Raw genomic sequence first — 72089 nt, forward strand, 5'->3', positions numbered from 1 at the left:
TTACATGGTAAATGTTAGTCTCAAATGTCAGCGTGACAAAATCAGTAAGCAAAGAGAAAGGACTATTCATTTTCATCTATTAATTTTGAGCACAAGTGCACTGCCAAAACATGTCTATTGCAGTACAGTAACCCAGCAATTAAACCCAAAATGTAAAATTAGTTATACATTATGTGCTTGTTCATGGAACACAAAATGTTTACATTTTATATTGTTACAGTAAATGGCAACATCCCCCCCCCCCTCCCAAAAAAAAAATTGCTGATACATGACATACAGAAATGTAAAATTGTTGAAAAATATTCAATTTATTCTTCAAAGCAGAAACAACTTTCGGTTCATTAAAGGAAAATAACAAAGGAAAAAGGCTAAAGAAAAATAAAGTATAACAATGCACAGTAAACAGTTAAAGGATAACTATTGCAAAAATGCAACCTGGGCTGTTTTTTTTTTATTGTAAACGAGACAAACTTATATCTAAAAGCATAATTATGACAAACGAGCCGTTTTTGAGATTGACCGTGATTTCGTTTTGTGGTCAGTGGCCGGTGAATGGGAGTACTAGGGGCATAACTTTGAGCGCATCAAAATCGATATTTTTACAACACTAAGAAGGCTCGACACACCATGAAACTTTGCTCAAAGTATCGCCTGGGTCTCTACACATGAACTCCAGCATTGAGAACATTGTTTGCGTACACAGAGTTTACTAAAAAGAAAGTTACGGACTGCAGCTTTAAGGCTAACATATTCATACTAAAAGCTAAAAAACTTCAATTTTGATTTCATGGGGATTTGCTAAGAATTTCATTTGGACAACATAAAAGGTGATTTTCTTAATATTTAGATTTTTTTTTGCACCCTCAGATTTTTCAAATAGTTGTATCTTGGCCAAATATTTTCCCAATCCTAACAAACTATACATAAATGAGAAGCTTATTTTTTCAGCTTTCAGATGTATAAATTGACCCATGTGACTGTCACATTTGTAGAAATGTAGTGCTCTCATGTGGGCTAAACACCTGTGTTGAAGTCGGTCAACCCTGCTGAAAAAAAAACAAAAACAGCTAAAACAGCCTAGGCTAGTTGGCTGGTATTAGCTGGTTTAAGCTGGTCTCCCAGCCTGCTCAGGCTGGTTTTAGCTGGTGGTTTCCTAGCCTGACCAGCTAAAACCAGCCTGGCCAGGCTGGAAAAGTGGCCAAAACCCCACTAAAACCAGCCAACCAGCCTAGGCTGGTTTTAGCTGTTTTTTTTTCACGTGGGAAACAAACCAGGTTGGCACAATAACTTACATGATGGATTCAGGCACTTTTAACTCCTCTGAAATTTAGTACCCTACTTTCCTTTCACCTATTAATCAACATGTTCGATTAATTCGTCAGATATTATTTGCATCGCATCTGACTGACGTTTTAACATCTATGCTTATATGTGGATGTGAATTCATTCCACAAAGCTATTATACGAGTTCAGAATAGTACATTGCTAATGAACTGCTTTTTATGCCCATTGCTGTGGTTGACGGCTGAAGTTCCCTTTACTTTCATTGTATGCAAAAGAGCGAGAACATGCTGTTAGCAAAAACGTTGGATGATGGTGACAGTTCCCGGGTCACTTACAGCTCTCCCGTTAACAATACAACAGTTACTGTAGCACAGAAATAATAAAACTGATTCTCAACACTCTATTCATGCCATAGATGTTACAGAGCCACAGAAGAGAAGCATGGAGAGGGAGGATGTGCCTTTCATTTCCTCTGTAGGGAGTATGAGTCACACTAACCTCTTATCTGACTCCCTCTTTTTGTCTTTCACACAGTCGCAATCATTTAATCAAAATTAATCTATCTGGGAGCATAAGGTTGGGGCATAAACGGAGACAGCTGGATGTAACTGCACGTACAAGCGTGTTTGCATTTCGTTTTCAGACAGATAAAATCTGATTTTTTTTCACAATGTGGTTTATAATTCATGATCTTTGATAAGGAAAAAACGATTCATTAAATTATTCACATGCAGTGTTTTGTTCGGAAGTTTTATTCATTATGTATTGTCTTTTATGTAACTAAAAGGAAGTGTTTTTCAAGTTCACCACAGCAACAGTTGGGTTTCAGTTTTACAGCAAGGCAGGAAGACCGTCTTTTGAGGTGACATCAGTGTCAAAAGCTGACTATTTTACTTCAAAAACTTTCCTAGTACTGCGTCCAACTCGCATCTGATGAACTGAGGAAATTTTTATTGGAGAAGAGCCACTCAGACGGAACATGCGAGAACTTTCCACTGCACTCCCTGGGGCGGAAGACGGGTCAGTGACACTTGTGCATGTGATGTGGTTTCATTAGGACAACAAAGACTGCGAGGATGATGATTATGAAGGATTCTGGTTATAATCATGCAGATCTGTGTAGGAGCACAAAATCATGAAATGTAGAAAAACCCCGTTGTGTCCCAGAATGAATATGTAGCCTATTCTCAAGGGCAATAAGAGGATGCAAAATATTTCAGGAGTGGATGGTTAAAAGATCTTTATCTTTACAATGACGTCAAGAGACTCAATCTTTTCTCATCTGCAAAGGAGGTTCACAATGTGTAATTGCATCTATGAGAGCTGAGTTTCACTGGAGAATATATCTAAATTTATTTTTTCTTTTAATTACATTTCTGAATGCTTATAATTAGGGCTGGGAATTTAACGCGTTAATTAGATTAATTAATCACCGGAAAAAATAACGCGTTAATATTTTTAACGCAATTAACGCGCCCCTCCCCCCATATAGACCTGTAATGTTACACTTTGTAGAACTGCAACAAGCTAGTAATAAAACAAAAAGGACAAAGAACTACATGGCTTGCTGAAGGGTAATTGTAAGTATGAAAGAGATGCTAGTGGAGCCATTCATAAAACCAAAGTCATTTGCGTTTTCTGTGACAAGGAATTTGCCTATCATCCAAGCAGTTCTAGTTTAAAATACCACCTGAACTCAAAGCATGTTAATGTTTTGGAAGACAAGGGGCTTATGGATGCATTTCGAATCCCTTCCTCTGACACACTACCGTCAAGAGTTATAGGCAGGGGTTCACGTAAGTGGCCCGCATGCGCGACCAAAATAAGAAAATGCGCTGTGTAAATAAGAGCGCGCATTTGCGTACCTATACGTTGTTAATGTTCAAGTACCATTTTAAAACGACAAACTGTAATACTTCCTAGGATTTCTATTTTAAAAATGAAAGCATAATTATAGGTAATTCGCTGTCGTTTTCAAAGCACAGTGCAAATACGTGACATTTTATTTACTGACCCTCATCACTGAACGTTCTTTAATCAGGAACGCGCATACTCAAGGCCACAGGCGTGCGCGACTCCGCGCACATTTTGCAACCCGCCAAAATAAAAGCTTGCTTATTTAGGTTTGAAAATGATGAAAATTCTGCATAAAAATAAATACTATAATTTTATTTTTAGGTTTAATATAATTTTAAATCATATTATAAAACGGTTAATTCCATTCCTCAATTCTGATTGGTCAGCAGCTGTGTCGTATTCATGATACGGCACTGCTATGACCGCTTCACTCAACGGTTTTGTGTATCATTGAACCCCCTTAGCAACCACCCTTAGCAACGTAAACACAGCTGCAGCAGTTAGGGACTACTTTTTACAGCGGAAGGCAGTTAATGATTTTACTTTATGAAAACGTACAACTTAATATATATAAATATATATTTTTGATTTTAATATTTTTATTGTGTGGGTAACCGTTTTATAAAAGCAATAAGGTACTTGAGGCCGTGCTGTATCATGAATAAATCACGGCTGATTTACAGCACGGCCTCTCGTACCTTATTGCTTAAATACAACTACCACACTTTATTATTTTGTTTACTATTTTATTATTATTATTTTTTTAATTATATATTACTATCACTATTATTCATTTATATTTAATGGGTCACACTTTGTGTAGTGAGGACCAAACCAAATCTGCAGGTACTCTTATGAGAACCAGGCTAAAAAACTTATGTGCACCCCTGATTATAGGCTTGTATTCAATAATAAATGGTAAAAAACTGCTTTTTGTGATGTCTGTATATATGTGCGATTAAATGCGATTAATTAATCGCCACACCGTGTAATTAATTAGATCAAAAATTTTAATCGCTTGACAGCACTACTTATAATACATGATTAACTAGAATATATATCATACACAGGTTTAGAAAGCCTAAGAAAGATTTCCCTGGAGAAGCCCCGGAGGTCTCTGACTCCCCCAAGTGGCAATAATCGGTAAGTGCAAACACAAACAGGCACACAACCTTCACATTCTGAAGGAACATTTTATTTAGTTTACATATAAAATAAGGTTAAAATTAAATAGACATCCATGCCTGTAGAACAATATATACAGATAATTTTACATACTATTTTTTACATTTTGTAAATCATTTTACACATCTGCGTGAATGACAATATTAGGTCTTTATTAAGTAAAATGATTTTAAATCGTTGTTTCAAGTGACTTCCAGGTTTCTCGCAATGTTTAGCATCGCGTTTAAGTCCTGAAACATACTTCACACACAAATATGCGAGGAAATACACTTCTAGTAACACAAGGTGAATTTCGTGCATCATTGTATTCCAAGATGTGTCAAATCCAATTCATTTCGAAAGTGTAAAAGTCTGTTTCTGGCGTGAGAGTTCATATTTTCCATTAAGGCACTTAGTGGAACTTTCATAACATTAACCACAGTTCCCGCCAAGTTCCAACAGTTATTGACAACCGTAAAACCTCAATAAATCAACACTGGGTTTCTTAAAACAATACAAGAAGTGTTCAGAAACGTTCTTTAATTGTTTTTTTTTTTTAAACTGGTGGCTAGTACCAACTTAAAACAGTTTTATTTGCACTAATATTAACTGTGGTAATCACTGCTTTTCGGCGGGAACTACGGTTGCCACAGTAACGGTTTGCAGCGGGAACATCAGAGCGCTTCTCTGAGGTTTCCCCCAGACGGTCTATCACTGCTGCCTGTTTTATCTGAATCCTCGTGTCCGCCGGAGTCTGACTCCTCTTCAATCGCGAAGCGCAAATCCGCGACCGAGCTGAGGGAGCTCACGCTGCTCTGCTCCACCGAGCAAAGCGCGCACGCCAGAGGCGCGCGGCCGCTGGTCAGCATGAACGGCACCGGCGTGGAGCGCAGGGCGGGAAACGCGGAGAGACTGAGGCTGTGCTTCTTCTGGCTCGCTCTCCACTCGCGTTGCTCCTCCTCGTGAAGAAGCCGCGTGAACGCGTTCGTGCGCCTCTTTTCGCGCCGTTTGGTGCGCAGGTAACCGAACATGATCCCAATGAGGAAGACTCCGTAGAAAGACACTACGATGACGATGTACAAATACGCGTTACTGTCGCCTCCACTGGACAAGGCGATTCGGTTGATCTGCTTTGACGGAAGCGCGGAGGCATTGCGCGCCAACTCCATTACGACAGTAACAGGAACAGAGTTACCTGTAAAATGACAGAGAAAGTAAGTTAAAACGCAGTGCTTTCAGTGATATATTAGTAGTATATACTACTTAATAAAAAGGTTAATAAGACTAAAACAAAAATACTAAATTCTTTAACAAACATCTTTATCACAGATTATATTTGCAATTTAACTGGTTTAACGTTTTAGGGGAAAAATTGATTCAAATGAGTTTAAACTAATATCAAAGTTAAAAAATCCCTTCAGTAATAAGTATTTAGACATGATTTAAAAAGTTTGAAAGTACATTGTTTTTATATCCATTCATGGTTTTATAGTAACGTTACTTCCAACTTAAGTTAGTTACTGGTTACTCACCGGGATGTTTCACCCTGGAGCGCGTCGGCCCGTTTCTCGCTTTTACTCGAGTCTCTCTGGCTTGTAACGGGGTTGTCAGCTGAGTCCGGTTTAAATAGCCGGTCCCTTGCGTGGCCACGCGCCAGGAGGATCTGTGACAGGGGTTGAGGGAGTCGAGATCCTCACGTCCTTCCTCACAGGATTTGAGTCCCGGCCAGAGACGCTTGAGCTCACAGCCACATTCTTATGACGTTTAGTGGAGTCCAAGTGCGCGGAGCTGCCAAATGTGCTCATCTATCATAACAACCAGACAGGCTTGCTTTAGGAAAGCCTTGTTTTCAGCAAGACAGCTTTTTCGCCTTCAGAAAAATCGGAGGAATGGCTTGCACGAATTACGCAGAATGCCATTTTAAAAGAACTCCTCAACCTTTTATCGTTTACTCACCCTCGTTTTGTTCCAAAACCTAAACATGAATTCATTCGAAGGCTGTCTAGTTAGGAAAAAGCCAAAGTACTATTTAAAATCTATATTTTTCTAATGTAATGGCGGGCGTGGGCTTTGTAAATTTAAATGTGCAAGACTTCCGGTCTCATTTGCTTCCAAGTACAAAAACAGCGTTATGATATTTGATATTTTTACAATAGTTCTTTCTGGTCCTCGAATTTGAATTTGGTTAATAAGAGTGTGACATAGTCCAGCAGCTGTTTCACTATACTTGTGGTACTTCTCACAGCGAGTGTCATAGTGGACACCTTAAATCCACTATAAAAAAAAAAAAAAAACTGTTTTTGTGTTATGGAATTTATTTTTATGAGGTTTTCAGCCGAGAATGTATTTGTTTATAGTTCAAATATGCAGTTTGTTAATAAAGATAAGGTCTATTTGAAAATTTGCACAGACATTTTCAGACATGTGAGCTCCAGGGTGCCAGCGATCATTCAGCGCTCATGAACCCGCAGAGAGAAGCCTCACCTCGGCCAGATCTTTTGTAGTTTACTGCTGGCTCTAATGTCTCTTTAGTGGATAAACATGAGATTTAATTCATTTCGGATAAATCTAATGGGTCATTTGGTCTCAAAAATCTATTATTTCTTCCAGAGCAAATAGTTTTGGCAATATCATTTTTATGTAAATTCAATGCTGTATATTAGAGCACTGCTTGTGTACATTTGACGGTATTGCCTAGCAAATTTTATGATGGCTATTGTTTAATGAATATTATTATTCAATAAACACTATTTAATATTATTTCTTTTTTAGCATTTAATACTGTATTTTTTATAAATGATAATGACTGTTTGTGTTTGTGATGGTGATTTTAAGTTACATTGTTTCGAATGCTGAATCAGGTGCAGGTAGTCGCTCAGTCCATCTCTCTCTCATAATACTCTACATAATACAGTGAGAATTTAATACAGTAATACTATAAGCTTTCAATGAAGCAACTTAACGTTCCTTCATTACTAGTTTTAAAGTGATGTTTTGGAATTAGTAAAGGAGGCTTGGGCTCAGAAATTGAGATTCAAATCCGTGGTGAAAAGTAGTAGTTCTGCACAAAAAAGGGTTTTTAAAGACACTCTGCTGTATCTTATGTATTTACAGGTGCCTATGGTGAATCACAGCAGTGCCGATATACAGCCATATCTTACGTTTACAAGTTTGATATTGCTTATATATGGTTTCTAGTGCATTTTGTTATTAGGAGCGATTTTCTTCTTCCGCTTCTTTCGCTCTTGAGCCTATGGCAGCCCATTGAACCACTTGCAGGAAAGTTGTGAAATTTGGCACACTGATAGAGGACAGTGTCAACATTAACCATAGCAAATTTGGAGTCTCTAACTCAAACTCTCTAGCACCACCACCAAGTTTCACTCATGTTTATGTTAATATTCCTTCAATCAAAATTCTTTTTTTCTCTGAATCCTTGGGTCATGCTGAGTCGAAGTCCAAATTTCAAAAATCTTAAGGTTTAGTTTATTTTTTTTCTATTTTTAATAGTTCGTAAAAACTACTTTTTCGAACTCGTCCTAGACCGTTTATCTGATTTTTTCCAAAACTGGCTCAGATCATCTTTGGGTGTGGTCAACTTATTTTCACGAGAACAGCTTTTTCGACTCCTGATTCCTTGCCGAGTCCAGCAATACCAAACATGCCAGGTTTTGCCTTATGGTTTGTGCAACATTGCATTTTATTGCTTAAAAAATGTTTGCCAATATATTAAAAACCGTTACTCCTATCGTCACAAAACCACCGTAGGAAATTCGGAAACATAGCGTGCCGGTTGTATGTTTATGCCCAGTTGCCAAAATTTTGATAGTAAGTGGCAAAAAAAAAAGTCCACCATCTGTCATTTTTTTCTCCTCTCATGTAGAAAAATGTCTATAACTCCAAAACAAAATAAGATATTTTCAGCAAATTTGACACATATGTATGGGCAATTTGTGGCATTGTGCCTCTGGGTGGCGCTATAATTGAACAAAACATGAAATTGCCATTAATTGCAATAGAGTATTATGATATAAAATGCTCCATTTTTACCAATGCATTGGTGTACAATTACAAAACTTTTTATGTACAATTGAGGCCATGACCTAAAAGTATTCAAATTTTTTTGAGATAGTGCCACCTTGTGGTCAAAAGTGATAACCAATTATATTGTATTATTGGATTTTTCACCAATTTTGACTATTTGACAGAATTTTGTTCTGATGCTTCCCTTGATTAGTGCTTAACTAAACATAATCAAGCTTAACCATAGCAGCTAATAAATTCAAAAGACAATAGAATCTATGTGAATAATAGTTCATTTGCAAAAACAATGAAATTCATGAGGTAAATTATTTGTAAAGCATCTTTAAAAAAAAAAAAAATATATACAAACTGGAAATGTTTAAAATTCAAGCTAGCATTGTTAATCAAATGCACAGTGGGACTAATGCCATGCCATGCATTTGAATAAGCAAGTTAATGAGCTGTTCTTTACAACCACACTGACGTAGTTTTCAAGGGTCTCCTGGTCTGGTTTACGTCAGCAGTGAAAGCATGTTAGAATCTGTGCCAACCTTATCTGTCTGGCAGTGATGGATGATGGGTAGGTGTGGGATGGCTGCAGAAAACCAGAGCCAGAATGTGCAAACCATCGCCTGACCACACCTGTCAATTAGTGTCGAGTAACAGAGAACTGACGCAAAGCGCATGAAAATCTGATCATATCAGCAGCTCTGGGGCAGTTTCCTGTCTGAGACCACATTACAGACACAACAGCATTATGGAGTGAATCTGAGGATAACACTCAATTCATTCAGTTAAAAGGACTTTTTACAATCACTATGGAGACTGTTGTACTCTGCAGGTCTGTTATGGAAATACAGTATTTCTATAAAAGGGTAGGGCAGACTTTCAGACATATGCTCTGGTCAAGATCAGACACTTCAGCTTTATTCATTATAGTATTTACACAAAGGAGCTAAAGTATAGTCACTGCTCAGTGTAGGACTGAGGTCTTTTTTTAAAACCCTTTTTTAACCTGTAGTTTGTTTTTTATGTTATCGAGTGACTAATACTTACTAATGTTTGTGCTGCTGTTCGCTAAACCAAAATTATGTCCTAAATAATTACTAAAAGAAAAAAAATGAAACCATGAACACAAAAAAATTCCAACATCCACTCAAACACTTAATAGCGATTTTTAAAAACTGAGTTTATTATTACCCACAAACCAAAATTTGAGTTTTGCAAAGGAAAGCCCTTTATTCCATTACCTCAACTTCACAGGATCAATTTCAAGGCAAGTGAGAAATAAATGAATAATTTAAGGCCTGATATAGCAATGTCTGATTTCATTTTAGTTCAAACCGGGCTGTTATCAGAGGCACCAAACAGCGTAGGACCAAAAGGACAAAGTAATAATGTTGAGAGGAGAGAGAGCGTGAGAGAAATAAACAAGAACAGAGGGTTTACGACTGCCGCTTCCACAGGGATCACAGTGAGTTCATTTAACAAGCAGGAAAAAAGAGGCAAGGGGCACTTTTACTGATTAAAGATCAGCTATGAATAATAAAACCATTATCATGAACCAAGGAAGTCTAATTCAATCTATATTCAACCCTATTTTTTCTTCATGCACACTTAGTTCTGAAGCAGTATTTTATTTTTTTGAGCCAATCAGTAGAGCCTTAAATATCATGTGATTGGTCTCTCTCTGCAGCAGAGGGAGAGAAAAATAGATGTTTCCATTGTTAACAGCCTGCTTAAAAAGTAAAACATCTAATAAAATGCACTGAATTTTATGTCATTTTTATATTCAGTTTATTTCAGAATACCTTGCTGTTTTTTTTTTTTTATTGAAGCCCTTGTCTGCCAGTGAACAAACATAAAGGTAATTACCATTTTCATCTCAATTATGATTTTTTAAATTGCAATTGAGTTTACATCTTGCACTTCTAACCATTTTGTCTTAAAATTGTAATATAAACTCAGTTCTGATTTTTTTTACTCAAAACTTGCAATTGTTATGACGTCATAATTTTATTATATAAACTCACAAGTGTAAGATAATGTTTTCCTTCTCAGAATTGAACTTTATAATTAATAATTGCCAGTTCATAGCTCACAATTTTGAGAAAAACATCAGAATTTAGTTTATATCTCACAATTATGACTTTATAATTCACAATTGTGAGTTTATGGGTGCTTTCACATCTGTGGTTCGGTTCATTTGGTCAGGACCAAGGGCAACAAATGATACATTGTAGCATTTTTCTGCCGTTTTGGGTCCTTTTCACACCACACTGATTGCTCTGGTCCGAACCAGTTGAAACGAACCAAAATGAAGTCATGTGACAACATCCACATCACTCGTTGGCCAGATCGTGTCACTGAACCACTGATCTATAATAGAGAATTATATAGATCAGTGTATTGAACGTATTTTCTAAACTGTTAGGGGCCGTTCACATGTAGCGTCTTTTGCTTGCTCAAGCTCGTTATTTCAAATGTAGACACGCCGTATTCGCGCTCAGAATGGAAGCGACGTGGTCGCGAGGCGCAGACGGTGCGACGCGCTCCTTTTTACCATTCGCGAACTCGCCGCATCGGGATAAAACATCTCAGCTTTTCAGAATGCCGCAAACGCACCGCAGGTCATGTGACATGAACCAACCAATCAGCTTCACCCTTTCCCTTAATAACATTGAAAGCACTGGCAAGTTGGAAAAACAGCTTATCATAGCTGTACAGGAATAAACATTTTTGAATAAATATAATAGAGCTACTGCAAGAGATTTTTAATGCTGAAAATCCATTTATCCTTTGCTGAAACTTTCGCGTATTTATGGAGAGCGCAGGTCATGGTTGCTTAGCAACGGCAGACGCCACTGGAGCGCAAGCTACAGAGCAGTTTGGAAAGAAAGAGAAAGAGTTTTTGAAAGTTGGGACCTAATATGATCATCAGACCAAATTTATGAGGCTCCGCACCTCCTCACAACTCCAAGTTTGTCCGCGAGCTGTCATGGGGCTATGTTGCTAAAGTGCTAACTGTCAACAAATACTTGTCCTCATCCGATAATGAACAGCGCAGCGGACTACGGCAGCTGGATTATTTCAAAAAGGCGCAGTACTTTTTGCGGTTGGGTCTGTTCTAGTTTGGTTCATGTTCTCACCACAAACGAACCGCTCCAGTGTTCGTTTGAAAGTGTAAGACCACCTCTTCAAGGAGGTCTCGGTCCGCTTTTTTGGTCCGCTTTTGGTGCGCACTACATTCACACCTGCCCAAACGAACCGCACCAAGAGGGAAAATGAACTCGTGCGATTCAACCGAACTAAATAAGGCAGGTGTGAAAACACCCTATATCTCACAATTCTGACTTTACAACTCACAATTGAGTTTATATCTCACTATTCTGAGAAAATAAGTCAGAATTGTAAGAAAAATGTTGGAATTGAGTTTATAAATTGCAATTATAAGAAACAAGTTGTGAGTTTATTATTTTAGGATCTCTGTATTAGAGAGTAAAATATTTTTTCCATTGTTAACAGACTGCCATAAAAGTAGAACATCTAATACAATATAATACATTTTTTAATAATCTTATATAATACATGGCTGTTTTTTTTTTTGCCCACCAGTGAATACAAATAAAGGTAATTACTATTTTGTTTCTCACTATTCAGATTTTTTATTGCAATTGTGAGTTTACATCTCACAATTCTAACTTTTTCCCCTCAGAATTGTAATATAAAGTTTTAAATTTTTTTCTTTGAATTGCGTGATTTAAAAACTCACAATTGTTATGAAGTCTGAATTTTATTATATAAACTCACAATTGTTAGATAATATTTTTCTCCCTCAGAATTGAACTTTATAATTAATAATTGTGAGTTTATAGCTCACAATTCAGAAGAAAAACATCAGGGGCCAGATTCACGAAACATTCTTAAGAATGCCGTTTTCTTATTTTAAAATAAGAAAAAAAGTTAAGAATATTTTGTATTCCCCCCCCAAAAAAAATCATTTTAAGAATATTCTTATCTTTTTACTTAAGATTGTTCTTAAGACAAAAATTAAGAAAATTCAAATTCTTGAAAAGAATCTTCTTAAAAACCATTGTAAATAACTTCTTAAAGTTAGGATAGCCCGAGACTTCTTAAATCCCAAAAAGTAAGAATTATTTAATTTATTGGGTTATTTCAAATTAACTGTTATATTTAAGCATTGCAACACTACTAGCTACATATAATACATATTAGGACTATTAATAGAGATGAGCATGAGTTCGCTGAAGTGACAGCATTGACTGATAATGTAAACAATGATCTGTCATGATTAGCCTATGTATGACCCTACTTTTTGCTGACATTAAAACTTAGTAGCAACTCTACAAAATCGAGTCAGATAGGGAGATTTAATTAAACATTTTTTATTTTACTTGGCCGATAAATACGACATAATCTTTGGCAGCAGCGCACACACATACCGGAAGCGTTCATTCGGACGAGGAAACAAAAACAACACAAAATTGAATAAAACTGATCGCCAAATCTTAAGACAAACCCTTTAAAAGTAACGGTTCAAAAACACGGCGCATTAAAAACATGAAGTCGAGCACCAGTCAAGGTCGTGACGAAAATGTGCGTGCTTATGATTATTAGGATAATCTGCAGAAACCGCAAAAGAAAAGACGTTGAAGTGTTTATAATTGCATCTTCAGCCATGTATTCACTCAGATAGATGTATCATTTTTTTTTCTTAAGAAAAAAAATTAAGATGTTCTTAAGAACTTCTTAAGATTTTTTCAAGAATTGCACTTAAGAACATTCTTACAAACTTCTTAGAATTTATCTTAAGAAATTTCTTAATTTATTTCTTAAGAAGATATTCGTGAATACGGCCCCAGAATTGAGTTTATCTCACAATTCAGAGAAAAGTCAGAATTGTGTGAAAAAAAAAAAAATCTGAATTGAGAGTTTATATCTCAGAATTGTGAGAAAAATATCTGAATTGAGTTTATAAATTGCAATTATAAGAAACAAAGTCAGAATTTTGTGAGTTTGCTATATTAGGATCTCTGCAGTGGAGAGAAAAATATATTTTTTCCATTGTTAAAAAAGTAGAACATCCAATACAATACAATTAATTTTTTTTTCAGTTTATTTCAGAATACATTGCTATTTTTTTAGAAGACCGTGTCCACCAGTGAATAAAAATAAAGGTATTTACGATTTTTTTCCCCTCAGTATTCTCCTCACTACAATTCACTATTCCTCAGAATTGTAATATAAACTCAGTTCTGACTTTTTTCTTAGAATTGTGCGATTAAAAAACTCACAATTGTTATGAAGTCAGAATTTTATTATATAAACTCACAATTGCTAGAAAATATTTTTCCCCCTCAGAATTTAAATATATAACTCACAATTCAGAAGAAAAACATCAGAATTGAGTTCATGCTTTGCAAGTCTGACTTTATAACTCACAATTGAGTTTATATCTCACAATTCCGATAAAAGAAGTCAGAATTCTGAGAAAAATGTCAGTACTGAGTTAATATCTTGCAGTTATAAGAAAAAAGTCAGACTTTTATGAGTTTACATCATACAATTCTGCTATTACAAGAAAAGAAAGTCAAGAATTGCGAGAAAAAAAATTGCAATTACCATTGTTTTTCAATTCAATGGCAGAAACAGCCTTCCATAGATTTTGAATGGCCTTCAATGGAGACACAAAATATTGCCTACTTTGACCAAAAACAGTCAAACCTTCATACTCTGATCTTAAGAATTTAACACCTCCATTTGCATTAAGATTTATATGGTCTGTTCTTTATTTCTAAATGAAAAAGTTTAACTTGTTTGTGCACATGTCAGTATGTCTTATAGACAAACAGTAGAAAACCTCCCTGTAGTGAGTCAATTCAGGTCAAAATGTGTAATGGACCTGGTTGATTGGTTTATATTACTATAATTATACTAGATCTATTATCCTGTCCAGCAGGATATACATGCACCCAATATGAACATCAATCAGAATCATCCAATAAGCGTGTCCTTATATTTAAATAAAAGCTAATTATTGCAACCATAATTTACATTAAAGGAGTAGCTCACTTTCAGAACAAAAATGTACAGATAATGTACTCATCACCCCCTTGTCATCCAAGATGTTCATGTCTTTCTTTCTTCAGTCGTAAAGAAATGATGTTTTTTGAGGCAAACATTTCAGGATTTCTCTCCATATAGTGGACTTCTATGGTGCCCCTGAGTTTGAACTTCCAAAATGCAGCTTCAAAGGGCTCTAAATGATCCCAGCCAAGGAAGAAGGGTCTTATCTAGTGAAACGATCAGTTATTTTCCAAAAACATTTACAATTTATATACTTTTCAATCTCTACACAGACAAAGACGAGCATTTGAGGTTCAAATGTATATAAATTGTAAAAATATTTTTGAAAATGACAGATCGTTTTGATAGATAAGACCCTTCTTTCCTCGGCTGTGATCGTTTAGAGCCCTTTGAAGCTGCATTTTGCAAGTTCAAACTCGGGGGCACCATAGAAGTCCATTAAATGGAGAGACATCCTGAAATGTTTTCCTCAAAAAAAGTCATAATTTCCCTACGACTGAAGAAAGAAAGACATGAACATCTTGGATGACAAGGGGGTGAGTACATCTGTAAATTTTTGGTCTAAAAGTGAACTAGCTTAAAGATATTTGATTTTTCTAGATCACTGGTCTTCTGACAGTATTAAATGAAGGTAATGGAAAGAATGAAAAAAGCAAATGGTGGCTTTAGGATTCCTGACATGTTTGCACAGAAACTTGCTTATGTAAACTGACGCTGGACGAGTTTCATTAAGATATCTACAAGTTGTATTTGTTTGAATCTGAATGCTTTTGCCACCTTTAAGTATTGCTGGTTGTGTGTGTTTGTCATCACACTGTATGAAAACATCTGTAACATCCATTTGAAATCTCCATTCTGATTGGAGGTTGGTATAGTGAAGTAGTCTGGAATCAGCAGTGGTTTGGCTCTATTTGGCACCATACATCCTCTCAATGTCATTCTGGTAGTGAGTTTTGAGCTCCTTTCGTTTGAGTTTAAAAGCATCTGTAACTAGGCCAGTCTCTGGGGTCCAGGGCTCAACGCTCAGGCGGATCTTTCGTGGGATCTCAAATCTTTCTAACTGGGCTGTTAAATACACAGGAAGAGGAAATGAATCAACTAAACTCGAGTGGTAAAACAGGAAGCACAACAAAGTTGACCCTGAACCACAAAACCAATCTTAAGTAGCATGGGTATATTTGTAGCAAAAGCCAAAAATTCATTGTATGGGTCAAAATGATTGATTGAGAATGATTGAAAATCATTAGGATATTAAGTAAAGATCATGTTCCATGAAGATAATTAGCAAATTTACAACTAATATATTAAAACTTAATCTTTGATTAGTAATATGCATTGCTAAGAACTTTATTTGGACAACGTTAAAGGTGATTTTCTAAAATTTTTTGCACCCTCAGATTCCAGATTTTCAAATAGTTGTATCTCAGACGAACATTGTTCTATCCCAACAAACAATACATCAATGGAAAGCTTATTTATTCAGATTTCAAATGATGTATAAATCTCAGTTTCAAAAAAATTGACCCTTATGACTGGTTTTGTGGTCCATGGTCACAAATGTATTCCTATGAAAGAACGTTTATATCATACACAAGTAACATTTCATGATTGATAATATTGTGGCCAATATGATATTACTGGTACATTAAAAAATAAAGGAACACAGTATGTCAATATGTTCTCTAAATGTCTAGGGAAGAAAAAATGAGTTGTATTAGCAACACTTCGAAGTTTAACACAACTTCCAACAGATCTTCACTACTTTAATTAATTTTACAAAAAACGTATATCTTACGATATTAAATATCTCTGCTCCTAATCACTAAAATATGGAAAATATACATCTGATCACACTGCAAAAATTGTTTGTTTTCCAGCGCAAATGTCTAAAGATTATTAAATTGAGATAAATTTACTTGAGAAACAAAATTACATAAGATGATATCTTCACTCTTTAAAATAAAGGTTCTTCATGATGCCATAGAGTTTTTTTTTTTTTTTGTCCAAATGGTTCCTTTAACATCTGAAGAATCTTTCTGTTTCACAAAAGGTTCTTTGTGGTGAAAGAAGTTTCTTCAGATTATAAAAAGGTAAAAAAAAAAGAGATGGTTCTTCCACACTCCTAAAAATAAAGGTGGTTTGAAAGGTTCTTCACAGCTATGCCATAGAAGAACCATTTTTGGGTCCACAAAGAACCATTCAGTCAAAGGTTCTTTGAAGAACCATCTCTTTCTTACCTTTTTACAATCTGAAGTACTTTCTTTCGCCACAAAGAAACAGAAAGGTTCATCAGATGTTAAAGGTGCTTTATGGAACCATTTAGACAAAAAGGTTCTGCTATGGCATCGTGAAGCACCTTGATTTTTAAGAGTGTATGGCACTGTAAAGAACCTTTTGTTTTCTAAGAAACTGAATGAAATGGAGTTCATGAATAAAAAGATTCAATATCTGCCAATGGGCTCAGAGAAATCAACTTAATTAAAAATGAAAGAAAGTTTTCTTAGCCCATTACCAGATATTTGTTCTTGTTTCAAACGTGATTTCATTTAGTTCAATTTCTCCAAAAACTTTCAGACTTAATGTATACATTTTGCATCTTAAGTAAATCTTGATCAAAAGATGTTTAGATATTTGTATTAAGAAAACAAGATAAAAAGAGGCAGATTCTTCAATTCATTTTCTGCAATGGATGCAAGATTTAATTCCATGATTTTATGAATTTAAGACTTTCTCTTCCACTTTAAGACCCTTTTAAGGTCTTACACTGTTTTTTCATGCACCTGTCTAGTTTGAGATTTTATTATTATTTTTTTTTCATAAAGTGTTTTTTCAGACTAGTGGAAAGAATCATCCAAAAGACACCGTTAAGTGTTTCTTTTATAGCACTTTATCTATTTTTGTCAGTAGATTTCAATTACAATCCATATTTTTAAAAGGCTGTTTTCTCAAAATGAGTTTATTCTCCTATGCTGAGCCATAAATCTCCATTCAGTAGCTCTTACACACACCAAACTTTACATTTTTATTCTTGTCTATATCCTGAAGTTTTTCAGAGGGATTTGTTCAGTTATAATTAGCTTAATTTTATACAACATTTTATTCCCCCAAAAACTGAAAAAAAAAAAGTTTTCTGCCTAAGTATTTTCTGTATCATGGAGTGACAAAATGAAATACCGCAAATCCCCTCTGTAAAAACATTTGACTCTTATTATGTTAAAAAAATTAAACAAGAATTTTGAAACTGACTTCATCCAGTGTTTACATTTTTGTACTAGAAATGTACGCAAATTAGTGCATATTTCATTAAATAATGTCTTATTTGCATATTTAAACCTAACATTTTAGAAAACTTGTAATACAAAAAAATGTTTGCAATTATCAATGTAATTAATCAACTGAGTAAGTAAGGTGATAACTATTAGTTAAATGTTTTACCCTATTCACCTGCAGTGTCTCGCCTTAATTTGTGAAAGGTTGAAATAAGATGTTTTAAAGTCCCTCAGAAACCCTGTCTATATACTACAGACATAGTATGAGCAGTATGACAGTATACTTATCCAAGCTGTGTTTCACCTGTAAGTGCCGTTTCTGTGATGACTTTAAGCACCTCCTCCTCGATGACAGGGTTGTTACAGAGCTCCTCCCACAAACCTCTGACACGCTTCCTCTGAGCCAGTGCCAGCAGCTGCTTCTGATTGGGCACCACAAAGCCAATCACGTAAGACTCGTCACTGGAAAACAGGAAGGGGAAAGACTAAAATTATTAGTGGGTGTATTTAGGAGTGCTGACTATAAGGGTCAGATTTTTTTTTATGTTAAAATAGTACTGTCAGATTTTACTAAAGATGCGCAGTGAAGAATTAGCGCTGAAAAGGTGTGAACAGTTATTTTTGCACTTGACCTTATTGAATATGCATTTTTAGGAGTTTCCCTTTCAGACGCAAAATTAATGGGAGGAGAGTGTTAAAATTAATCATGCAACACAATAACATTTGCACTAGTAAAATTACAGGTATTTGAGACATTATTTAACACTAAAAAGCTTGTCTTACATTTGTGCTGCTTTAAGTAGATTGCGCTGGAAATTATTTGAAATGATCTGACCGCATCTGTGTTTTCTAATGTGCGCATTGTCAGTAAATCACATGCAAAATTTTCAACTTCCATTGGCAGTTTTACGGAATTGCGCCCTTAACGCTAATTTGCCCTGTTTAGTAAATCTGGCCCCAAGTGTTTTGTTATTTATTGACATGAGTATTTTATTTTAAGGTTATTCTTATTTTGTTTTACCTTTTCATTAAAAAAAGCAAATAAATATAAGAATTATTAGTTAATTATTAATTTAACAGGGCTTTAAGTATTTATGTACAGGTCTATTTAAAAGGAGCAATAATACATACATTGAATAATATAAAAATATAAAACACTACAGTCTTCTCTGTATTAATTAAACATACACTGATTCTTAAGTCTACTAAAATTATTCAGTATTCAGATTTTCAATAAATGTATTGTGTATTGATGTATATTTTATTTACTTTTTTATTTTATTTAAAATTGCATTTTTAAAATAACTTCTATATTTAAAATGCTTTTGAGTGTTTAACGATTTTATTATAAGTAAAAAAAAAATATTACATATTTTTTAAAATATAGCAATATATTTTTGTATTTAAAGGTCCACTGAAGTGAAACATGCAGCATTATTCTATATGTTGAAGACAGGGTGGGACATATCAAGCAGTCCCGCCCCTTTTTTAAATAGCCAATAGCATTTTGTTTATATTACAGCTTGGGTCAGAGCAGATAAAAGAGACGTTCACTTCTAGAACAAAAATTTACAGATAAAATACTCACCCCCGTGTCATCTAAGATGTTCATGTCTTTCTTTTTTCAGTCGTAAAAAAATGTTTTTTTAAGGAAAACATTTCAGTAATTTTCAGTGAACTTCTATGGCGCCCCCGAAGTTGAACTTCCAAAATGCAGTTTAAATGCAGCTTCAAAAGTGCTTTAAACAATCACAGCTGAGGAATAAGGGTCTTATCCAGCGAAACGATCGGTCATTGGCAAAAAATTGACAATTCTGTGTATTCCGGTTTAAGACAGTTAGGGTATGTTGAAAAACTCCCATCTCATTTTCTCCTCCAACTTCAAAATCGTCCTACATCGCTGCAGAAGTACCGACCCTGCGTTTACAAATTGAACATGCAAATAAGATCAAACAACCTTTACATAAAAAGGTAAAATTGCAATGTAGGATGACTTTGAAGTTGGAAGAGAAAATGAGATGGGTGTTTTTTTGACATACCCTAACTGTCTTGAACTGGAGTACACACAGTTCAGGCAGAGCTAGACAAGACGAGCATTTGAGGTTAAAAAGTATATAAATTGTAATTTTTTTTTTAGAAAATAACCGATTGTTTTGTTAGATAAGACCTTCTTTCCTCGGCTGGGATCATTTAGAGCCCTTTGAAGCTGCATTTAAACTGCATTTTGGAAGTTCAAACCTGGGGGCACCATAGAAGTCCATTATATGGAGAGAAATCCTGAAATGTTTTCTTCAAAAAACATAATTTCCTTACGACTGAAGAAAGAAAGACATGAACAACTTGGATGACAAGGAGTACATTATCTAAAAAGTGAACTACTCCTACAAGGGTGTTTTTGTTAGTGTGGTGCAGGTTGTGCTTTGTGTCGGCACCTGTTGGCATAAGCGCAGATGTTGTCAACAAGTGGGCAGTTTTTCAAGACAGCCTCCACTTTTCCCAGAGACACGTATTCTCCCGCTTGAAGCTTCACCAGGTCTTTCTTGCGGTCTAATATGCAAACACACACACATAAGCAAATATTAGCCATATTTCATCAGATGTGTACGTGGGTGCACACAGAAAAATAGGGGTTTAAAACTGTACCTTTAGGAGTACAACAGCTTGTCGCTGGAGCAGTACCCTTAAAAGGACATCTTTGTACCTTTTTTACCCCTATAGGGTACATATTAGTACCTTAGAATAGTAATATGTACCCTTTAGGTACTAATATGTACCTATTAGGGGTAAAAAAGGTACAAAGATGTCCTTTTAAGGGTACTGCTCCAGCGACAAGCTGTTGTACTCCTAAAGGTACAGTTTTAAACCCCTATTTTTCTGTGTGTGTGTGCTACAGGAAGTTTCTCTTTCTCTCCCTTTTGGAGTGTATCCTGCTTTCTTTGAGTTCTTATCGCTGCCTTTACGGGAATAAGTTGACAGCGAAATGTGTCATTTACAAGAAGCACAGGACTAAAGCGTTTTATCGTAAAGTCGAGGGGACTTCCATTCGCTCGCTCCTGCCAAAACCTGCTGTCTTTACGATGTTCTGGCTAATCTCTCTCACCAATAATCTTCAGACAGCCGTCTCCATGAATCTCTCCGATGTCTCCGGTGCAGAACCACCGCTGGCCTTTCTTATCCACGAAGAAGTCCTCACTGCTCTTGTCTTTGTTCTTGTAGTAACCCATTGTAACGTTGGGCCCACCGACCAGAATCTCTCCTCGCGGACACGGCCGGTCTGTGCTGCGATATCCACCTGGATAAACAAAGATTGCATTATATCAATGAAAAGAAAAACTGATGGAAAACAGACTAAACTGTATAAAGTGCAACAGCAAGGTTCCAGAAATAAAAGTATATTTCAAAACATACAGACCTACCATGACCTCTGAGGTCAATAAAGCATAAGTCTTATGTAGTCAAACCTTTGACATAACGATGTATGATTGGTCCACATTGCATCTTCCAGCCAAGAACTGCTTATTTAGACAGAAAGAAACTATGTGATTAAGATGTAAAGGGACCAGTCAGTTTTTGGGGTGTTTTCCATGAACGGTTATGGTTGAAACACTAAAAATTGGCAGAAAATGTATAGACTCTGTGATTAATTGTACTAAATGTGCTTTTGTAGAGTACTTCAAATCTTAAATATATTTCAAAAAACTGTACTTGCAAATAAAAAGCCACTTAAGCTGACTTAAACAGAGACACTTTTATAAATACATTTCATAATGCAATTAAGTACACAAAAGTGCACTTTTTTAAAACAATACATTTTTTTAAATAAATAAAAAGTTGATAGAATAGAAAAAGGATAGAGAACACTAGTGTTAGAGGGTCACATTTTTTTATTTTTCATTTCTTAATTTTTTTAAAGAATAAAAAGAAAAGTCAAAAGTTTAAAAAAAGAGAATGCTAATGTCGATTTTTATTTATTTATTTATTTTTTAAATAAATAAAAAGTTGACAGAATAGAAAAAGAACAGAGAAGGCTAGTGTCAGAGGGACAAATTTTTATTTTCTTTTTAAATAAATAAAAAAGTCAAAATAATAGAGAATGCTAGAGTTAGAGGGGTCAATTTTTTTGTAGTAGTAGTAGTTTTTTAATATGGTCGAAAAAAAAAAAGAATAGGAAATGCTAGAGTTAGAGGGTCAAATTTTGATTTTTTTTTAATAAAAAGAAAACAAGTAGATAGAATAGAAAAAGTACTGAGAACAAATTAAAGAGTCAATTTGTTTAAACTTTAAATAAAAAAAGAAATCAAGTTGAAAGAGTAGAAAAAGAATAGAGAACACTAGAGTTAGGACAAATTGTATTTTTTTTAAATAACTAAAAAAAGTTGAAAGAATAGAGAATGCTAGAGTTAGAGGGTCACATTTTTTAAATAAAAAAAGAAATCAGAAATTTGATTATTTTTAAAGATAAATATAAAGAAAATCAAGTCAAAAGAATAAAAAGAGAATAAAGAATGCTACATGTAGGGGATCAAATTTGTATGATTTTTTTGAATAAATGAAAAGAAAACAAGTAAATAAAATAGAAAAAGAATTGAGAACACTAGAATTAGAGCACGCTAGAGATAGAAGGTCAATTTTTTATTTTATTTTTTCAAATAAAAAGAAAAGTCGGAAGAATAGAAAAGGAATTAAAAACGCTAGATTTTGAGGGGGACATTTTTGTTTTAATTTTTTTAATAAATGTAAAGAAATCAAGCAGAACAGAAACAGAACACCGAAGTTTGTGGGTAATTTTAAAAATAAATAAATAAAAAGAAAACAAGTAAATAGAACAGAAAAAGAATAGAGCATGCTATTGTTAGAGGGTCAAATTTGTATTATTTTTTTAAATAATAAGAAAACAAGTAAACAGAAAAGAATAGAGAACGCTAGTATTAGAGGGTCAACTTTTTATAATTTTTTTAAATAAATAAAAAGAAAACAAGTCAAAAGAATAGGAAAATAATAGAGAACGCTAGTGTTAGAGGGTCAAGATTTTTTTTATGTACTAAACGTACAACAAACTTTGGCAAATTCAGTAAGTAGTTTAAAAGCAAAATGATTGCCTAGTTATCATAGATGACTAACACAGTCATCTATAAAGACTATTTAGATACTAATATTTGCTAGCCAAAGCCTTCGTGTTTAAGCACAAAAGTTTAATCTAATCCTTGTGACACATGACCTCATTTTATTATGTTTTTAATAATGATGCCATTACAAAATGTTTTGGCCTTTTCTTTGTAATGAGAGCTGTGGACAGTAATTTAACGCGTTTTTAAATAGACGTTTAGTTACTGTGTATAAAGCTGATCTAATCTGTCCAGAAATAGGCGCTCAAAGTGTCTTCCTTACAAGGTCGCAAACGACCTTTAATACTTTTTTCCACTTCCTTCTCTTTTGTTCTGTTGATATATCGCTCATCTTTCTTCCCGCGTAGCAAACTTCCAGACATATCGCCTGATGGATAGGTAAACGTGCATGACAGTGTTTTCATAAGAGCAGATATATGTGTGTGTATATCACACTCACCCTCGATCCAGTCCTTCAGCTGAATTTCACAGCAAACTAGTGGCGCGCCAACTCGTCCTGTACTGTAATCCCAAACTAGACACACACATGTACAATAAGATTTATGGGCTGTAAGGGCATAGTTATGCAATTATTTCCATTGCAGAAAAAGATGTTTCTTCGATTAAAAAAAGGGGGAAAAAAAAAAATCATATTTTAGGAGTCACCATCTGTGTGGACTGTTCCACAACTGATTCCTCTGAGAACACAAACCTCAATCATTTAACAAGGGAACTGTCCTCCACAAATGTTCATTTTAATGTTTTTCTTTGTGGCTTTTGAGGATCAGGACATTGAGTTGGTGACCTAGTTTCATTAATACACAATACACAGTTAGTTTAGATTTGTACAATCTGTTTACATATTTAAACTGGTCATATCATGACTTGTTTGGACTCTCGGGTCCATTTATAATGTCAGTCATGTGTTTTTTTTATTAGCAATAACTAATTTAGTTTATGTGAGCATTTTTCACCCGCTTTTATTGATTAGAATAGGACAATGTAAATAAGCTTGCTTGCGTTGTAAAATGTACATTACCAATGGTAAATGAAACCTATTTTTAATTTATTTCAGTGCTGTCAAACGATTAATCGTGATTAATCGCATCCAAAATAGTTTTTGTTTATATAATATATGTGTGTGTGTACTGTGTATATTTATTATGTATATATATATAAAGACACACACATACAGTATATTTACGTGTATTTACATGCCTATATTTATATTCATATAATTTATATTATATATATATATATATATATATATATATTTAATATATATTTAATAAGTAAATATATCCTATTTTTCTTAAATATAATATATAATTCTCACCAAAGCTGCATTTATTTAATCAGAAATACAGTAAAAACAGTAAAATTCTGAAATAATATTATAATTTTAAATAACTGTTTACTATGTGAATATATTGTAAACTGTAATTTATTCCTGCAATCAAAGCTAAATTTTCTAGCTTTACTCCAGGCTTCAGTGTAACATGATCCTTCAGAAATCATTCTAGAGTGCGGATTTGATGCTCAAGAAACATTTCTGATTGTTATCAATGTTGAAAACAGTTGTGCTGCTTATTATTTTTGTGGTGTCTTTAATGAAAAGAAAGTTCAAAAGAAATCTTTTGTAACATTATATGTCTTTTCCATCACTTTTGATCAATTTAATGCATCCTTGTCGAATAAAAGTACTAATACCATTTCTTCTTACTGACCCCAAATTTTTGGACCCTAGTGTAGATTATGACAATGTGCATGATAGTGTTTGAAATGCAGAATGGTATGAATCTCACGCTGACTAATGGTCCCAGCACCACAGGTTTCCGTGAGGCCGTAGCCCTGACCTACAGGACAGCAGAAGCAAATGTTCATAAACCGCTGGGTTGCGGCAGACAGAGGTGCACCGCCTGACAATAACACCCGCAAACGTCCACCTAACAATGCCCGAACCTTCCGGAAGACCAGTCTGGAGAGAGAAAGAGAATGAAGAGTTAGCTTTTTGTGTGAGACTGTGAGAACTGGTCTGGAGGAGTAACTAAAATTAGCAATGCTATTCAATGATAATTCAAAAATGATCAAATGTCTACTTTTTTCGAGTTGCATTTAGAGGACTAATTGATTTTGGCAGATTGTTTCTGGATATTTCAATGAACCAGTTCAAAAATTTGACTTGTTGATTCAAGAATAGTAAAAATAAATATTTAGCTAAAAACTGCTGATTATCACTGATTCAGTTGTACCACATGTTTTTCATTATACAGTGAGGGAAAAAAATATTTGATCCCATGCTGATTTTGTAGGTTTGCCCACTGATAAAGAAATGATCAGTCTATAGTTTTAATGGTAGGTTTATCTGAACAGTGAGAGACAGAACAACAACAAAAAAATGATAAAGTTATAAATTGATTTGCATTTTAAAGAGTGAAATAAGTATTTGACCCCTTTGCAAAACTTGGTGGCAAAACCCTTAGAGGCAATCACAGAGGTCAGATGTTTCTTGCAGTTAGCCACCAGGTTTGCACACATCTCAGGAAGGATTTTGTCCCACTCCTCTTTGCAGATCCTCTCAAAGTCATTAAGGTTTCAAGGCTGACGTTTGGCAACTGAAACCTTCAGCTCCCTCCACAGATCTTCTATGGGATTAAGGTCTGGAGACTGGCTAGACCACTCCAGGACCTTAATATGCTTCTTCTTGAACCACTCCTTTGTTGCCTTGGCTGTGTGTTTTGGGTGATTGTCAATACCCATCCACGGCCCATTTTCAATGCCTTGGCTGAGGTTCTCACCCAAGGTTTTTGCCCCATCCATCGACCCTTTGATGCGGTGCAGTTGTCTTTTTCCATAATGTTTCCACCTCCATGTTTGATGGTGGGGATGGTGTTCTTGGGGTCATAGGCAGCATTCTTCCTCCTCCAAACACGGCGAGTTGAGTTGATGCCAGACAGCTGGATTTGAACACTTTCACCCAGTTCTCCTCTGAATCAATCAGATGTTCAGTGACAAACTTCAGATGGGCCTGTACATGTGCTTTCTTGAGCAGGAGGACCTTGCGGGTGCTGCAGGATTTCAGTCCTTCACTGTAGGCATAGTGTTACCAATTGTTTTCTTGGTGACTATGGTCCCAGCTGCCTTGAGATCATTGACAAGATCCTTCTGTGTAGTTCTGGGCTGATTCCTCACTGTTTCCATGATCATTGAAACTCCACAAGGTGAGATCTTGCATGGAGCCCCAGACCAAGGGAGATTTACAATAATTTTGTGTTTCTTCCATTTGCGAATAAATCGCACCAACTGTTCTCACCTTCTCACTGAGCTGCTTGGTGATGGTCTTTTCGCCCATTCCAGCCTTGTGAAGGTCTACAATCTTGTCCTTGACATCCTTGGACAACTCTTTGGTCTTGGCCATGGTGGAGAGTTTGGAATCTGATTGATTGCTTCTGTGACAGGTGTCTTTTATACAGGTAACAAGCTGAGATTAGGAGCACTCCCTTTAAATGAGTGCTCCTAGTCTCAGCTTGTTACCTGTATAAAAGACACTTGGGAGCCAGAAATCTTGATATTGATAGGGGATCAAATACTTTCACTCATTAAAATGCAAATACATTTATAACGTTTTTGAAATTTACTGTCTCTCACTGTTCAAATAAACCTACCATTAAAATCATAGACTGATAATTTCTTTGTCAGTGGGCAAATATACAAAATCAGCAGGGGATCAAATATTTTTTCCCCTCACTGTATTAGTCTAATATAAATCTAAATATGTGCAAACAATAGCTTTAGTAGTTTAACTACTTTAATTATGAGAAGACTGTTGTTAGTCAAAGAAGCTTCTCCAACACTGGGGATGGAGTGTGTATTCACGTGTGTGTTTTTGTGTGTGTGTGTGTGTGTGTGTGTGTGTGTGTGTGACGTACTTGTCACACAGTGGGGTGCTGTATCCCATCGCAAGCTGCTCCATCTTGTAGTTGTAGGCCAGCAGAAACAGAGTCCTCTGAAAAACACTCATTTCCTCCACTTTCAGCATGACATTCTTGTAGATCCGATCCATTATCTCCTACACAGACACAGAAAGAAATTCCCCAGACATAACTGATGACATGACTGAAACACGAGAGGGACTTTCTATCTCTTTGACTTGACAATCATTTTTTGTTTCTAGACAAATTAATTTCTTTTTAAAACATTGTAAAAAATAAAGTGTAAAGTCAGCAACACCAAAGCTCCAAAAAGTATCAAAAATATTTATTTTTAAAACAACTTTCGCATAGCGTATGTGACGTTTCGAGCACGCAGGCTCTTCATCAGTCCGATATATATATAATTATTTAATAAATGTATACAATACATCTAAAATTTGATATTTTGATGACTAAATTGTGATGATTCTTAATTATTATTATTTGAGTATTCTGGCATAATATTTCATTAATTCTTAAATATAAAAATATATATTAATATTTTAATTACAATTTCGATTAATATTGTAAATTAATATTAATAATATTCATATCAATATTCAAATAAATAAATAAATAAATATATATATATATATATCCCCACCCCAAATTTTTCTGTATTCTTATTTTTCCTGTTTTAATTTTTCTGCACACTGTTTTAATAGTTAAATAAAATTTTAGTAATCAAAAAGCATGTATAATTAATTGAAATCATTTACTTGATGAGAACATAAAGTTTAAGAATTTCTTCAAAGTTTAACATCAAAAAAAAAGAAAGAAAGAAAAACAATTTTAAATCCCTATGAAATGTGTTCGACTTTTTTCCCAGAATTTGTTTAATTTTTTATTAAATTGTTTGTTTTTGTGTTTAAATTTTTTCTGGATTCTATTTTAATGGTGTAATTAAATTGTAAGAATTATTTACATTTTAAATAATTGTTAATAATATTTATTTATTTACTTTTTTTAAATTTCCAATATATTTTAATAACTTTTGTCCACCAAATCAAAGTTACTGACATATAATCATTATGCTTGAGGCAAATATAAAACAGGAAATGGCATCATAAAAACGACCCCTTGACTTCACGTGGGCACAGAGCAATGACCTCGTCTCCCAGAGAGAGAAAAAACAAAAACTAAAAAAATACCACAAAAACGTCTCTAAGGAACCTTGACCATTAATCAAAAGTGATGATAAAGACATTTATAAATGTTACAAAAGAGTTCTATTTTGGATAAATGCTGTTCTTCTGAACTTTTCTATTCATCAAAGAAACCTAAAAAATGTTATTTGAACAGCAAATCAGAATATTATAATGATTTCTGAAGAATCATGCAACTGAGTCAAGATGCTAAAAATTCAGCTTTGAAATCAAATAAATAGGTTACATTTCTAAAATATATTCAAATAGAAAACAGTCATTTTAAATTCTAATAATATTTCACAATTGTACTGTTTTTGCTGTACTTTGGATCAAATAAGTGCAGGTTGGTGAGCATCTTTAAAAAAAACATTAAAAATCTTGACTCGTATAATGGTTTCTACAAAAGCAATTTTCACCACAAGGAACCTTGAAGCACTGTAAACATGCACCACTGCTTTACCATCTGCTATCACCACAGTATTGTTTTGCCAGGGATGTGTACGCTGAATCTAATTGAGTTATGCTGACATTTTTCCACTTCACATTTCATCACATCTCATGTGACACAGGAGGGTGGAGAACCGTTTTTTTTCAGAAGCTCCCTTATGATTCGGATGTTCTCCCACTGCTCTCAGCCGCTGTGTTTATGGAAGTTTGCTGTTCTGTGTCGTTATCATTCCACTGGGACCCTTGTGTGCAACCACACTATGACTCTCTCTCTCTCTGTGTGTCTGTGTGTGCATTGCAGTGTCCTCCGGCAAAGAAAATCTAGATATTAAACATTATTAATTGTGTATCTACAGTGAGTGAGTCACTCACTGTGTGCGTGCGTGTCAGAAGGATATCCACACCGGGCTTTCTCACGTTCTGTTTACAGCTGTAAATCATTCCAGACAATCACATTCGCTGACATTCAACCCCAAAAAGCCCAGAGAGAAACAGAGAAAGAGAGAGATTCAGCCTTACTGGTACTGCTGCCATTAAAGTGGGCCGCAGGATGCTAATGTCTCCTTTGCTTCCCTTCTTTATCTTGGTTGACTAGAAAGTAAAAACAATGAAAGAGAGAAGATATCAAAGTTTTAAAGGGATCCTATTATGCTTTTTCACTTTTTGAATTTCAGCCAGTGTGTGGTGTGTATGTTTGGGCATAACAAATGTCTACAAAGTTACAAATCTCAAAGTCCACTCCAAAGGGAGATATTTAGTTTTTAAAAAATCCCTTTCAAGAAATACAATGAATGGCTCCTTTGGACAACAGCGTTTGTTTTTTCCGGATGCTATTATGTTACAACGTAAATCCCGCCTATGGAAATTTGAATTGTTTCACGGGTGAGGAGGGACGAGGTGGGGATTCGCCTAACTTTAGCAATGTAGCATGGACACCTGCTTCTGGGATCCTTCAGTGAGCTGCAGAGCGGCTTGTATAAACGCAAGCATTGACTAAAGTGTCCGCAAACTGCTCCGGTAACTGTGCTGGAGTCACGCTGTTGACGTGTGCGGTATAGAGGTTTTTTTAAACAAATTTAGTGAAATTATTAAATTTTCCATTCATATAGACAGTCACTTGCTTTATTCCTGAATGAATCAGCCATTCGAACAAATCAAATAAATATGATTCAGTGATTAAATCAGTGTCTTGCCACCACCTGCTGGCAGATTTAGTTTAATTTTTAAAGTATCTTTTCAGTTATTTAATATTTAATCATTTAATATTTCTGTATTTAAAATTTTATATTTAAAACATTAATCTTAACATGAATTTATGAGTTTGATGGCACTCATGCCACCTCTGAGCCTCATTAAACATGAAAAGGTAAAAACAAAGGTAAAAAACAAAATTCCCCGGTAAAATCAAATATCACCTCGTAATGGGAAGGCTAATTTTTTGTCTGATTTTTGGATTGTTGTTTAGAATGTGCTCTTGTGCTCCTAACAAGAAAAGTAAGCGTAGAGCCCTGGTAAAGAAATGTATCGGCGATCTCGCAGGCTGACAATAGGACCAAAACTACTGTAGCATATTATTTACTCACCCTCCATGCATCCTAGGTGTATAGGACTTCCTTCTTTCAGACGAATGCAATCTGAGTTATATTAAAAAATAATCCTGCCGCTCCCAAGCTTTAGAACGGCATAGACTGAACGACATAGACAAGTGTTTCTCTCTATCAGTCCAAAAGTCGATCTATAATAAAGAGTGCCTCACATGGCTCCGGAGGGGTCAGTCAAAGCCTCGTTTAGCGATCCGATGTGTTTTTGTAATAAAAAATAGCCATATTTAAAATGTAAGAATCACTTTAATCAAGCTTGCGCTAACAGTTGTACACTGAACTTGCTGCTTGGGGAAGGGGCGTGGCAGGATGAAATGCCATTTAAGCTGTTCGCCAATTGCAGTGCAGTTGGACTGCTAACCAATCACAACACATTTAGTTTTCTGGAAGGCAACAAACCCAGAACTAATTAAACCATTTGTGCCAGCCTGGGGAGAAAGCTACTGTAATAATGTAAATTATGTGAAAAATAATATGTTTTTCGAACCACCAAGCATGAGAGCATGTTCTAGTGCACCCTCAAAACAAAATAAAGACTTTGTAAAAGAGCACAATAGGACCCCTTTAATTCATCTCAACCCAGTTGCAATGAATAAGTAACTCCCACAGCACTGCACATGTTTTTCCATTACGTGGTTCTGTCGTTTCAGCATTTTCCACTGACACTATTTGACATCATTGTTGTTGTTTGTCTTGTAATTACAGTGCAGTGCCTTATTGCGTATATCATACACTAAAAAAAACTTATTTCGTTCAGAATATCTTGGTAAACTTCACAAATAATTACAAATGAAATGAAATTAAATTAAATGAAATATAGTATTTTCTTGTTTCTTGGTTTCTTGTCTTTTTATACAATGCAATCCAGTGTTTTGATTTCATGAATGCAATTGGTAAATATTAAGAAAACTGTGTTGTACCTGGTCTGAGAGTGTTTGTGGTGAAGAGTAGCCGATTCTGCAGCCGTGAGCCAAACACACCATCTCAGCGCTCAACTCCAACACGTGCGCCAGTGGAAGATAGCCAATGTATGTGTCATCCTCACTGCAAAAACACACATATCAACTGTCTGCGTAATATAAATATCAGGTTTTAAATTTGAAACCAGACTGGAAAAAGAAAACATTTTACTATACTATAGTCTTCTGTTAATTATCAGGCTTGTTTCATGCATCTTGTGTGTATATATATAAGATTGTAAATTATTTCAGATTTTTAGTGACAGTAAAGACATTTAAAATGTTACAAAAGATTTCGATTCAAGAATCAAGAATGAAATGAAAAATAAAATGTACACTACTAGTCAAAAATTTTTGAACAGTTAGATTTGTTTTTAAAGAAGTCTCTTCTGCTCACCAAGCCTGCTTTATTTAATCCAAATTACAGCAAAAGCAGTAATTTCGTGTGAAATATTTTTACTATTTAAAATAACTGCTTTCTATTTAAATATATTTTAAAATGTGATTTATTCCTGTGATTTCAAAGCTGAATTTTTAGTCATTATCCCAGTCACATGATCCTTCAGAAATCATTCTAATATGCTGATTTGCTGTTCAAGAAACATTTCTGATTATCATTATTGTCCATATTTAAAACGGTTGAGTATTTTTTGGGGGGATTCTTTAATGAATAGAAAAATCCAAAGATCAGCATTTATCTGAAAAAAATAAATAAAAAAACATTTGTCAAGGATATTTTAAAGCAGTGCCAGCTTCTATGACTTTTTTATGATGAAAGATACCAGATTTTAATTTATTAACAAGATCTTGTAGTACTTCAACATTTGTTTTTAAAAATACATTTATAATGTTGCAAAAGAGTTCAGATAAATGCTATTCTTCTAAACTTTTCTATTCACCAAAGAGAAATCGAAATCTTTTGTAACATTTTAAATGTCTTTACTGCCACTAAAAAAGTATAATTTTATATATATATATATATATATATATTATATATGCAAGATGCATGAAACAAGCCTGATAATTAACAGAAGACTACATAAATATTTGACTGGTAGTGTATCATTGTTTCAACATTATTAATAATTAGAAATGTTTCTTAAGCAGCAAATCAGCTTATTAGAAGGATTTCTGGAGGATCATGTGACTCTGAAGACATGAGTAATGATGCTGAAAATTCAGCTTTGATCACAGAAATAAATTACATTTTACAATAAACAGCAATTTTCAGTATTTCTGATCATATAAATGCAGCTATGATGAACATAAGAGATTTGAATAAGAAAATACTGTAAGGAAACATTCAAAAATCGTAATACAGGTTTTATATTGAATTACATTTTTTGTTTTAGCTGCATTTTCACTGTATTTTTCTTGCTGAGTTCACAAGATGTGTAAAAACAGCACACATATGTCATACGACATATACAATATACAGTGCGTGGCGTAGAAATCCCCACAGACAGTTTTTCCTCACTCTGTTTATTTTATCCATAGGCAATGGCTTGTTTTCTAGGAAACACTGATAAACATATCCTTAAACACATTAGTGAATGACGACAGATGGCAGGATGTTATGGTTTCATACCCGAGGTTGGGGATTCTCTCGGCCATGCCGGTGATTCCGGCAATGATATTACTGTGAGAGATCATGACTCCTTTTGGCACGCCGGTGGAGCCGCTGGTGTACATGATCACAGCCACATCAGATGCACACGGAGGCCGTCTCTGCTTCGATGCTGTGGACAGAAGTAGGCAGAAGTTACTAGAAATTCCATTCTATAAAGGGATTAACCACTAGAAAATCAATTTGAGCTCATTATATCTAGTGAATGCTTCACTGTGACATAACAGTGCTTCGATGTCCTGAATGCAAATTTGTGACGTCATAGAGGAGTGCTTTTATCATATTATTGTGCTGTTGTGAAATCACAGATGAGAGGGGTTCATTGTGACATCACAGAGCATTTTTACTTAGTTTACCTTCAAAAACCTATTGCAAAATTGAAAATGCATGGATGCAGATTTCAGTGTTTTATTCATAATGTTAAAACTCAGTTTTTAATATATTAACACACAGTTCTCACACTCTTTGATTCATTTCCATGATTTCTCTATCAACCTCAAAATTAATTTTATAGAGATTTTAAGCCTATTAAAAATAACAAGAAACATGTATATTCACTACACATTTTCCAGGCCTGGAAATACTTTTTTTTTGTGTGATTGCATTAATGTTTTTCTTAAACAATACCAATAACTTTGCTTTTTTAAACAATACCAGTTATGTTTTTTTTTATTAAGAAAACTGATTAGATTATTTACCTTTTTATTAATATTTCTCATATTAAAAATGAAAGCTAAAGATAAGAATAGAAACAGTATTATTTTAATATACATTTTTAAAATTTAGTTTAAGTTTTAGTCATTTTGTAGTGCATTTGTATTTTTGTTTTTTAATCAAAAAAATTAAATATTTAAATAGAAAGCAGTTATTTTGTATTGTAATAATATTTCACAATATGTCTGTTTTTACTGTATTTTTGATCAAATAAATGCAGACTTGGTAAGAAGAAGAGACTTCTTTCAAAAACATAAAAAATATAAATGTTATTCATTTCTATGAATTTTCCAGGCCTGGAAATCACAATTTTTTATCTGACTGCAGTAATGTTTTTCTTAAAGAAACTAGTTTGCTTGTTTTTTTAAGCAGTGCCAGCTTCTATGGATTTTTATAATGAAAACTGATTTTTTGAGGTTTTTAATTTTTTAATGTTTATTTTATTTTATTTTTTTATTAACAAGATCTTTTAAGCTTATTAACCATAGTACTTCAACATTTGTTTTTAGACACTTGTCATTTATGTTCAGTTTATTTTTATTTTATTTTAACTTTTTTAATTTTCAATTAGTTTTAGTTAAAATGCTTTATGATGAAAACATTACATTTTAATTAGACTTACATTTACATTTTACACTTACATTTTTTATATTTAAAATGAAAACTTGAAATCTTATCTTTTAAAATGAAAAAGATAAGAAAATAAACTATTATTTTAATATATATCTTGAAATTTATATAGTATTTCAGTATTTATTAATGTTTAGAATTAGCTTGTATTATATTTCAATTTTAGTTTTAGTCATTTTGTAGTGCTTTTGTCCTTTTTGGTTCTTTCTTTAATATTTATTAACATTTATATTTTTTTTAATTGAATATTAATTGAATTTTTTAATTGAATTTTTTTTTTACATTTTTATATTTATTAACAAGATCTTTGAAGCATATTAACCATAGTACTTCAACATTTCTTTTAATTTTAGATGCCATTGCAACATTTCTCATTTTTCTTCAGTTTTTTTTAACAATTTACTTTTAATAATTTTACTGAATTTTATTTTAACGTGATTTTATTTTTTAATGGTTTTAGTTTTAGTTAAAAAGCTTTTTTATGATGAAAACGTATTGGATTTTGATTCGATTATTTACATTTTTAATAAATAATTTTATATTTAAAAAATAAGATGAGAAAAGAAACTATTAAAAAGAAAGTATTAAAAAGCATTATTTTAATATATATTTTGAAATGTATATATTACAGTATTTATTCATATTTAGGATTTATTAATATATTAGATTTAGCTTGTATTATTATATTTCAATTTTAGTTTAGGTTTGTGGTATTTTGTTCATTTTTAAAATATTTATTAACTTTTTAATTTTTTTGTTTTTTTATTAAAATTCAATTTTTTTTAATTTGTAATTTTTTTTATATTTATTATCAAGATCTTTTTAGCTTATTAACTGTGGTACTTCAGATTTTTTTTGTCTGTTGCCATTGTGACATTTCTCATTTTTGCTCAGTTTATAAAAAATATTTCTTCTAAATTTTTTACTTTATTTACTTTTTTATAGCTTTAATTAAACACAAATTTTAAACAGTATTAAATAAAAGCAAATGATGCTACAATTTGGCAAAACTACAAAAATCACTGGAAGATGGGGGGAGGATATGTTGTAAACTTGAATTTATAGTTGTTTGAAGAATATTGATAAAGACTATAAAAGTAAAAATACAGTATGCATGTGTGAATGAATTAAAAAGATAAGAACAGGAAGCGGGTGCAGGATGTCAGTACCAGAACAGAACGTTTCAGCTTTGAAAACCAGAGTACCATTTAAGCCGTTCCAAGATTTCAGAACCTCAAATGTGGAACATGGGAATTCGAGTGTGTACATTTGTGCATTGTGAGGCTCAACGTGATTTAGCATTAGCATGCTGACACAGAACAGAGTGAATGTCATGTCGAGCCGAAGGAGCAAGATCAGCGTAATGTCATGTGAAGTCTGTGGCAGTGTGAGAAAACGTGACCCAACACACACACATACACATGATCCAGTGTGTAAACGACTACTACTACCAGCTGTTGAGGGTCAGTCCTGCTTCACAGAGAATTATAACGGAGGAAGTAAACGGAAGAGTGAAAGAGTCAGGGACGCCCTCGACCCTGGCCTTAATTTGACACAGATGGAGGATTTCTCATTCACATGACCTGAGGCGACCTCAAACACACACACACATACACACTAGTACCATTCTCAGGATGGGCCCCTAGTCTCTTCACAGCCGCCATGCTGTGGACACTGATGCCTCGTGGGTATTCAGAGCCGCTCTTGAGTTTATCATCCACAACGATGATGTGTCGTAATCTGGGCACCTCTAGCAAAATATTCTGTGTCAAAATACAAGCGGAAAAACATTAGTGCATGTATTTGACTAATGCATTTCAAAGCAAAATATAATATTCAACTGTAGTTTAAGTTTTAGAAATTTTGTAGTGTTTTAGTCATTTTTGTTCCTTTTTTATTTTTACTTTTATATTTATTAACAAGATCTATTAAGCTTATCATAGTACTTCAACATTTTTTTTTATTTTAGTCAGTTGCCATTGTAACATTTCTCATTTTTGTTTAGTTTTTGAAAAGTTTTTCTTCAGTTATTTTTATTTAGTTTTAACTTAATTTCAATTTGTAGTACTTTTGGTTAAAACGCTTTTTATGATGAAAACTGATTAGAATTTGATTAGATTAACATTTTTATTAATTTGTTTCTTTTTAAAATGGAAACTCAAGATAAGAAAAGAAACTATTATTTTAAAATATATTTTAAAATTTATATAGTATTAGTTATTTAATAATATTTAGAAGCAGCAAATTTTAGTTGAAGTTTTAGTCATTTTGTAGTGCTTTTGTCATTTTTAAAATATTTATTTTTTTATTTTTATTTTTTAATGTTTATTTTTTTTATGAAAAGTAGACTGTGATATTATTGGTTGTTATTGTTTTCCATGCCCATTACACCATCCTTTCACATTTGCAAGCAACATATAAATTATATATACACTACTGGCCAAATAATTCAGATTTTTTAAATGTTTTTGAAAGACATTTCTTAAGCTAGAAAGATTTCTGAAGGATCATGTGACACTTACGACTGAAGCAATGATGCTGAGAATTCAGTTTTGCATCCTAGGAATAAATTAAATTTACAATATGTGACCCTGGACAACAAAACCAGCCTTAAGTAGCATGGGTATATTTGTAGCAATAACCAAAAATACATGCTATAGGTCAAAAATATAGATTTTTCTTTTATGCCCAAAATTATTAGAATATTAGATTATGTAACATGAAGATATTTTATACATTTCCTACTGTAAATATATCAAAATCTAATTTTTGAATAGTAAAATGCAGATTTTCAAATAGTTGCATCTTGGCCAAATATTGACATAATGACATCCTAACAAACCATACACCAATGGAAAGCTTATTTATTTATTTATTTATTTTTATTGTGCAAGTAGTGAATGTGACAATATTACACCAAACATATAATACATAACAAAAAACAAAACAAAAAAACAAGTAAAGAATATGGCAATATTTAGATAAAGAAGCAATTTCAACATATATACTGATATCTAATATTACAAGTGCATTCATATAACAGCGTATGTATTTATGTGTCTGTGAACATTATGATCATGTGTGTATGCGAATGTCTGCGCATGTGAGCCAGTTATTGCATCTTGGGGTGGGAGAGGTAGTACATAGGTGAAATAATATCTAACAGATTATTAATAAATACAATAGTAATAACAATTAAAAAATGAAGCCATTGGAGATATCAAATATTATTAGCAATAATAATAACCATGATACCTATAACAACAATAACAACAACAACAATAATAATAATAAAAATGGCAATAATAATAATAAGTTGGAAAGCTTATTTATTCAGCTTTCAGAGTGATGTATAAATCCCAATTTCAAAAATTTACCCTTATGACTGGTTTGGTGGTCCAGGGTCACTTATAATCAAATAGAAAGCAGATAAAAAAAGATAATTGCTACTTTTTTAACTCACAATTCTGATTTTTTTTTCACAGAATTGCAAGTTCTCTCACAAATTTGAGTTTACATATCATAATACTGGTGAACAGAAGAGACAAAAACATAAAAAAAACTCTATTTCAACCTTAACACTTTCAAATTGTTGAGCAAATACATGTTTGATCAATGTTTTGTTAGTCATATTATGTAATATGTTTAATCTGATTAAAAACAGTTTGATTACTACATGAAACACTTTGTATAGTCTGGTTTTTGAGAATTTTGAGTGTTTGATCACCTTGAGTTTGGTTTCCAGAAGGTCTTTGCTGGTGATTATGTGAGAAACTTCAGCTTCATTGAGTCCATGAGCAATAGCAGGACCACCCAGAGTGGAGTAAAGAGTGACCACTTTAAAACACACAGATATGAGAAAGATTAAAGACCTAATTCAATGTAGACAGACATCTTTTCAACATAACTCCAATGTCTATAAATATAAATATAACACAGGATAAATAACAAACACTCTATACAGTTGAAGTCAAAAGTTTATGTTCACCTTGCAGAATCTGCAAAATGTTAATTATTTTACCAAAATAAGAGGATCATACAAAATGCATGTTATTTTTTATTTAGTACTGATCTGAATAAGATATTTCACATAAAAGACAGTTACATATAGTCCACAAAAAATAATTGAATTTATAAAAAGCACCCTGTTCAAAAGTTTACATACACTTGATTCTTAATACTGTTTTTTTGTTTAGTGATTGTTCTTCAAAAAAAACCTTCAGAATACCTTAAATTCTATGGTTTTTTCAGCATCTTTGTGTTTTTGAACCCTTTTCAACAATGACTGTATGACATGACATCCATCTTTTCACACTGAGGACAACTGAGGGACTCATATGCAACTATTACAGAAGGTTCAAACACTCACTGATGCTCCAGAAGGAAAAAACAAATGTATTAAGAGGGTGTAAACTTTTAAACAGAATGGAGATGTGTATATATATATTTTTTTGCCTAATTTTTTTCATTTAGTACTGCCCTTCAGAAGCTACAGAAGATACTTACATGTTTCTCAGAAGTCTTAATTGCGTCATTTTTCCTTCTAGAGCATTAGCAAGCATTTGAACCTTCTGTAATAGTTGCATACGAGTCCCTCAGTTGTCCTCAGTGTAAAAAGATGGATCTTAACATCATACAGTCATTACTTGAAAGGGTTCAAATACACAAAAATGCTGAGAAAACAGAATTTGTGGAACCTGAAGGATTTTTCTGAAGAACAGCAGGCAGTTTAACTGTTCAGGACAAACAAGGGACTCATGAACAACTATCAATAAAAAATAAAAATAAAACAACAGCTGTAGATCATTTAGCTAACCACAAAGTATTAAGAATCAAGTGTATGTAAAATTTTGAACAGGGTAATTTTTAGAAATTCAACTATTATTTTATCTTGTGGACTATATGTAAACATGTATGTGAAATATGTTATTCAAGTCAGTACTAAAAAAAAAAAAAAAAAACATGCGTTTTGTGTGATCCCACTTATTTTGATTAAATAATTAACATTTTGCAGAGAATACGTATAAAAAACAACTTGGGTGTTCATGTTGCATTTCCAAGCTGCTGACACCAGCAGTGCAGTGACCAGGGAATAATTTCTGTTGAATTGTCTGAAGTAGGTTAAAGCATGGTTTTCCTGTCACTAGCATTCACAGGCTTTTTTATGGTATTCCCAGTTATCCAGATTTTTCCTTGTATTTTTCCATTTAATGACAGAAAAGGCACTTAAGTAAGATGTATGACACGTCTATTTTTAACAATGAAACAAAATTTTAAAAAGGTAATTGACACTTTTTTAACTCACAATTCTGATTTTTTTTTTTTACAGAATTGCATGTTCTCTCACAAATTTGAGTTTACATGTCATAATACTGAAAAAAGGCTTAAGTGTGAGATAAAAATATGCTAATCCTATGATTTTTATTTTTTTATCCTGTAACGGAAAACAAACTTCCATAAATAATGTCAGTTCCCTCTTCTTACATTTTGATATGCAACATTTATTTTTTATTTAATTTATTTAATATTTATTTGTTTACAAAATATACAGTAAAACAGCAATATTATAAAATACTATTGCAAATTAAAATGACTGTTTTCAATTTGAATATACTGTAAATGTAATTTATTCCTGTGATCAAAGCTGAATTTTCAGCATCTTTATTCCAGTCTTCAGTGTCACATGATCCTTCAGAAATCGTTTTAATATGCTGATTCGCTCAATTTTTTTTAATGTTTGCCAATTATTTGTGCTCAACTAGTAATATAAGTTCTTACTATTATGTTATATTATATTAAAAAAGTGCTGTGCTGCTTAACATTTTTTCATGATTATTTGATGAATAAAAAGTTAAAAAGAACAGCATTTATTTGAAGTAGTCAATGTCTTTATTATTAAATGACATTTTTACTGTTGCTTTTTGCATGAATAAAAGTATTATTTTGAAAAAATAGACCAACATTTTTTATTGTATATTTATATATACTACCAGTCAGAATTTTTTGAACAGTAAGATGTTTTTTAAAGAAGTATCTTCTGCTCACCAAGTCTGCATTTATTTGATCAAAAGTACAGCAAAAACAGTAAAATAAAAAATAATAATAATTTTACTGTTTAATATAACTGCTTTCTATTTGAATATATTTTAAAATGAAATGTATTCCTGTGGTTTCAAAGCTCAATTTTTAGCAATTTTTACCAGTCTTCAGTGTCTAATATGCTGATTTGCTGTTCAAAAAACATTTATTATTATTACTATTATTATTATGTTAAAAAACAGCAAAGTAGAATTTTTTCAAGATTCTTTGATGAATAGAAAGTTCAGAAGAACAGTATTTATCTGAAAAATATTTTTTTAACATTATAAAATGTATTTATCATCACTTTTGATCAATTTAAAGCATCCTTGCTAAATAAAAGTATTAATTTCTATAATTCTTTATCTAAAAAATATTGTACCGACTCCAAGCTTTTGAATGGTACAGTATATAATTTATTTTATTTCAGATAAATGCTGATCTTTGGATATTTCTATTCAAAGAATCCTGAATTTTTTTTTTACTTAACTGTTTGAAATATTAATAATAATAATAAATGTTTCTTGAACAACAAATCAGCATATTAGACTGATTTCTGAAGTATCATGTGACACTGAAGACTGGAGTAATGATGCTGAAAATTCAGCTTTACATCACAGGAATAAATTACATTTTACAAAATATTCAAACAGAAAGCAGTATTTTAAATACTAAAGATATTTCACAATATTTATGCTTTTGCTGTATTTTGGATCAAATAAATGCAGGCTTGGTGAGCAGAAGAGAATTTTTTAAACATCTTACTGTTCAAAAACTTTTGACTGGTAGGGTATATGAATAAACACACAGACACATAATTACTAAATAAATTCAAAGATGCACTCAATCATTTTTCTCTCATGTGTTTGCATGCTGTTGTGTAACTGTGTCAGTTATCAGTAGTAACAGCACGCATTGCTGTGAAAAGTTCAGGATGAGGGCAAACAAGCACAAGCCAGAACACACACACATACACAAAAACACATACAGCACACAAAGCTAAACCATGCACACATAAATAAACATTCATAAAGATATACACGATGCACACACATTTTTGCACATGACAAAAACTGAAACAATCCATGTGCCTTCACTTTCTCGCTCATACACAGACACACACACACACACACACACACACACACACACACGTCACACACACGTCACACACACAAGTTTGTTTTTGTGAATTGTGGGGACATTCCATAGACGTAATGGTTTTTATACTGTACAAACGATATTTGCTATCACCCTACACCTTCCCCACACCTAAACCTAGCCCTCACAGGAGACTGTGCATATCTTTACATTCTCAAAAAAACGTATTCTGTATGATATAAGCCTTTTGAAAAGTGGGGACATGGGCAATGTCCTCATAAGTCACCCTCTCCTTGTAATACCTATGTCATACCCATGTTATTACACAAATTTGTGTCCTGATATGTCACAAAAACAAACACACACACACACACACACACACACACACACACACACACACACACACACACACACACACACACGGCTGCACTGAGAACACAAGGGGGTCGGCGAGCCGCATTCGGTGACATCATCAGTCTGCGTCACTGCCTGAGGGCGCGACACTTCAGCCGTGAGACACAAACAGAGAGGAGATCGCCACGGAAACATCAACACGCACACACATGATGATAAGCTCGAATGTGCATCTGTAAGAGCACACGCACACACATCTGACATGAACATTAACATAACCATGTGACAAAATGCATAACACATAACATACAAACACAGTCACTCTCTCTTACACACACACACACACACACACACACACACACACACACACACTTAAGCCTGATGACACAAGTACGTGAGCATCTGATGTTGACAGAAACACCAGGGTGCAGAAGTCAGCCAAAGAGACACAGACGTCTGTGAATTATGTGACAGACATGAGGGGGTGATTCTCATGACAATCTAAAAACGTAAATAAAACAAAATGACAAAATAATAATGATATAATTACAATATATACAAAATTGTATTATCATACAATTATTAAGTACTACAAATTATTACAAATATTATATAATGTTTTATAATTTATAACTTATGTTTTTAAAGAAGTCTCTTATGCTCATCAAGGCTGCATTTATTTGATCAAAAATACAGAAAAAAACTGTAATAATGCTAAATGTTATTACAATATAAAATAATGTTTTTTTATTTTTATAAACTTTAAAATATAATTTATTCCTGTGATGCAAAGCTGAATTTTTATCAGCTGTTACTCCAGTTTTAAGTGTAATGTTGTTTTTGGCGGCCGGTTTTAATTTTAGTTTTAGTCTGGACTTTGTGTGAAGCTGTCATTTTAGTTTTTAGTATTTTTAGTCACGTTCATACTCTTTTTAGTCTAGTCAAGTTTTAGTCAGCTAAAAGTCTGAGCATTTTAGTCTTATTTTAGTCAGAATTATCCATGACTATTTCTGTCTAGTTTTAGTCAACGAAAACTGATTACATTTAGTCTAGTTTTAGTCAATGAAAATTGTATTGTAGTCTCTATTTTTTTCTTTTTTATAAGTTTATTTACAGATTGATTAATTTATACCTTTTGTAAGTAAAATGACTTTTTTTTATAATTATTTCTTATGGTTTTCATAGCACAAGTTGACTAATTTTACGAAACTGTCCAAAAATCGCTTGGTCATCTGAGACGCAAAAACATTTTCCACCTTTGACCACAAGATGTCATTAGTGTGCAACGATGTTGAAAAGTTTCATGTAATGAACGATACAGTTGATGGAAAAGCCTCGGTGATTCAAAAAGCTTAATTTTCCCATCACTACTAAAAAGTGCAAATAAAATGTGTGTGTCGTTTCTTCTTTTCCTCCCAAAGATGAACCCCGGCTGGCTGGCCAAGGGTCCCTTTATATGTGTCAGACTTAACTTTGTTTGTAGTCGTCTTCTAGGTAATGCCGCAAGTGGGGCTTGAGGGAGTGACGTCGCCTGTGTCTGCACGGTTTAGGATTGAAGGGATACAGCTCTGGCTACTGGGCATGCGCACATCAATCTAACGTTATAACAATTTGTCTCGTCTCGTTTTCGTCACGTGATAAAGGTTCGTTGATGGCCATATTTGGTCATAATTTTCGTTGACGAAAGCAACACTACTTAACTGTCTCATGATCCTTCAGAAATCATTTTAATATGCTCATTTATTATTATAACTATATATTTAGGAAACCTTTTTTTTTGGAACCTGTGATTCTTTGATGGATAACAAGTCAAAAAGAACAACATTTATTCAAAACAAGTCTTTTCTAATAATGTAAATCTATGCTAACACTTTTTATTAATTTAACACATCCTTGGTGAAAAGTATTAATTAATTTAAAGAAAGAATTAAAATTTACTGACCCCAAACTTTTGAATAGTAGAGTATATTGTTAGAAAACCTTTCTATTTAAAATAAATTCTGTCATTTTTAACATTTTATTGATCATTGTATCACAGGTTCCAAAAAACTGTTTTCAGCATTGATAACAAATCAGCATATTACAATGATTTCAGAAAGAGTAATGGAGTAATGATGCTGAAAATGTAGCTTTGTATCACAGGAATAAATTGCATTTTAAAACATATTCACATAGAAAACAGTTATTTTAAATTGAAATAATATTTCACAATATTACAGTTTTTTTTCTGTATTTTTGATCAAATAAATGCAGCCTTGATGAGCATAAGAAATATCTTTAAAAACCATTAAAAGTCTTACTGATCCCAAACTTTTGAGCGGCAATATATATATATATATATATATATATATATATATATATATATATATATATATATATATATATATATATATGTGTGTGTGTGTGTGTGTGTGTGTGACCTTGGACCACAAAACCAGTCTTAAGTCGCTGGGGTATATTTGTAGCAATAGCCAAAAATACATTGCATGGTTCAAAATTTTTGATTTTTCTTTTATGCCAAAAATCATTAGGAAATTAAGTAAAGATCATGTTCCATGAAGATTTTTTTTGTAAAATTCCTACTATAAATATATCAAAATGTAATTTTTGATTAGTAAAATGCATTGTTAAGAAATTAATTTGGACAACTTTATGGGTGATTTTCTCAGTATTGTGATTTTTTTTGCACCCTCAGATTCCAGATATTCAAATAGACGTATCTTGGCCAAATATTGTCCTATCCTAACAAACCATACATCAAAAGAAAGCTTATTTATTGAGTTTTCATATGATGTATACATCTCAGTTTTGTAAAATTTAACCTTATGACTGGTTTTGTGGTCCAGGGTCACACACATATGTATATGTATATGTATATATATAGTTTTAATATATAATATTATAATTCAATAGTATTACTGTATAATTATATACCATTCAATTATATATTTATTTATGGTATGACGATAACGTTTATTACAGATCAAGTAGACCGATAATTTAATTTAATCCGATATACAGTAATCAACATTTGAAGTAGAGCAACCCTTTCGTCAAAGTTGTCCTGAAACCAAAACAATACCTGTTCTTGTATAACTTTGGACAGCTTTGATGAGCTTTTTTGATCCACTTCACTTGTCACATATGTCTGGTGTAAAAATTAAAATGAATGCCAAAATTAAGAATAACAAGGTCTCTGACTCTCTTATAATTTTTTTTTTCATTTATTTTATTAATTAAAAAATTAATTATTGAATCTGCAAATCAGTTTTGAAAATGACTGACACCTATAAACATAAAAATGCTTAATATCGGTGCCAATAATCTCTCTCTCTCTCTCTCTATATATATTCATTCTTCTATAATACATGCAGAGAAAAATTATATACCTGTATTAGATACAAATACATGCATTTATCATTTAGGAAAATGGAAATTTGAACATTATTACTGTAATATGTGCATAGAAGCCCTAAGAAAGACTTCTATTTTCTTCATGCAAGTATTCTTTTGCTTTTGGGGTAAAAATTTAACCTTGACAGGTTCTGTGAGATTCAACCGAGTCTATGTGTGTGTGTGACTATCAAACACTTTAGACTAGGACAAGGAGACAAAAACGCAAGAAAGAGAAGAGAGGGGATGAGGATGAGGAGAAGGAGGTGGTGAAGGGGGGTTTGGCGCCACATTTATATAACAGAAGTGCAATGAGGACAATCTGACCTCCATACATAACGCACACACAGACCTCTGTATTAGCCCCATGTGTGTCATAAACACAAATATGGAATCAATCTGGCTGTGGATTTGCATGATCGTGACGGTGAGAGATTTTCCCTGAGCATGTGTGTTTGCTCAATAACCACAGTGTCACATATCTTCCTCTCGTCCATGTTACATTTTTATACATTTAAGGTCTATGAATGTATGATTTATGAATAAACCATTGAAATACTTAAATTTTCTGTAGAAAATGTCAGTGTTAAACTCACTTCCACAATGCTAGGGTGTCACTTGTGACCCTGGACTACAAATGTAGTCTTAAGTAGCACAGGTTTGTAGCAATAGCCAAAAATACATTGTATGGGTCAAAAGTATAAATTTTTCTTTTATGCCTGAAATCATTAGGATATTAAGTAAAGATCATGCTCCATGAAGAATATTTTGTAAATATCCTACAGTAAATATATCAAAATGTATTTTTTGATTAGCAATAGACCTATGCATTGCTAAGAACTTTCTCTGAACAATTTTAAGGGCGATTTTCCCCATTTTTTTTGCACCCTGAGAAATAGTTGTATCTTGCAATGTAGTTCCTGAGAGGTGCGAAAAGTTTTTAAAGGGATAGTCCATCCAAAAATGAAAATGTTGTTGTTAACTCACCTTCATGTCATGTGTACATGTGTGTGACTCACATGGGAAGTTGTGCATGAAACAGGCCTGTGCTGCTATGATCCACTCAGCCCTCGTCTCGCAGAAGATGGCAATGTTTTTCAGAGGTTTCTGTCCTAATGCAGCCAAACCGCTGCCGAAAGCTCTCACTTCTTTATACACCTGATCATACGACATCCAGCGATACTCTCCTAAAATCACCTAGAGAGAAACAGAGTTTGAAATGGTTTATTTTTCTGTTCAGCTGCTCTTCAAAGAAAAAGAGCCCACTGCTCACCTGTAGAGTGCTTTCTATCAACTTTTTTCCTTTCATTGGATCAGGCATAACAAGTTTATAGAACAACAGCTCCTCCTATTGGTTCATCATAAAGTCACAATTCACAGAGAGTTTACAGAGATCATAGCCTACATTTTTACAACTTTTACAAGTTTACAACTCAAAATCCAGGTAAAGTTGCTGAATACTGGATAGAACAAATTCTTTTCAAAAAAGCAAGAAAAATTATTTTTATATGATATGAAAAAGAATAATGTACTATGTAGACATAATTTGCAAACAAATGCAAATTATTATTAATACTGAAGCTAGTATTAATATTATTATTAGTTTACTAAAATAATTTTTAATATTAGTTTTTCTTTCTTGCTGCTCAAATGTTTGGGATCAGTAAGATTTTCAATGTTTTTTCAAAAAATGATCATCAAAGTTCCATTTATTTGAACAAAAATACAGAAAAAAAATGTATTAAATATTATAAATAATATTATGAAATAATATTGAAATTCAAAATGTTTGAATTTCTGCGATGCAAAGCTGAATTTTCATCAGCCATTACTCCAGCCTTCAGTGTCACATGATCCTTCAGAAATCATTCTAATATGCTGATTTATTATTTTTATTATCAATGTTGGAAACAGTTGTGCTGCTTAATATTTTTTTGAAACCTGTGATACTTTTTTCAGGATTCTTTGATAAATAAAAAGTAAAAAAGAACAGCATTTATTAAAAAAAGAAATCTTTCCTAACAATGTAGATCTTTACTATCACTTTTTATCAATGTAACACATTCTTGCTGAATGAAAGTATTAACTTATTTTAAAGAGAGCGAAAAATTTATTTTTTTTACTGAACCCAAACTTTGATCGAGGTGTTTATTGTTACGAAAGTTTTCTATTTTAAATAAACGCTGTTCTTTATAACGTTGTATTTATCAAAAACTCCTGAAAAAGAATCAGAGGTTCCAAAAAACTTTAAATTCAAACTATTTTCAAAATAGCAATAAATAAATTAATTAATTATTGTACTACGTAGACGTACTTTAACAATTATTATTATTATTAATGAGAATAGTATTTTATTTTTAACACCATTATTTTAAATATTTTTTAATCTCCTTTTTTATCTTTTTTTCATAATTCCCTCCATGGTGCTTCTAAAGCATACATCAACATTTATAGACCTTTATATATAAATGCCTGTTCAGTATTCAGAAAATTTATGAGGATGTTGTCACTATTTTAACATGCAAAGAATATCCAGTAATTTACATTTAATAATCTTAAAAGGTACATACATAAAAGCAGCCTGTTAAATTAAAAAAGTTGTAAAATGGTAAAAAAAATAAATTACAGATTTGTGCTGTTCAGACAAAGTACAACCAGAACAGTGTAAGAATAAAGCGCTCTTGTAAACAATGTTAGCATAAAATCAACAGCAAGCCGAAACTAACACCCAGCAGTTGTTTAAGATGCATAATCAAGCTTCTCATGTTGCACAACAGTAGCAGCACATGTTTGGCAGCTTTAGTTGAGTAACAGCAGCGTCACAGTAGAATATTATTACTATGTGAGCTGCTCCAAAGCCGAACAATAGGATTACTATCAGAACTGAAAGATCATTCACATGCTGCAGGTCAGTTTGTTACAGACCAGCTGATTTAAAGGGTCATGACATGGAAAACAAGATTTTCTCTGCCCTTTTGTAAGCAGAGTTTGATGTATTACATAGACAAATTCTCACAAAACCCAAAACAAAACTGTTTTACTAGTCCACTCAGAACATTTATTATAACTAAACTGCAAAAACAAGTCATTCAAATCATATTTATGGTATGAGCCAATTAACTTTAGACATTTTTAAATATATGTTTATTTGTCCAATATTTAAATGTATGTTTATTGCGATTTGTCCAATATTTGAATATGTTTATTGCAATTTGTACAATATTTGAATAGATGTTTATTATAATTTGTACAATATTTGAATGTTTATTGTAATTTGTACTAAATTTGAATACATGTTTATTGTAATTTGTCAAATATTTATATATATATATATATATATATATATATATATATATGTATTTCAATTTGTCCAATATTTAAATATATCTTTATTATAATTTGTCCAATATGTAAATATATGTTTATTATAATTTGTACAATATTGGCATGTTTACCGTAATTTGTACAATTTAATATATATTTATTTAAATTTGTCTAATATTTAAATATATGTTAATTATTATTTGTGTAATATTCAAATAATTTGTACAATAGTGGAATGTGTTTATTATAATATTTTATATGTATTTTTTTTCATAAATTTTAGAAATTGCAATAAATAATAATAATATTGCATATTTAAATATTATTTAAATATTGAATTATTATATATTTAAATATGTTTTTTTTTTAAATTTCAAATAAATGCCTTTCATTTAAGTTTCTATTAATCAAATAATCCTAAAAAAAAATTGTTACCACAAAACTGTTAAGCAGCTGAAAAATGGACAATAATAAGAACTATTATTAATAACTGGGGACCAATAGTAATTAATAATAGTTGTGCAGCAAATCAGCATAATATAATTATTTCTGAAGAATCATGTAACACAGAAGACTGGAGTAATGATGCTGAAAATTCAGCTTTGCACCACAGGAATAAATAATATTTTAAAATATATTAAAATTAGAAAACTGTTCTTTCAAATTGTAAAAATATATTAAAATATTACAGTTTTTTTGTATTTTATAATCAAATAAATGCAGCCTTGGTGAGCAGAAAACATTTTTTTTTTTAATGTGCCCTAGTGATTGTTTACTATAATTTTAAATTATTAAATATGTGTGCAACCATAAGTTGCAACCATACATTAGGCTGTGCACATTTCATTTTGTCTGACTGTTTCTAAATTATTTTAGAAGGGCATTTTTGCATCTTAACTGATCAAGTTTTCAACAACTAAGAAAACTGGACTATGACTTTGGTAAACATTTGCGAGAAATCTTTAACTAACAGTATGACTGGTCATCAGCGGAAAAGACACTACAAAAGAGCTGCTCCTTTAACACATTCGAGAGAGTTTTGAAGGACCAGAGCGTGAGATCTCTGGACTTACAGACAATACGCACCTTCCTGAAGACCCTCCCATCCTCCTGAGTTTCGTCTTCCTCAATCAGCAGCTCTCTGGTTCCTAGACAGTCGATGTGAGGACTGCGGCATACGGACGATTCAAACACCCGATCAAGTGTGTTCACCCCAGGCTGTATGCATGTGGCCAGTGCCCTTAGCGCCTCGACATCCCGGTAAGGTCCCGAAGGATGTCCGCTCACCGTATGGGCCTTCACTCTCCGTGAGCACTCAGAGAACGACTGCAAGTCGGACGACCTCAGCAACAGGTACGGCAAATAAGAGATGAGAGAGTAGAGCCAAACCACCAGCCTGAATATGACGACCACTACCGGACTCACATCCTGCTTCAGCCTCATACTGACTCAATGAAATAGAAAGAAACATACGAAGAGTGAGGGGATGATAAAGGAAGAGTTGTGATGCTACTTCCTTCCAGGTTGTCTTGCAGCTTAAACTCCGATGAATTCAGTGGTCAGTGAAGCCTTTTGTGTCTAAACAAGAAATGCAAGCAGTCAGTCTTTAATGACGTTAAATACAAACTAACTCCTAACAGTAACAGAACATTCCAGTGAAGATTATTAGATGGTAATTTCACAATTTTGACTCTTTTGACCCTATCCACCTCAACAAAGAAGCACGGAGCCGTGAGAGGAGAGGCAGATTAGAAAGCGGTACAAATAAAGGTGTAACAACCGATTCTCAGCCCAGATTTCAGCACAAATCCGAAAGTGGGTGAAAGGTGAAATCAAACTAAGCATGTGCATGAGCTCCTGTAAGTGTGGGTCAGGGTTTTTATTGTTAACCAAAAAAAACCCATAAAAAATTACTTTCCTTTACTCTACTTTCCTACCATTTTCCTATATTTTAATTTAAAGTAATAAACTGAATAAAACTTTACAGATTAATAATATTTTAAATAATATTAATAATGACAAATACACAAAAAAATGATTAAAGCTTTAACTAAAATGAAAATGAAAACAACAAAATATTTACAAAATATTCACAGGGTGATTAAACAATGAGAGATTTTTTGTTTTTGGATGGACAATCCCTTTAATTCAAAGTTATTCAAGTTAATTCAAGTTATTTCTGATTTACAAGCTTAGATTAGATTCGATATAGACTGTTTTGGATATACACTACCGGTCAAAAGTTTTTGAACAGTAAGATTAATGTTATTTAAAGGAGTCTTTTCTGCTCACCAAGCCTACATTTATTTGATCCAAATTTTAAAGATGAATTTTTAGGTTTTGATATATTTACGGTAGGAAATATATCTTAAAGGAAGATGATCTTTACTTGATCCTAATGATTTTTGGCACAAAAGAAAACCTGAGACTTTGTTTCATATCAAAAATGACAAAGCACAAAGCTTATTGCGATTTATTGGATGGGAAGTGCGCTACAATGTTCTGTTCATTAATTAAAAACAGGCTACTAATCGATTCTTGGGATTTAAGAATCAATATCGTTTATTAAAAATGAGAATCAATTAAAATTGAGAAAACTATATTTTTTACCCAGCCCTAAAAATTGGAAAATTATACTATTATAATAACGAAAATTGTGAAATGCTGACCTGGCAACTAAATGGAGTAAGTTTAAGCTGAATTACTAAAATTACTAACTGAAATAAAACCAAAAACAACATAAAAAATAATATAAAAACTTAAACAAAAAGATATATGTTTAAAGAGTTTATTTGTAAAAACTCTAACTCTAGTTTTTTTTTATGTTATCATGTATTTATTGTACGTAATCAAAATAACCCAGCTGCAGTTTGATTGAGAATAGTTGGAATGCACAATGAAAAAAAACATGATTTTTGTTAGAATAATTTTAAAAATGGTTAAAAACGTTATGTGTTTTTGCAAATGAAGTCTTCATTTGTAATATTTAGACATATGAAAAAACAAATTAAAATAACTAAAACCACAATACAAATGACTAAAATGTTACAAAGTTAAAATAAACATTAAAGCTAATTTAAAATACTAAAATGCCTCCTCTCCACTGATCCATCAAAACTATACAGAGTGTGAGGTGTATGAATATGCATGAAATGAAGAGTTTGTGTTGTGGTGTGGTGTGTTGATGGGGTACTAGTGTCACAGGTTAGAGCTGTCCGTGGTCCTGAAGACACCCAGATCCCTAAATTAAATCCCATTCTTTCTAATAACATGACATTGACATGTTTGATTGACTGGTGGATCAACTACCCAGGGGTAAAGAGCATAATCTGACATTGGAACATCAACAAGATGCAATAAGAAACAACTTATATAATCATAAATGGTGACTGTGTGTGAGACATTGAAGATGCTGTCAAGGCAGTAGACTATAACAACACAGAACCGCTGTAAGTATTAGTCAAAGGATCACCAGGGTTTGGAAATTCACAGTAGATGAAATATTTAGGAATCAGGAAGATATCATGCATACATTCACACACACAATGCCTGCTGAATAAGATCTGAAGAGGCTATTCCTGCAGATGTCATTTATTATTCACACTCATCAGTGTCTGTAAGACCAAGGAAGTTCATCTTTTCAAGCCCCAAATATCCCTCTCATACATACTCAAGGAACTCATGAATAACTCAACAAATGTCCACAAATTTAAGATTTTACACTGCGGTCCAACTCTTTGTTCTGTAACCTAGAATTTAAAGTTTTAAAAAGAAAGTTTTCTCAGCGTTTACTGACCCTCATGTCATTCAGAGCTTTTTTTCTGCAATGAATGCCTGAGCTTCTGATTTTCATACAATGAAAGTTTGCTATATGCTTTTTTTATGTTACTCACTGATAAGTCTTAAATCTCATTTGGACCTACAATCAATAAAAAAAAGTGTTTTATTCTATGCCATACTTAACGTTAGTGACACTGTATGCCATTGGTTTATCATCTTTATGGTGTTTTTTACTTTCCTTGTTTAGAAAGCAAAAGCTTCTTACCACTTAAGACCTACTTTTGTTTTTCACAGAGAAAAGAAAAAAATATGGGACTGGAATGAAATGAAGAATAATAAATCACAACAAAAACTTTATTCCTTGATGTTCCTTGACAAATTTTCAGCCTATCTCTTTCACAGTCTCCTTCTTTTCTCGTACATCACCCCACCCATCTTTTTCCAAGTACTGAGTGAGTCACAGCTGTCTTATCAGTGTAAATAAAGCTAGAGTTATTCAACCTCAAGTCTGAATGCTCTTATCCAAGAGGGAAACATAATGCAGCATATAAGAGCATTGCACAACAACATAAGCTGAACGCCGTGGGTCTGAAACAACGGTATTTATGATGATAAATCTGAAATTGCTGCCATTCATTAGAGGGAATGTGGAGAGAGAGGCGAGATTTACTTCCTCTTTCCAATGAAAGCATCTTTGTTTGACTTCACCAGCACTCATATAAGATAGAAGAAGGGGTTGAGAGAGAGAAAGAGAGAGAGAGGGAGTGGTGCTATTGTGTCATGTTCTGTAAGTAACACTGAGCATGTGTCTGCTTTACTGTACGTCTTTGTGCCCTATATGAGCATCTGTGGCCGTCACCTCTGTGTGTTTTCTGTGGTCAGTGTCTGGCAGTATGTGGGTGAATACATTTTATTTTGCATTAAGGAAATAAACTAATCCCGATTCCTGACAAAGAACTTTTATAAATATTTGCATTACTGTAATGAGATTTAAACTTGTGACCCTGGACCACAAAACCAGTCATAAGGGTCAGTTTTTTAAATTTTTCAAAGATTTATACATTATCTGATAGCTGAATACATAAGCTTTCCATTGATCAGAGGGTGCAAAAAAAAAAAAAACTAATGTTGATAAAATCTAACTGACTTCTAGAATGTAAATATTCAGTATTTAAAATTTTTGGGGGTAAACTATTCCTTTAAGTGAATAAAATGAAGTTTCATTCTTTATGCAAATTATGTTTTCCTTTTGATTTTGGGTTCACTCATCATGCAACCCCTACTTTATGCCATTACACAAACACAAAACAGTTATAATTTGAGCGATTGAGAACTGACTGAATGTTGTTATAGCAACAGTTCATTCATTAAAACATTAGAGCTGGAAGTGTCAGCAAACCATCTGCGTAGGCTGGGAGGACGTGCAGGAGAATGAGAGAGAGAACAAGAGAAGAAACTTGCAGAACAGCATTGGACCAAACACTGAAAAACTAAAAAATATTCAAGCTTGACTGCTAAGACTGCAGCAAAGCTTAAGAAACTCAATGGGCCTGTTAATGTTTACAGACACTAAATACCTGCCACAGCTCAATCTCCAGACTCCCTTTCTCTCACTAAGGAATGAGACGTAAACAACCTCTCTTAAGAGTCTCTTAAAGATATTACTATTTAATAAGAACACTAGAAATCTTCATTGGGTTTAGTAAAACATTAAAAGCAATTTTGTTATTTACAATAAACTAAATTAAAAATCATTTAGGTGTTAGGTCCTTGAAGCCTGGTCAAATAAATGTAGTCTTTAGTTTTGATTGGAATTGAATATTGTACTTTATTAAATGTGACCTTGGACCACAAAAACAGTCATAAGGAGCACAGGTACACTTATAGGAATAGCCAATAATGCATTGTATGGGTCAAAATTATCAACTTTCGATGCCAAAAATCATTAGGATATTGAGTAAAATGTTCCATAAAAATATTTTGTAAATCTTCTACTGTAAATCTTTATTTTTTATTAGTAATATGCATGACCGAGAACTTAATTTGAGCAACTTAAAAGGTGACTTTCTCAATATTTTGAGTTTTTTGCACCTTAAGATTTTCAATGGAAAGCTTATTTATTCAGCTTTCAGGAGATACATAAATCTCAATTTCATAAAATTGGCCCTTATGACTGGTTTTATGGTCCAGGGTCACAAATGAGTCTGGAAAGGGTTATTAAACTAAGTATTTTTATTATTTTTTTTACTTTAAATACTTTTCAAACATTTCAGAAATCGCAAAAGTTTATGATGCGAGTAACAGACGATCGCGAAAATAAATCTCGTTTATTTGAGAAGTAACCATAGCAACAGTAATAGCCGCTCAAGCGATTTCTGTCAGGACGGTATGTAAACAAAACATAAGTATTATAACAATTTATCACGTCATTATAGGTTTACACACACGAAATATATCACCAAAACATTTTAGGGTCTTTTTTAAACGTCTTCAAGATAATTAACAGCTAACTGTGCTAGAATGTTGTGTGAGAAGACCCTCAGCTGTTTACGGCACAAACATCACTGACAGAAATTAACGTTAATTTAAAGACAGTCTTACCACGTTTAAAGTCAGCACACTAACCTCAATTCGTTTCCGGAAACAGAAACTCGACGTTTTACACCTAGCAGCACACCTGTTCACCTGTAAAGTCACGCTGACTGAACACCGCAAACGCTGACGCTGACACACGGCGCGCGCCTCCGGAGAGGGGTTTGTATGGAAGCCGAGGCAGCTGTTTGTTGCGCGCGCTCGTGGGTGTGGAGCGCGAGCTGTGATTGGACTCTCCGCGGTGGCGCGTGCCGGGGTCCGACGCGTGATGTCACGGTACCCGTGGCTCGGGGTCACTCCCGGTCGGTTCGTGTGGTGGTACTCGATGTCTTGCAAGATTATGACGGCATAGTAAGGTACTGTAACAGTTCTTCACTTGTGCGCGCGCCCAAAACTGCCTTTACGCATGGCCAAAACTTTTTACTTGCGTAATTACAAGAATTTGAGCATTATAAATAGTTTTTAATTTTACAGTTCTATGAAATTCTCGTAAAGCTTTCATCTTTTTATGAAAGCTGGCCAAAAGATTTCACAAGGAGATTTCTTGGTGTTCCAGTGACGCATTTATTGTTTACCAAAAGTTCCCTTGTATGTTGTAAGATGTTTTTTGTGGATTCTATGTGTGGATTTAGTCTTAAAGTGAAAAAAAAAAAAACGTGATCAAGTGTACTAATTCTGCAATCCTAACTCTTAATTTGAGAATGAGGTGACAATAAAACTAGTGATTTAGATGGTTCCTTTGATCCAAAGGAAATTAAATTACAAAAAATACACCCCAAACCATTTGAAGCTACAGGCTGTAAAATTAGGTATGTACACTTTAAGTCAAAGGTTAACATACTTTGTTTTACCAAAATAAGAGGGATCATACAAAATGCATGTTATTTTTTATTTAGTACTGACTTGAATGAGATATTTAGCATAAAATACGTTTACATAGTCCACAAGAGAAAATATTATATATATTTTTATATATATATATATATATATATATATATATATATATATATATATATATACGATAGTTGTTCATGAGTCCCTTGTTTGTCCTGAACAGTTAAACTGCCTGCTGTTCTTCAGTAAAGTCCTTCAGGTCCTACAGATTTTTTTTTTTTTTGGTTTTTAAGCACTTTTGTGTATTTGAACCCTTCCCAACAGTGACTGAATGATTTTGAGATCCATCTTTTCACACTGAGGACAACTGAGGCACTCATATGCAACTATTACAAAAGGTTCAAACACTCACTGATGCATCAGAAAAAAAACAAAAACCATGCATTAAGAGCAGAGGGTGTAAACTTTTGAACACAATGAAGGTGTGTAAATTTTTTCTTATTTGGCCTAAATATATATATTTTTTTGTTTAGTACTGCCCTTTAGAAGCTACAGAAGATACTTACATGTTTCCCAGTAGACAAAATAAGTGAAATTTATCCTGATGTTCAAATTAATGCATCATGGCTCTTAATGCATCATGTTTCTTTCTGGAGCATCAGTGAGTGTTTGAACCTTCTGTAATGGTTGCATATGAAATGTGAAAAAATTGGTCTCAAAATCAAACAGTCATTGTTGGAAAATCAAAGAATTTGTGAAACCTGAAGGATTTTTCTGAAAAACAGTAGGCAGTTCAACTGATCAGGACAAACAAGGGACTCCTGAACAACTCTCACTAAACAAAAAACACAGCTGTAGATCATTCAGGTAATTTTTATAAATTCAGCTATTACTTCTCTTGTGGACTATAGGTAAACGTCTTTTATTTAAAAATAAAAAATGCATTTTGTATGATCTCTTTAATTTTGCTAAAATAATTAACATTTTGCAGATTCTGCAAGGTGTGAGTTAACTTTTGACTTCAACCTATGTGCGTGTGTGTGTATATATGTGTGTGTGTGTGTGTGTGTGTGTGTGTGTTAGTAAAAACCACACAAGGACAGGAGATGTTTAAAATAAATAAACTATATTCAATAAGGTCTGCTTGAGCTCTAACAGCTACATTATTTTTTTCTTCTCGGGACACAGTACACATCATGCCATGTTCTTCAAAACAAATCTCCTCCGCCTTTTTCTTGACTTTTTATGCTACTTCCATAAATAATAAACAAAAACCGAACAAAGAAAACAAACAAACATAAAAATCATAAATATTACTTTCTAGTGAATTATTACAGTATTATATATATATATTAATGTCACATCATTTCGGACATTGTCAGTCATTGTTAAAGTAATTTAACAGGCAGAAGAGAATGATCACAGATAAAAGTGCACAAAAACAAGGCAGGGAGCAAGACCAGTTTGGGCTCGACACAGACAACATACAAAACTGTCAGAACAACAAGACAGAGATTCATAACATGGAAAGTAACCAATTTTCACATTTCAAATTAGGATGTTACAAACTGTTTGTCAATAGGTTAACTTTTCTGCTTCCAATTATATTCTAAAATCTTTCTAGAATGAACTGAATGAAAAAACACCTGCAGGTAAAATAAAAAAAATCCAAAATGAAAGATGGGATATAAATGTAAACTTTGACACTGATAACAGCTCATGCATACAAACAGGTACTTCATGCATTTTGTACATTAGAGGCACATGTACAACTTCACATTTACAGTAATGAACACAGTCCAACCGCTGGTGGACATCAGAAATGCAACATCATCACTAGAACACATGAAGACGTGTGCTGGAAAAAGCCAAGATGGCCTTTTTACTCAATGAACATGCCCTTCACACGGTCAACAGACGAGACAGTCACAACTACAGTGTATTTCAGTCTGTTATCATGAGTTAAATTCAATGTAAATAAATTAATAGATAAAAATAGCCTTTGGCCCAGTGCACAAGAAACTGTTTTACAGAGACATATTACTCGTAATTCATTAGAAAAAACAAATGATAGATAGATAGATAGATAGATAGATAGATAGATAGATAGATAGATAGATAGATAGATAGATAGATAGATAGATAGATAGATAGATAGATAGATAGATGGATGTGAGGATGCTGCATTAATAAACACTGCAAATGGAGTCTGAATTATCATACAACATACGGTGATTTCTTGCAACCCAAGTAAACCTACTGAGAATATCTAAACATCTTGGAAATAGTTATCAAAAACTATTACATCAATAGCTACTGAGGTTCCTATCAATTTGAGTACACTTGGAATTAGAAAAATCACCTACTGAAAATGTCACAAAGTCGTATTCCAAAAAGTTTTACAAAGCTTTCGACATTAACAGATTCGTAAAAAGAGTAAACATCTGACATTCAGGGCAATGGGTGATTTCTACCGATTCTCCAGACTTGATGCCACACAAAACAATAAGATCAGTGATGATAAAACGAAACATTAACTTTCAGAAAATCTCTACGACTCTTCTTGTCATTTGTCAGACTTATTGCACTTTCTCTTTGTAGCGTTAAGAAGAAAAAGCCTACATGCACTAAAGAAAACCTCGAAGCAAGCGACGGGGTCGGGATAGGCACCAAGTATGACCGAAGGTTTTACTGCAATGCCGGTTGCTCAGGGTAGGTTCGCGTATTGCACACTTTGTCTCAATCAATTTGGTTTCTGTTGTACTCAGAGAAAACATAAACACATGTAACACAACACAGATACAATTATGAAATGTTATTAGTTAAATATTAAATAATCAATAAGTATGTTAAGGCAATAATTGGGAACTAAACAGATTCAGGACTCTGCTAATCTAGGATTGACCCTGTCCTTCAGGGTTTCAGATCATAAATATGAAAACCTCTGTTGAATAAAAGAAACTTTTTTTCCTCCCAATTTTCTACTGATGCTAGTGATTAACAGTCTGTTTAAGCCAGTTTAAGTTGACACTGGTGTTGAGCATGTATAAAACACGATTTCATGCTTTATCATTTGCACAACATCAAAGTCAGAGAGCATATTTCTCTCTGCTGAACTGTAAACAAAGGCGTGAACATTGTTCAATGTAAAAAATATGTCAGGCAAAGCATGTGAAAATGCAGAGCAACTGTGCCCCTATTTTTTTTTTTTAACCACAAGACATTCTTGATCTGCACTTAAATAAATGAGATGTTACTTAAAGTAATAGATCACCCAAAAATAAGCATTTGCTGAAAATATAATCCCTCTCAGACCATCCAAGATGTAGATGAGTTTGTTTCTTCATCAGCTTTAGAAAAATGTAGCATGCAATCACTTGCTCACCAATGGATCCTTTGCAGTGAATGGGTGTCGTCAGAATGAGAGTCCAAACAGCTGATAAAAACATCACAATAATCTACAAGCAATCCACACCACTCCAATCCATCAACTGTGAAGCCAAAAGCTGCAGGTTTGTAATAAACAAATCCATCGTTAAAACATTTTTAACTTTAAACCATTGCTTCTAGCCAAAATATGAGATTATTATCCACAATAATGCTCTCGTGTTGTCCTCTCACATTAAAATCCACCCACATATTTGTTTAGAGTTGTTTTGGCTTGTAAACAGTGCTTGATCTCTGCATATTTCTCTCCTTATTCAGATTTTTTTTATTTACTGAAGAAACAATATTATGGATTATTTTAGGCAGAAACAAAATTTTGATTTTGATTCATAATATGTTAACTGACTGCAGGAGTGTTACTTGTGAATTATTGTGATGTTTTTATCAGCTATTTGGACTCTCATTCTGACGGCACCCATTCACTACAATGGATCCATTGGTGATCAAGTGATGGAATGCTACATTTCTCCAAATCTGATGAAGAAACAAACTCATTTACAACTTGAACGGTCTAAGGGTGAATAAATGTTCAGCCAAATTTTATTTCTGCATGAATTTTTCCTTTAAGTACTGATCTCACACCAAAATATCATAAAAGAGATCTGACATACAGTAGGCAGCCATCATTGTTGTCCCTTTTAGTAACAAACAGTGTAAACTTCAAATTCATGCATGTCTTCAGAGTCAAAGCATGCCGTTATAGATCTGCCAATATGTACTCCATCATGCATTTCGATTGACTAGACCACAGACAAAAGTCCAGCCTTGAAGTATAGCAGGAGAACACAGTACACACACCGCACAGCTTTACACAAACATCTACGGACTGGACAGATGAGCTGACGACATAAAAACGCTTAGAATCCCCTTAACGCACATATACACACGATCCTGAGTGCTCTACGAGTAAACAACATTTTTATTGTGAATCTGTCAGGGACCAATCAGCTTTCAGTGGACTAATCAGCTAACGAGTTTATAAAGAATCAATGCACAGCTCTTAATTGTTCTAGATCAAGACGCCCCAGACAGGTTTACACGATGCCGAGAAAAACTGTACAGTGCCATTTTTACTTTAGTGTTTTGTTACGAGAACTTGTAAAGTCACCAGATGCATCCAATGAACCTGAACACGCTTCAGTTTATGCACCATAATAAAGTTGACACCCAAATCATTTGTTCTTCTAATAAACCCGTTTAAGAGTTACTTTGACCCATTCAGCAACACCAAGCATCAACGGAGATGTCTTTTATTCCTAGCAAACTCTGAACATTGCTATGGGAAACAGTTTTTGCGTACATCCCAGTGGCTTGACGCTCTCCTGTTGTAGATATGAAGATGACGGCAAATGTTCTCCAGTGGAATTTTTACACTGAGACTTTTAAAAGAGAAGCTCCATTGTTTCTAGGCAGCGAAAGGTGGAGAATGAAACAACTGAAGATTCAAATCATTATTTGACCAGTGTTCCATTTTAGAAAGAATGTAACAACTGGAGATTCAAATCATTTGACCAGTGTTCCATTTTAGAAAGAATGTAACAACTGAAGATTCAAATCATTATGAAGTCCAGTGTTCCATTTCAGAAGATCCCAGGCATTGTGATGTCACAAGATGTTTTGTTCGTTAAATTAGAGGGGCTGTTGAAGGGTAGAATAGGCATTCATGTAAAAATAAACTAAGTATCTAGATTCAATGTGACTGAATCTGGTCAGAATGACCTGATCAGAGGATGAAGCACAACAATGAGTCTCTGATACAGTTTTTAAAGGATTTTAACTTTCTGTTTCCATCTTCAATTATTTTCCTGTCCATGAGCTATCGCTGCTCTACTCTACTCTTAAGACAGACTATTTTTGCTACTATTTTGCCGCCTAATACAAATTTCTGGCATTGTAAAAGAGTTCCGTCATTGTAGGGCACAACTGTGTCATTTTTGTGTGACAACTGTAGACTTATGTGCCGATAAATTGTCCAATATTTCCTATTTTCAATGGGCAGAATCAGCCAATAACCTTCCCAAGATATTCTAAGTGTAATATAATATTTTGTATTAGATATTTACATTATTATAATTATTAACCAATAAAAAGCAAAGCTTTTTGTCATTTCAGGGCACAATTGAACGTCTTTGACTGCTTAGTGTGTCACTGATAAATTGTCTTTGCAACAACTTCTTCTGACAGATTTTACACAAAACAAATATATATATTTTTTTATCATTCTCTTTACTTTGAACTTTACTTTAAAACACTTTGAGTTCGCTCAGTCTGACTTCAAGTAAGTGAAACATTGCCAACATCATACAGTACGATTTCAAAGTTACGTGGTCACACTAGACTGCATTATTATTAATATTTTATTATTTATAAAATAAGAAGCCCTAGAACATGACATCATTTCCGCTGCGCATATTCATTGCAAGGACTGAAGTGATTTTACATGCTTGAAGTCTAGTGTGAAGCAATTTTCAGGCCGTCTTGCTTTTACTCTTTTGACCCTGCGCTCATATTGTACGATCTGTCGAGCAACAATCATAAATGACTGCTTTAGTACAGAATAATGCACATCGCAGGCGAAACTGCTGATCTGTTAAGCAGCCGGTTGCTGGTGCATTTTCATTAGCATCTAAACTGCCGTCACTATAGTTCTAAAGACACCTTTTATCTTTACTCAGATTTATTGTGCCCTTGAACCATAAAAAGGCCTGTTATGTGACAACATCTGCAGTGCGAAACAAGTCGTCAGTTCTGCTTAGGAGCTCGAGAAACGGAAAAGATATAAATGTGAGTATTTTACAGCGTCGCTCCCTCTTTATAGTACATTACGCTCGTCTCTGCCCTCATTTGCTACATGCTTTGCTTCCTTTTTCATAAACTCCTTTTCCAACATCTCAGATTCTCTTTCAGGTCTCGTCTAAGTTGAATGATTTGCATTAGTGCATTCGAAAGATTCATATGTGTTTTGTAAGTGTGTGTGCAAACTTTTCTCGTATGTAGTTTATCAAGCCTCAAAACCCCTTCAGATTTCTTTGTTTGTGTCATAAGTGTTTGCTTTCTTTACAGGGCTGTTCAGAAGCCCTTGATATGGCAGTAGGCCTCAAGGCTGGAGAAGAGGATGTAGAGGAACCAGAGACCCAGAAAGAGGAGCGAAGTGAGCAGACGCGAGACACGGGGGCCGCCCAGTTCTCCGCCGATAGACGGTCGGCGGCGAAACAGCAGCACCCCCATGGAGATGAAGGCAAAAATAGTGAAGAGGGTGACGGAGAAGGCCAGCGAGCCGGGATCCACGTGAAAGCGCTTGCCCTGGACGGCCCAGTACACGGCCGCTACGGACCAGGCCACACCGATACCTAGAAACACGTTGACGGCGTTGCTGCCCGTGACGTTTCCAACTGAGGCGTCTGCGTACTGATCCTGAGTAGCGGCGACTTTGCTGGCAAATGTGTCTAAAAGAGAGAGACAGAGAGCATGAGAAAATATAAACGTCTGTGCTAGACATTTATATAGACAAGGCTGATGAACTGGCCAATATTTAATATTTTCAAATCATCAAAATCAGCCAAATAACTTTTCCAAGAATTTCTAGATCTAATCTAATTCAATAAAATACAAAAAATAATAAATACACTACCAGTCAAAAGATTTTTGATGTCTTCTGCTCACCAAGCCTGCATTTTTTTGATCCAAAATACAGCAAAAACAGTAATATTGTGAAATATTTTTACTATTTAAAATAACTGACTTCTATTTGAATATATTTTAAAATGTTATTCATTCCTTTGATTTCAAAGCTGAATTTTTAGCATCATTACTCCAGTCACAAGATCCTTCAGAAACCATTCTGATATTCTGATTTGCTGTTCAAGAAACATTTATTTTTATTATTATTATTATTATTATTATTATAAATATTTAAAGCAGTCAATTACATTTTCGTCAGGATTCTTTAATGAATAGAAAGATCCAAAGATCAGCATTTATCTGAAAAAAAAAAACAACAACAAACATTTGTAATATTTTACACTATACCATTCAAATCTTTTTTTTTTTTTGGAAATAAATTAAAGAAATTATTACTTTTATTTAGCAAGGATGCTTTAAATTGAACAAAATTTATGATAAAGACATTTATGTTGCAAAAGATTTCTAATTCAGATAAATGTTTTTCTGAACTTTCTACTCAAAGAAACCTGAAACCTGAAATTCTACTCACTGTTTTCAATATAATAATAATAATAATACATTTTTTTGAGCAGCAAATCAGAATATCACAATGATTTCCAAAGGATCACGTGACTTTAGTAATGATACTAAAAATTCAAGCTTTGAAATCACAGGGATAAATTACATTTTAAAATATATTAAAATAGAAAATGCTTATTTAAAATAGTAAAAATATTACAAAATGATACTTCTGTTTTTGCTGTATTTTTGGATCAAATAAATACAGGCTTGGTCAGCAGAAGATACTATTTAAAAAAAAATAAAAAATTTTACTGTCCAAAAACGTTTGACTGGTAGTGTATATACAGTATGTATATTACACTTTTATTCATAAAGTATACATTAAGTTGATCAAAAGTAACATCTATAATGTTTATATATTTATTATATTTAAAAAAGATGCTGTCCTTGAAAAAAACAAATACCAGTTTTCACAAAAACATGGATCAGCACAACTTTTTCAACATTGATAATAATCTGAATGTTTATTGAGCATTAAATCATCATATTAGAATAATTTCTGACACTGATGACTAGAGTAATAATTTATTTATAATGTTACAAAGGATTTTTATTTCAGATAAATGCTGTTCTTATGATTGTTTTATTAATCAAAGAAACCTGAAAAAAAAATCTACTCAGCTATTTTCAACATTATAATAATAATAGGCTTAAATATTTTTTGAGCAGCAGATCAGAATATTAGAATAATTTTTCTGAAGGATCATGTGTCTGGAGTAACGATGCTAAAAATTTCAGCTTTGAAATCACAGGAATGAATTACATTTTAAAATATATTCAAATAGAAAATGCTTATTTAAAACAGTAAAAAAAAAAATGCAAAATATTACTTTTGTTTTTGCTGTATTTTTGTATCAAATAAATGCAGGCTTGGTGAGCAGAAGAGACTATTAAAAAAAATAAAAAATCTTACTAATGATGCTAAAAATTCAGCTTTAATCACAGGAATAAATGACATTTTAACATGTATTTGAATAGAAAATAGATATTTTAAATTTTAATAATATTTCATAATATTATTGTTTTTATTGGACTTTTTTTATTAAAGGGATAGTTCACCCAAAAATGAAAATTTGATGTTTATCTGCTTACCCCCAATGCATCCAAGATGTAGGTTACTTTGTTTCCTCATAAAAACACAAACGAAGATTTTTAACGAAAACCGGTGCAGTCTGCCAGCCTTATCATTGATGTGGATGGGCACCAGACCTTTAAAAGTAAACAAAAACATGCACAGACAAATCCAAATTACACCCCGCGGCTCGTGATGATACATTGATGTCCTAAGACACGAAACGATCAGTTTTTGTGAGAAACTGAACAGTATTTTTTTACCTTTGATACACAGCCACATCCATCTGTCATGTGCACGAGTTTGGCATCAGTTACGTCACATGATCACGCGCTTCTGGCGTAGAATACGCAAACGCCGGAAGCGATCTGTCGCATGTATACGACACTCATTGTTTCCACAGTGCACAGAGATTGTGTGTATAGCGGCTATTCAAAATGGTAATTACTTGCGCGTATCCTGATTGTTTAAACCGATTTAAAGCTAAAAGATTACGTTAGTTTGCGCAAACTCATCCGGGACTTTTCACTGATTTCCCCTTACGGCGTTTGCGTATTCTACGCCAGAGCGCGTGCTAATGTGACGTGACTGATGCACATGACAGATTGACGTGGCTGTGTATCAAAGGTAAAAAATGATATAAATACTGTTCAGTTTCTCACAAAAACCGATCGTTTCGTGTCTTAGGACATCAATGTATTATCACGAGCCGCGGGGTGTAATTTGGATTTGTCTGTGCATGTTTTTGTTTACTTTTAAAGGTCTGGTGCCCATCCACATCAATGATAAGGCTGGCAAACTGCACCGGTTTTCGTTAAAAATCTTCGTTTGTGTTTTTCTGAGGAAACAAAGTAACCTACATCTTGGATGCATTGGGGGTAAGCAGATAAACATCAAATTTTCATTTTTGGGTGAACTATCCCTTTAAATGGTGAATAGAAGAGTCTTATTTATAACACACAAATAAATACAAAGTGACACAAAACTACACTTTTATAACCTAAAAACTGTACAAAATTAAAAACTGCTATTTTTATCAAATGAAAAGTGCAAAGTGTGTTTTTCGTAATCTAACACGGTGACATTCAGACGTTTTACAGTGTGGCGGAAGTGTCCAAACCCTTCATTATATATCCTAAAGCACACCTGGGATAGAAGTGCCCAGAGCGACGAACACCACCGCGGTGACAGTGTCACGGAGGCCCACGGTGCAGCCGAAGTGCGACGCCAGGTCTCCGATGACGGCAGTGAGTAACCCAATTACAGTGATGGACACTACAAAGCAGGCCCAGCCGTTCCAGTACTCCGTGGGCGGAACAAACGCAAACAGAACCTTCCAGAACACCGTCAGGAAGTGCATGACATAATCAGAGCAGGACGGGGGATGCTCCTCTTGGCCCTCCTCGTCTTCATCTCCGTCACCTGAGGAGCCACAAAATTAACAAAGTACATACACAATCACAATCATTACCACAACTAACCACCAGATGGCAGGATCACATCACTGACACCAACAACCTTGTTAGAATGTCTACAGTGAAAGAAAAAATTATTCAGACACGGATAAAATTTTTGATCTTTTTTTTTACTAGTGGGTGCAGGCCAGTATAGTTAAGTGAGGATAGCCAAATAAAGTAAACTGTGACATATCACACCCAAAAAAATGTCCATACAGTGGATAAAATTGATAATTTGGGAGCAAAAATTATTCAGACACTTTGACATGACCATGTTTTGCATAAGTGTTTTTTTTTACACCACAGACTGAACAGAATTAATGTAAAGTTTGAGATTTTGGCCTTTTTGGTTTTTCATAAAGTGTTTTTTTTTTTTCAGACTAGTGGAAAGAAAACACGCAAAAAACACTGTTAAAGTCCATCTTTCAAGTTGAAGATCACTGTGAATGAACGTGTAGATAAATAGTGTAGGAACCAGTTTTTCTTGAAAATATAATTCAAAATACGCTATTTAGGCTTCTGGAGTCGTTTTTGAGAGAGAATTTTACTTCCGCATCTAAAAAACTGGCGAAAGCGGTAGTGACGTCACGGCCGGTAGAGCGGTCAATGTAAACCATAGGAAAACAATGGATCGCAATGACTGTTCGGGCGCAGAGAACATTTAAAATGTTTATTTACACTCGTTTGACGAACCACAGACACAAATATGAGCCGGTTATGTGGCCAAGAGAGCAGGGACATGGCAGGATTAAAAAGAACAACGGTCAGAGACAAATTCAGTTGTAATGTGAGGAGAACAGGGCAGGTGTCTGAGAGAGATCAGTGTTAGCTGACGATATCTAATCGGGCAAAATCATAGCATTGGTCACCTAGAAGTATTGATTCTACTTACCTGTAATCGTTGATCAAGCGTGTCATACTCGTTAATATCCAACGTTACGTGATATAGCGGGTTCTTATTACCGCGCACGCGAGAGATAAACACCTTTTTGTTTTATTATATGCTTCTATGGGAAATGCCCCCAAACTTGATGTGCTGTCTCTGACTCTGCACTTTGAGGCTTGCTGTCTGAAATCAAAATAGATAGCTTATATGCATTTCAGGCAGGGGCATGAGTAAGTTTATGGTAGAGATAATTTACTCTGATCAAAATACTTGTACGTACAAATAAACAGTAAAATGTAATCTCAATTACAGGTTGACTATATTTAGGTCACAAATACCTATAAAGTAAAACTTTTTAATGCCATTGGTATAAGACAATTAATATTGACAGCATACAGTCAAGTTGTCTGCCGGTATTCATCAGGAAGCCCTTACCTGCATGTGTTGTGTCAGCTATTAAACAGGTTACAGAGGAAGGATTACTTTATAAAGGTTTTGAATGGCCCCATTTTGGTGACAAACAATAAAAAAATAATCACAATCACAAATTGTCTTAATGTATAAATGTTTTTATGAGGTTAACAACACATATCAAGCAGATCTGCATTTATGGCTCATTCAATTCAGTTTAATTTATACAGCAATAAATCGTAAATATTATTTCATAGTACTGTTAATACCCAACTTAAAACACATTGCAACTGTTAATATATATATATGTAGATGTACCAAACATATACAACTGAAAGAAAAATATTTTCAGTGTGGGTATCACACTAATGTGTTATTTTAGAGGTGGTTAATAACAGCTGGCCTCCACTGCTTCAGATCTTCACACAGCCTCATGTCTTGCAATGTCTCCCAAAACCCTAAAAACACACATGACAAAAAAAATCACAAATTAGCTGTGCAAACAATGTGACTAAGCTGTAGACTTGATGATTATAATATTAACAAACGGAGGATAACTGACCAGTAATGCCTTCTCATATGGTACCATTTTTACATGGTTCTTAAACTTGCATTGCTAATGCCTACAAGCTAGGTACAGTGCTTTACCACGACTTATACACATCTCGTTGTATCTCATTATTTAAATAAATATGTTCACGGATTTGGTCGTTTTGCGAAGTTATGAGAAGAAAAAACAAGACTTACGGTGCACAGTTCAGGTTTTCGTCGAGCTGCATCTCTGACGGCTTCGGACGAACCAGGCTGACCGCGGAGCCGATGAAGGTGCTGTGTGCACTGAAGGAACTGCACTAGTTTTGAGCCTCACTTGGTTCTTGCTTCGGCATCCCATATTGAACTGTATCATATCGCCGGGATGATAATCATCCGGTGTAAAGTGAACGCGTTTTTCGAGGCAGATGCATTACTATAGGCTCGTCTCTTCGCCCGCACAAACGCACCCAGATCCGGAAGACAGCGCCGTTCTTTTTATTGTAAGTAAACCAGTGGACATGATGTCATGACAGGCTGGAGTTTGCACACCCTCCATAAATACAATAATTTACCATGACGATGATAAATTGAAATTAAAAATAACGACTGAAAACGCACTAACTCACGACTGCTCCTACTGAATAGCAACAGAGCTAGGCGAACGACTACCTGTCGTGACGTCATATGACGCGGTGTGGAAAAAAAGCTGTTTTTGAGAGCGGTCAAGGAAATCGTCACTTTGTCTTCTAAATTTGTGCCCTTATGTCTTGTAAAATATTTTCAAATCCTGCATTAACGGTTTGTATTGTATTTTCATACACGAATATATGTTTATCTCGAAATTTTTTTTAACTTGCAACATGGACTTTAAGTGTTTCTTTTATAGCACTTTATCTATTTGTGTCAATAGATTTCAATTACAGTGCATATTTGAAGGCTGTTTTCTCAAAATTTGATTTTTCTTCTACACTGAGCCGTAAATCTCCACTTTAGTAGCACTTACACACACCACACTTTATAGTTTTATTCCCGTTTTTATCCTGAAGGTTTTTACAGAAGGATTTGTTCATATATAATTTGCTTGATGTTATACATTTTATTTTATTTTCCAAAAAATTGTGAAAAATATATTGTTTTCTGTCTGTAAATTGTGGAGCGACAAAAAAAACATTTGACTCTAATATGTAAAAAAAAAAAAAAAAAAAATTTACAAGAATTTTGAAACTGACTTTATCCAGTGTTTAGATTTTTGTACTAGAAATGTATGCAAATTAGTGCATATTTCATTAAATAATGCCTCATTTGCATATTTAAACATACATGCAAAATATTTGCAATTATCAGTGTAATTAATCAACTGGGTGAGTAAATTTTATTTTAATTTAAATTATTTTAGTATATCAAGTTTCAGCAAAAATTTAATTTTCAATTAAATAAATAAAAAATAATGGTTTTCATTTTAATTTGCTTGTAAAAGGTTAGTTTTAGTTAACCACACTAACCCTGGTATGCACTATTTCTATGCTACTTTAGAATCATTTTTAGTCATTATAGAAAATGGCACCCTGTCAATTATACAGTTCCATGAAACAAATAAAATCATTTCAGGTTTGTAAAGGTGCACGTCATTTTTAGCTGAGCTCTTGCTTTTAGACTGAGCCTGAGCTTTTTAAAAGAGCAGCTTGAGAATGTAAGAGCCTCATTATGTGTTTTATTAAGTCTAAGAATTGCTGAGGGAATGAAATTTATACGCTGTGACTCATACAGGGTATTCCTATTTCAAAATAGACCAATTAAACATCCGACACGCTCATGAGGAACACAAAGACAGACCTGCGCTGACGGTCACGGCGTCCACGAATTGCTCTCGCCAGGAATGAGTGCCAATCACCAGCGCCAGGTTAGTCTTCTTGATCAGTTTATCAACAGTGCTCTGTTTAGAAAAACAGAAATGAGATTTAAAATAAGTCAGATTTGGAACACGTTCACTTTATTAATCTCTTCTGAAGAGCTGGCAACGGATGTTACTATCATGACATATCTAATGAAGCTGACAACTGTTCGTTTAGCACCAGCGATCTGATAAATAACACTCTAAAAACAGAAACGAAATGATATGAGTGTAATTTTCCAGTGAGAATTGAATCAACCCATCAACATTTGCTGTCATGAAAAGAGCTGGTGATCATAATGCATCATTTCCCCCTGGGTGATCATTAAATGGAAACTTCAAATGATGTTTTTGTAAATAGTTATAATTGAAAATCATTCATTGCATACAGTATGTAGGAAAAACATCTCACCATCATGTGCAGGAATATATTGGGAATCTACTGGGAATCTCGAACTGTGGCTGGTGACTGGTAGTTGTGTATTTTTCATGCTGTATACCATATAATCTATATATAGAGCTCTAGTGAACACTGTACATGGAGATCTGTTTATCATGCATGATTTCACATGTGTGGCCTCATGTCATGTCTACAGAACAGATGGAAGAAGACTAGGGTTGGGAGACACAGCTGGAAAATTCCATCTTTTTAAATTAAAATAAAATGTAATAAAATTAGATATTTTTTTAAATAAAATAAAAATATGATTTTTTTTAGATGACACCTTACAGTAAATTCATATGACTCCTTGATTTAATATATATATATATATATGGTCTGACTCTTTTTTTTTGTTATAATAAAATAAAATAAATAATAAAATATGGTCCAACTATTTTCTATTTTTTCAGATTTGAAACAATTTGATTAAAAAATAAAATATCATAAATAAATTAATAATAACAAATGGTCTGACCAAAAAAATTAATAGGACTCTTGGATTTGAAAATAGAAATAAAATAAAATAAAAATAAAAATATTGGTTTGACTATCTTCTATTTTTTTTAGATTTAAAATCTTATAGAAAATAGAGTTAAAATAAAAAAGAATTAAAAACATTAATTGTAGACTTTGATTTGATTTAAAAATAAAATAAAATAAAATAATAAAATAAAACAAAACAAAACAAGATAAAATAAAACAAAATACTATTTTCTATTTTTTCAGATCTATAACCTTACAGAAAATTCATTGTGCTCTTTGGGTTTTTATTTTTTTAAACAATATAATATAAAATAAAATACAATAAAATATAAAATAAAATAAAATAAAATATGGTATGACCATTTTCTATTTCTTCAGATTTGAAACCTTACAGAAAATGTAGGATTCTTTGAAAATAAAATTATAAAAGGAAATGACAGAGAAAAGAAAAGAAAAGAAAAGAAAAGAAAAATATGGTCTGAATATTTTCTATTTTGTCAGATTTAAAACCTTACAGAAAACCAGACTCTTTGAAAATAAAATAAAATAAAATATGGTCTATCTATCTTCAATTGTTCAGATTTAAAACATTACAAAAAATTATTTGTAGTCTTTGATTTGATTAAAAAATAAAATAAAATTAAATGACATAAAATGACATAAAAAAAATGGTCTGACTATTTTCTATTTTTGTCAGATTTAAAAGCTTACAAAAAAATTCATTGGACTTTTTGATTTGATAAAAAAACATAAAATAATAAAATAAAATAAAATAAAATATGGTCTGACGATTTTCTATTTGTTCAGATTTGAAACCTTACAGAAAATATAGGATTCTTTGAAAATAAAATTATAAAAGAAAATGAAAGAAGAAAAGAAAAGAAAAGAAAAGAAAAGAAAAGAAAAATATGGTCTGAATATTTTCTATTTTGTCAGATTTAAAACCTTACAGAAAACCAGACTCTTTGAAAAAATAAATAAATAAATAAAATAAAATACGGTCTAACTATCTTCAATTTTTCAGATTTAAAACATTACAAAAAATTAATTGTAGTCTTTGATTTGATTAAAAAATAAAATAAAATAAAACGAAATGACATAAAATGACATAAAAAAATGGTCTGGCTATTTTTTATTTTTGTCAGATTTAAAAGCTTACAAAAAATTCATTGGACTTTTTGATTTGCTAAAAAAAATATATATAAGAATAAAATAAAATATGACGATTTTCTATTTTTTCAGATGTGAAACCTTACAGAAAATGTATAGGATTCTTTCAAAAAAAAATAAAATAAAAAGAAATTATATACACTGATGAATGTTATTTCATTAACTTTAGTTCTATTTTATTTTATTTTTGTATTTATATATATTATTTTATTGTATTGTATTTTTATTGTTTGGATAAATGTAGGGGTGAGAAAATCTACTTTGTAATGATATAAAATTTGATATTCTGTAATGTTCATGGGAGTTTTGTAATAAAATGAATAAAAAACAAAGTTGAAAAAATAAAATAAAATATGCTCACTATTTTCTATTTTGTCAGATTTAAAACCTTACAGAAAATTCATTGGACTCATTGGATAAAAAAAAAAAAAACATAAATAAAACAAAATATAGACTGACTATTTTCTCTGTTTTCAGATGTGAAACAAAAAAATTATTGGACTACACAATAAATAAAAAAAGGACAGACTATTTTTAATGTTTTATTCATGCAATACCTTAAATTCATAAGACTCCTCAATCACGACCTCCAGCCGGCTGTGCTCCCCCAGAACAGGTTTCCCCATCTCCGCTATCTTCCTTGCTTCCTCCTCCTCCGCACTCAACTGTCCCTCTGCATCCTCTGAAAGCC

At 33.2% G+C, this 72089-nt stretch overlaps 3 protein-coding genes across 4 annotated transcripts in view; all 3 read right to left on the reverse strand.

Annotated features, from left to right (window-relative positions):
- Nucleotides 1-4314: 4314 nt before the first annotated feature.
- Nucleotides 4315-5892, reverse strand: kcne4 (potassium voltage-gated channel, Isk-related family, member 4). Its single transcript, XM_073818441.1, has 2 exons — nucleotides 5838-5892; nucleotides 4315-5500 (listed from the first exon to the last, which is right to left on the reverse strand). The coding sequence occupies exon 2, from the start codon at nucleotides 5472-5474 to the stop codon at nucleotides 4980-4982; it is 495 nt and encodes a 164-aa protein (XP_073674542.1). The 5' UTR covers nucleotides 5475-5500; nucleotides 5838-5892; the 3' UTR covers nucleotides 4315-4979.
- Nucleotides 5893-14079: 8187 nt separating this feature from the next.
- Nucleotides 14080-49731, reverse strand: acsl3a (acyl-CoA synthetase long chain family member 3a). Its single transcript, XM_073817822.1, has 14 exons — nucleotides 49241-49731; nucleotides 45850-46027; nucleotides 37635-37744; nucleotides 35532-35670; nucleotides 32525-32675; nucleotides 30898-31021; nucleotides 28896-28967; nucleotides 26740-26879; nucleotides 24616-24788; nucleotides 23271-23345; nucleotides 20806-20997; nucleotides 20138-20252; nucleotides 18010-18167; nucleotides 14080-15501 (listed from the first exon to the last, which is right to left on the reverse strand). Exons 1-14 carry the CDS (start codon nucleotides 49595-49597, stop codon nucleotides 15344-15346), a joined length of 2142 nt encoding a protein of 713 aa, XP_073673923.1. The 5' UTR covers nucleotides 49598-49731; the 3' UTR covers nucleotides 14080-15343.
- A 7772-nt stretch (nucleotides 49732-57503) lies between these two features.
- Nucleotides 57504-72089, reverse strand: part of slc8a2b (solute carrier family 8 member 2b) — a 146966-nt gene continuing 132380 nt past the window's right edge. For both annotated transcript variants that reach the window (XM_073817503.1, XM_073817502.1), the window contains 4 exons: nucleotides 71956-72080; nucleotides 69246-69345; nucleotides 65271-65546; nucleotides 57504-62253 (listed from right to left, as the gene is read on the reverse strand). In XM_073817503.1, coding sequence (XP_073673604.1) covers nucleotides 61877-62253; nucleotides 65271-65546; nucleotides 69246-69345; nucleotides 71956-72080 — 878 coding nt within the window. In that variant the 3' untranslated portion in view covers nucleotides 57504-61876. The remainder of the gene's footprint in view (nucleotides 62254-65270; nucleotides 65547-69245; nucleotides 69346-71955; nucleotides 72081-72089) is intronic.

Source organism: Garra rufa, chromosome 14, assembly GCF_049309525.1.
Source record: "Garra rufa chromosome 14, GarRuf1.0, whole genome shotgun sequence".
Classification (NCBI taxonomy): Eukaryota; Metazoa; Chordata; class Actinopteri; order Cypriniformes; family Cyprinidae; genus Garra; species Garra rufa.

Excerpts from the sequence above, each read along its gene's own strand:
- acsl3a (XM_073817822.1), bottom strand. The coding sequence starts at position 49,597 with ATGAGGCTGAAGCAGGATGTGAGTCCGGTAGTGGTCGTCATATTCAGG. Across the intron at positions 37,745-45,849 it reads TTTCATGCACAACTTCCCAT|TGGTCACTCTTTACTCCACT; the intron begins GTGAGTCACACA and ends TGTGTTTTAAAG. Across the intron at positions 15,502-18,009 it reads CACAGAAACGGCACTTACAG|CCCAGTTAGAAAGATTTGAG; the intron begins GTGAAACACAGC and ends TGTATTTAACAG.
- kcne4 (XM_073818441.1), bottom strand. The coding sequence starts at position 5,474 with ATGGAGTTGGCGCGCAATGCCTCCGCGCTTCCGTCAAAGCAGATCAAC.